Source organism: Mercenaria mercenaria, chromosome 5, assembly GCF_021730395.1.
Source record: "Mercenaria mercenaria strain notata chromosome 5, MADL_Memer_1, whole genome shotgun sequence".
Lineage (NCBI taxonomy): Eukaryota > Metazoa > Mollusca > Bivalvia > Venerida > Veneridae > Mercenaria > Mercenaria mercenaria.
The window spans coordinates 86,876,153-86,948,241 of record NC_069365.1 but is presented as its reverse complement, the minus strand read 5'-3'; the positions used below and the strand labels follow the sequence as shown (position 1 = coordinate 86,948,241).

General features: G+C 35.6%; 5 protein-coding genes, 1 long non-coding RNA gene and 6 other non-coding genes across 12 annotated transcripts in view; 5 read left to right on the top strand and 7 right to left on the bottom strand.

Moving 5' to 3' along the window:
• Positions 1-530, bottom strand: part of LOC123557850 (serine protease inhibitor Cvsi-2-like) — a 6,583-nt gene extending 6,053 nt beyond the window's left edge. Inside the window, exon 1 of the mRNA XM_045349584.2 lies at positions 373-530. Within this exon, the coding sequence (XP_045205519.1) occupies positions 373-409 (37 nt within the window). The 5' untranslated portion in view covers positions 410-530. The remainder of the gene's footprint in view (positions 1-372) is intronic.
• Positions 531-5,377: 4,847 nt separating this feature from the next.
• On the bottom strand, positions 5,378-5,450 carry Trnat-agu (transfer RNA threonine (anticodon AGU)). The gene has a single exon. It is a non-coding gene; the product is annotated as a tRNA-Thr (tRNA).
• Positions 5,451-12,558: 7,108 nt separating this feature from the next.
• Positions 12,559-12,631, bottom strand: Trnat-agu (transfer RNA threonine (anticodon AGU)). The gene has a single exon. It is a non-coding gene; the product is annotated as a tRNA-Thr (tRNA).
• A 1,869-nt stretch (positions 12,632-14,500) lies between these two features.
• On the top strand, positions 14,501-15,412 carry LOC123558614 (uncharacterized). The gene has a single exon (XM_045350491.2). It carries the CDS (start codon positions 14,501-14,503, stop codon positions 15,410-15,412), a length of 912 nt encoding a protein of 303 aa, XP_045206426.2.
• Positions 15,413-21,291: 5,879 nt separating this feature from the next.
• Positions 21,292-21,364, bottom strand: Trnat-agu (transfer RNA threonine (anticodon AGU)). Its single transcript has one exon. It is a non-coding gene; the product is annotated as a tRNA-Thr (tRNA).
• A 2,854-nt stretch (positions 21,365-24,218) lies between these two features.
• On the top strand, positions 24,219-27,316 carry LOC128557199 (uncharacterized). Its single transcript, XM_053544214.1, has 2 exons — positions 24,219-25,081; positions 25,965-27,316. The coding sequence occupies exons 1-2, from the start codon at positions 24,251-24,253 to the stop codon at positions 26,340-26,342; spliced, it is 1,209 nt and encodes a 402-aa protein (XP_053400189.1). The 5' UTR covers positions 24,219-24,250; the 3' UTR covers positions 26,343-27,316.
• A 2,221-nt stretch (positions 27,317-29,537) lies between these two features.
• On the bottom strand, positions 29,538-29,610 carry Trnat-agu (transfer RNA threonine (anticodon AGU)). The gene has a single exon. It is a non-coding gene; the product is annotated as a tRNA-Thr (tRNA).
• A 1,331-nt stretch (positions 29,611-30,941) lies between these two features.
• Positions 30,942-34,592, top strand: LOC128557402 (uncharacterized). The gene is made up of 2 exons (XM_053544752.1): positions 30,942-31,499; positions 34,215-34,592. The coding sequence occupies exons 1-2, from the start codon at positions 30,942-30,944 to the stop codon at positions 34,590-34,592; spliced, it is 936 nt and encodes a 311-aa protein (XP_053400727.1).
• A 5,498-nt stretch (positions 34,593-40,090) lies between these two features.
• Trnat-agu (transfer RNA threonine (anticodon AGU)) lies at positions 40,091-40,163 on the bottom strand. The gene has a single exon. It is a non-coding gene; the product is annotated as a tRNA-Thr (tRNA).
• Positions 40,164-42,243: 2,080 nt separating this feature from the next.
• On the top strand, positions 42,244-44,037 carry LOC128557513 (uncharacterized). The gene is made up of 2 exons (XR_008371201.1): positions 42,244-42,393; positions 43,116-44,037. It is a non-coding gene; the product is annotated as an uncharacterized LOC128557513 (long non-coding RNA).
• A 4,582-nt stretch (positions 44,038-48,619) lies between these two features.
• Positions 48,620-48,692, bottom strand: Trnat-agu (transfer RNA threonine (anticodon AGU)). The gene has a single exon. It is a non-coding gene; the product is annotated as a tRNA-Thr (tRNA).
• Positions 48,693-51,668: 2,976 nt separating this feature from the next.
• Positions 51,669-54,225, top strand: LOC123557847 (uncharacterized). Its single transcript, XM_045349582.2, has 2 exons — positions 51,669-52,542; positions 53,407-54,225. Exons 1-2 carry the CDS (start codon positions 52,444-52,446, stop codon positions 53,782-53,784), a joined length of 477 nt encoding a protein of 158 aa, XP_045205517.2. The 5' UTR covers positions 51,669-52,443; the 3' UTR covers positions 53,785-54,225.
• Positions 54,226-72,089: the final 17,864 nt, after the last annotated feature.

Genomic DNA, 72,089 nt, shown 5'->3' with positions numbered 1-72,089 from the left:
TAGTCGTGAAAGTCAAATGTATCTATCAAAGAATGATCAAATGTTACTGCCACCGACATTTTTAAATGGTTTTTTTTCGGCACTTTCTAACAGTTTAATCAATCGTTAACATTCTTCCAAAACACTGAATTAGGAAAGAGTGCTTTAACAAAGATTATGAGACAAATCAACACAAAAGTAGGATTGTTAATATTACAAATTTTACAGACGGGAGCCATTTCCCTACATCAAAAAAAAAAACAAAAAACAGATGGTTATTATATATATAACTTGCCAATAAACATCGAGTTACAGCTGTTTCAATGCGGCTGCTGTTCTGTAACTAACATACTATTTGAGAACAAAGAACCAAAACAAAACTATAAAACTTACCAAATAACGCCGCGCAGATAAGAATTAAACCTTTCATTTTGTATGCGAATGTGGAACGTCAAATACGAAATATGAATATTGGTCAACGCAGAAACTTTTATATTGCTGTTCGTCACGAAAACGCCATAATTAGCCAAAAGATAAGGTTTCTGTTATATGTTCATGACACTTGTGACTGATCATGAACAGTATATGTCGTTCGGAAGTTGACTTGTTAAGAGTACTTTGAGCAAGTACATTTCAAAATGGAATGATAATGGTTGAATCGTCTTTGTGCCTATATGAATGTATGCACATACTAACACTACTTTAAAGGTTTCTTGATTGAATTGTGACATGAAAATATGGTTTTAAACCTTGTAAGTCTTAATTTGTGGAACTGTTACTATTTTTCGATTTCGCTCACATGTAATTGTTATTCGTTTTTCCCCACTATTATACAGTTTAAGATCTAATACTAATTTTGTACATTTGTTTATTTCAAATGTACTCGGTAACATTGACGACATACTGACTGACTTTTAACTACCATGTTAGATGTATTAGTCATTTTACCAAATACATAATACGATGGTATGTCATGTTAGAATATATATATATATATTTGCATAAATATTATAACAACATCAACAAAAAGACTATCAAACATATCCTTGTAAAGGTAATGATCATTTTGTATTTTAAAAACTCAATCAGTGTTTGTTTATATTTAAAATTCAGAAATAAAAATACTTCTCTTGACAAATACTGTCTAGCGCCGTAGACCTCTGTATAACACACATAAAGATGTAGTTTCATTGCTGTAAATAGAAAAATAAACAAATGAGAGAAAATAAACCGATTTTTTTTCGCTTATTAACGTGGCGCCAAAACTGACGTGCATGGCAATGTTTGCGACGTCATAGCCGAAAGGTTTCACTAGTAACCAAGAAAACAGTTAACTTTCATGCCGGGGACAACTTTTACTTTAATATTATAGCAAAATCATATGCAGGTTGTAAAAAAATACAAAATGCTATTCCACCTTAAGTCACAGCATATGTGCAGCATATTTGACCCTTTCAACCCTAATAACCATGTTATTGAAAATAATACGATTCTGTACTGTGCATACCAAATGGTTGTGATAAAAACATTTCTAACATGTTTCAATAAAATCGAACAAAATATAACAAAGTTAAGCAAAGGACAAGAAGTGCAATATTTTGAACCCATTTATTTCGCCTGCCCCTGACCTAGAAAACAGGTCAACAGATTCTGTGAACTTCATAACACCATTTGGTTTTATAAAATTACACCAAGTTTAAATAAATTTGGAAGGTATAAATACTTAAAGTCCCATAAGACTTCTGATTTTTTGTTAAAAAACAGCTAAAATAGCTGTCCAAAGTTGGAAAATGCATGATTATTTAGTTAGAAATGTACTAGCTTTAATATTGCAAATGACCTAATACTATCAAGGTTATATAGTGAGGTAACAAAACCAATGACTTCAATAACACCTTTTACAAATTTCATCCAGTATTCATCCTTTGAAAAATATATGATGAAACAATTCATAGAAAGTAAAACTGGACAAGGAGTTAATAAGGTAAAGGTAAAGGTAAAGGTCTTGTTTATTATAGTGTCACCCCTATTGAAAGGGCCAGCCAATTTGATTTATGAGACACCTTTTATTGTGCGTACCAATTACCTCCCAACTTCTACCACTATGCCAGGCGCCAGGCGGATAGACATCGGTAATCATTCATTTAACTAGCTCGCCGCTCACGAACCGGCCATTTCGGAATGAGTCCCATGACAAACATCCCCTGGACGAACGCTCCCTATGGGGCTCGAACCTTCGACCTCCCGATCTCGAGGCGGACGCCTTAACCACTGAGCCACGGTGACCTGTATTAATATGTTCTAAAGTCAGAACAAACAATATAGCAGCCATATTAATAAACAGAGTCATTATGGCCCTTTAAAACTATTTTATTCTCTCTGACCTTAAATCGAAGATAGAATAAGTAGGCTTCTTTTAAAAAAGAAACCTAGGAGAGGTCCAGTGTTGCTCCTTTTTAAGTTATATCAGAGACATAAGTCACAATTGTTATTTATGTCTCTGGGACATAGATAACAACAATTGTTATCTATGTCTCTGGTTATATGATAGGTTGTGCTATAGACGAAAAACAGTTTCCCTGTTGCAGGTCACTGTGACCTATTAAGGGTTATAGTCACTGTGACCATGACCTAATCACCTCAAAATCAATAAATCATCTTCAGGTTATGATCAACCTCCGCCAATCCGACTGTAGGCCCAAGCATTTCCTAAATACTGAATTTCATTTAAAAATGTTCAAAAGCTACCACTGCAATAATTGTATACTGAACTTGGTCCGGGTGAAAGCTACCAAATTAGCATGTTACCATTTTTGCGAGAACCTCACTTGACAGGCTTATTTGTCAACTGTCCCGTTCGTTTGCGCCCAAGAGAATAGCTTCCTAGGAGCTTTAGAAAAGCTTAGAAGAAAATCCCAATCGAACGGACGTGAAAAAATATATCATTCTTTCTCTCTAATGTATCTTTTTCAGAGATTTTTATTAAGATAGATAATCTTTATTTAGCGTCGGTTATAACGAACATGTAAACATTAGCTAATACAAGCGATTAATCTATATTATCCTATTGTTAATGTGCTATTTGAAAAAGAAATTCTGAACATTTTATTTGTTCTAGTTTATTACTCAGATTGCAAAGGTTATATGTCGAATTGCCACCTTGTTTTGATCAGGTGATTAACATCTCCGACTATTGAAGGTCGGAAGAACTCTTCTCATTCAGACAGATCTTCCGAACGGGGCAAACGAACCCGCTAGTTAAACAATAAATTCATCTAATTGAACGAAATACATTTTAATGTGATTCAATTCATATGCATATCTTTGAATACTGCGAACAAAGAATAGTAAATATATATCTATATATTTACTTTGTGAATAACTGAACCGTTTCCAACATTTGTAACAATAGTATTACACTATATTCCTTTATTTTAAATGAACTATTATTTTCGTCTTAGATAATTTCAAAACTTACTTGTGCGCAAGCGCATTGGGCCATTTAAGACTGGCTCACCGTAATTTGCGCTAGAAAATGAAATCTAACTCCGTAAAATTAGTAAATTAGTCTAAATCATCCTAGTTTGAAAGCCAACACTATGGAGAGGTCTTGATAGACCTATTACATGACTGTATCCTATTGTTTCTCTGATTGGCTGAAAACGGTTCGAAAAGTAATGGGTACATATCATATCAACTTATCTTGGGTTATAAATAGTACGAAAATAAAAATAGATTGAAGTAGGTGCTTGGAAAACCAATATCAACCTGATTTGGTCTAAATTTATTCCTTATTTCTTTATTATTTAAGTTACAATTGTAATAACAAGACTGACTTTACATTTATTCATGTAGACTTTACATTTATTCATGTAATAAAACAATTATTGACTTTTTCATAGGTTGATATCAAGATTTATCAACTCTCAAAAAGTTGTATTCACCTCGCCTTCGGCTCGGTGAATATAACTCTTTTCGGGTTGATAAATCCTGATATCAACCTATAAAAAAGTCGATAATTGTATAATATTAACTGCACTCAGCAGTGTTGCTATAAGCATACAAGGTAACAATAATAATTTTATAAGACACTTTTGACCTCCTCTGACTTTGACCATAAAGAAAACACACTGTTTTGATGTATACTTACGTTAGGTTATATCTGGATTAAGGAAAACAATAGTACAGCAATAATTTATCATTTTGACACCACCCGGTTTTGACATTCAATGTAGGATGACGAATGACCTGAAACCTGTCCATTAACGGAAAACAAACAGACATATTAATGAAGGGGAAGACAGAAGACATGGTGAGAGTTATAGGGGTACCACTAAAATGCGGGTCACTAATACTTTTTATCCTTGGCCAGACATAAAAGTGGTGTCATCCCTTAACAGGAAAATACCTAAAAGAACTATGCAAAATGTTCTTGTGGTACATCCGCGGAAATATGCGCGTAGCACATTGCTTGAAACTTAAACTATCAAAATGTATCGTGATGAGTATTGTTCTTTCCAGAAGAATCATTCTGTCAATGTAATTGCATTGAGGACCATATTTATCTTGTATTCTTAAAGGGAATGATCACCGTTTTACGGTTGGTGCGCAGCATGACTTTACGTGTTATAATATGTAAAGCATCCTACTGGATGTATTGGCAAACGTTTGCCGATAAAGTATGCAGATTCTGGAGCAGAAAGCAAACATACGTTCACACTATTTTAGTACAAAACTTTTAAGAAAATAAATCAAATGAATATAATGTCGATTTCTAAACCTGTTTTGATTAAGCGTTACAGTGTCGATAGTGTCGTGTGTATGAAACAGTTTCTACGATCATACTATGGTTTACTTGATCAACATTATCATGTCACTTGCTTGATTTCTTTTAGATCTGTATAATGGTACTTGAAGTTTTCACTCATTAGATCATACATTGATATTTATACAACTGTCTTGAGTTGTTCTTTTTTAGTATTATATTTTCTGTGCCAAGCAATCTTCAATAATATCGCTAATATGAGCAGTGTGACACATGTTATTTCAGATATCCATCAACTTTGAATGCTGTTTATATATGTGTCAACAATTTTATTTCCAAAACTAGTGAGTTTGGAGTGCCTTATCCATTAAGCAGACAACACTTGAGTAGACTCATTTTGTTATAATTCCCCCCCCCCCCCCCCCCCCCGCCCCTCAAAAAAACTATTGTACACGTACATGTGCAATGGACTTAATCAAACATTTCCTATCTAAATCCACATATCAAAATGTGATTTCAAATCTGTATTGAATTATGGTGTCTATCGAACACGGCAATAGTCGAACCACTACAGTAGTCGTGAGGTTTATCATGGACATTTTTCAAAAATCATGTTTTGATAAAAATATGAAAAGGCTCCAGAGGGGATCGAACCCTCGACCTCCTGTTTACTAGACAGGCGCTCTAACCACTGAGCTGTGGAGCCAGATGTTGGTGTTCACGTTAAACAGGATACAAAACTTTGTGTTAGGAAACGTGCATATCAGTTCTCTTGATCTCTTCGATAAACCTTAATACGACGTATAATTTTATGAAAATAGACAAGGACGTGCCAACTGAAACCATATCTGAAATAAAATGCCATTTCACAACAAGGTATACTACGGGAACAATGGTACCCATAGGGAAAATATACAAGCCCATTTCAGTCACGGATTTCTCACGTACACGAGCTGCTGGACAAATGAGTAATATGCGTATTGGACAATTGATAATGTATCTTCCATCGTGCACATGTCCATTTCTGAATGCTTCTAATGCTGATACACTCATCGTACTTATGCGTTATTGGTTTAAGAAATACTTTGATAACGTCAACCTTGGATAACCCTAATATACTTATCCAGCGGGCAGTCTGTCACGCTTATGTACTAATCCCCAATGATAACGTGATTCCCGCCGAAACGCGAGGACGAGTCTAATTCATGATAACTAATGAAATAACCATTCATAATGCTTGCACATTACTTGACACGCAATTATTAGTATTTCTTTCATTTCAAATATCCACTAAGTATATGGCAACATAGCTCAGTTGGGTAAAATGCAGACAATAATTGGGTGTAAGCAGATCGTTTTGTGGGTTCGAATCCTCACGAGGGTTGTTTTTTTTTTCCAGATATTTTTTTGTTTTTCCTATTCGTTTTCTTCCGTATTTTTGTTTCTTTCTTTTATAGTTTGTTGTCGAGCACGCTTGCGGTGAGGTCGGTATAGTCGCCACTTTCGGTGTATGTGCGTACGTGCATCCGTCCAATTTTGTCCGGACCATAACTTTTACATGCATGGACCAATCTTGTTTATATTTCGCATTAATGTTTAACTCAATGAGAAAGCATGTCATGCGCAAACCCCATGTTCCTATCTCAAAGGTCAAATTGAAGTTTGTCCGGAGCATTTCTCCTTCATGCATGGTAGGATTTTGATGTAACTTGGCATGAATGTTCACAATTATAAGACGGAGTGTCATGCGTAAGAAGCAGGTCCCTAGGTCCAAGGTCAAGGTCGCATATTGAGGTCAAAGGTGCTGGTGGGCTCGACATTCTGCCCGTGGGCATACTTGTATTTGTATAATTTATATGTCTTTATATAACACATTAGTATGTTCATTATTTGCATGGCTAAGTGCACGCATTTAATCAATATCATCTTTGTTATGTAATAAACTATTCTGATCTGCCTTTAGATACCTCTTTGTCGTATTGTCACAGAGCTCATGAAGGAATCTTAATTTTTATGTAAAAGTGAAATAAAAATTTAAAAAAAAAATATATGTCGGTGCTGAGTTTCGAACCCACACGGCAAAAGATCTGTTGAACATGGACTGTATGCTTTACCACTGAGCTAATTCGTAACTGCTACAAAACCTGGAAATATTTAGATTGTAACATGTTAGGAAAATGTTGAATTCCCTTTGTTCCATTTTATTTTAATCTATTTATAGTCATGCTTGTAAACATCAAGTTATCGTTGGGGCATAGTACTAATCCCCAATGATAACGTGATTCCCGCCGAAACGCGAGGACGAGTCTAATTCATGATAACTGATGAAATAACCATTCATAATGCTTGCACATTACTTGACACGCAATTATTAGTATTTCTTTCATTTCAAATATCCACTAACTATATGGCAACATAGCTCAATTGGGTAAAATGCAGACAATAATTGGGTGTAAGCAGATCGTTTTGTGGGTTCGAATCATCACGAGGGTTGTTTTTTTTTTCAGATTTTGTTTTTGTTTTTCCTATTCGTTTTCATTTTCGCTTCCGTATTTTTGTTTCTTTCTTTGATGGTTTGTTGTCGAGCGCGCTTGCGGTGAGCTCGATATAGTCGCCACACCAATTTCGGTGTATGTGCGTGTGTAAGAAGCAGGTCCCTAGGTCCAAGGTCAAGGTCGCACTTAGAGGTCAAAGGTGCTGGTGGGCTCGACATTCTGCCCGTGGGCTTACTTGTATTTCTATATATGTCTTGATATAACACACTAATATGTTCATTATTTGCATGGCTTAGTGCATGCATTTAATCAATATCATCTTTGTTATGTAATAAACTAATCTATTCTACCATATCGCCTTTAGATACCTCTCTTCGTATTGTCACAGAGCTCATGAAGGAATCTTAATTTTTATGCAAAAGTCAAATAAAAAATAAAAAAAAAAATAAATGTGGATGCTAAGTTTCGAACCCACACGGCAAAAGATCTGTTGTACATGGACTGGATGCTTTACCACTGAGCTAATTCGTAACTGCTACAAAACCTGGAAATATTTAGATTGTAACATGTTAGGAAAATGTTGAATTCCCTATGTTCCATTTTAATCTATTTATAGTCATGTTTGTAAATATCAAGTTATCGTTGGGGCATAGTATTAATAGATCGCGATAATTTTATTTTAACGGTACTTGGTAAAATCCAAAAACAGGTAAAGCAGGTATATTGTCCGATTAGTGGTGCTAATTTGTATAATGTAGTATTCTTAACTCTAAATACGATATGGTATATCATAACAGATTTGTAGTCTAGTGGATAGTGTGTCGGTCATCTATTCTTTTTATGTTTGTATGGTGTATGTTCGAGCCCTTCTTTGTAATTGTTACTTATTCTTTTTTGCAGGTAATTTATATATCGTCTTTTGTATTTATTTTTCTTTCATTTTTTTATTTTTTATTTATTTGTTTAAGTTTATTTTTCATGTCATGACAAATATGTATACAGAAGTTCATTAAAAAGCACTGTTGGTATTTGAGTAGTCATCCTGCTCGCTAGCAGTGTCTGTAGCCACTGACCTCAATAATGAAATGCTCACACGAGTCGTTATAACTATGTTACTGATATGTCTTAAACATAACATTTTATTAACCTTCGTAATGTCTTTAACGATCACAACGTTGATTTTATTTTCCTTGCAAGAGTCTTTTTTATTCATTTTGTAATGTTAATAGATTCAATGTCTATTCTAATATGAGATCCTCTGCAAAATGTCAATAAGTACTCAGTATAAGTTACCTGTATTCCTTCTCCAGGTAAAAACATGATAGATAAAAATGTACCTCGTCATATATTCGAACCAGCACCGTAAGGTTACAAATCATACGTGTTAACCACTAGACCACGCCGCTTCGTACATTGGTTTTGCGATATAAGATATTTGTCATATAATATGTCTACTTGATTCCCGATTTCATTGTTATGGGTTAATCCGGTATTAGTAAATAAAGGCCACAGTTATCGCGTTTTGTTAATACGTACAAAAATATAGTGGACGCAACTTGACCCCGATGGTTGACCTTTGTATTATAGTACATAATGAGGCACAACCTATTATTGAAAAGGAGTGTACGTAAAACACGAGCTGCACGAGAAAAAGGAAATATAAATTTATGTAGATTTAAATTAGTGTATTGGAAAGCTATAACTGATCAAATGTACTATGCCCCAACGATAACTTGATATTTACAAACATGACTATAAATAGATTAAAATGGAACATAGGGAATTCAACATTTTACTAACATGTTACAATCTAAATATTTCGAGGTTTTGTACCAGTTAAGAATTAGCTCAGTGGTAAAGCATACAGTCCATGTTCAAGAAATGTTTTGCCGTGTGGGTTCGAAACTCAGCATCAACATTTTTTTTTTTTTTTTTTTTTTCACTTTTGAATAAAAATTAAGATTCCTTCATGAGCTCTGTGACAACATGACAGAGGTATCTAAAGGCGAGATGGCAGATCGGAAAAGTGTCTTACATAACAAAGATGATATTATTAAATGCATGCACTAAGCCATGCAAATAATGAACATACTAGTGTCTTATAAAAAGACATATATACAAATACAAGCATGCCCACGGGCAGAGTGTCGAGCCCACCAGCACCTTTGACCTCTAAGTGTGACCTTGGCCTTGGGACCTGCTTCTTACGCATGACACTCCGTCTTATAATGGTGAACATTCATGCCAAGTTACATCAAAATCCTACCATGCATGAAGAAGAAATGCTCCGGACAAACTTTAATTTGAGATAGGAACATGGGGTTTGCGCATGACACGCCTTCTCATTGAACATTAATGCGAAATATAAACAAGATGTCAAAGTTCTAGTCCGGGCAAAATCGTACGAACGCACGCACATACACCGAAAGTGGCGTCCATTTAAGAAAGAAACAAAAATACGGAAAACAAAAAGGAAAAAATCTAAAAAAAAAACACACTCGTGAGGATTCGAACCCACAAAACGATCTGCTTGCACCCAATTATTATCTGCCTTTCGCCCAACTGAGCTATGTTGCCATATACTTAGTGGGTATTTGAAATGAAAGAAATACTAATATTTACTTGTCAAGTAATGTGCAAGCATTATGAATGGTTATTTCATCCGTTATCATGAATTAGACTCGTCCTCGCGTTTCGGCGGGAACCATGTTATCGTTGGGGATTAGTAAGTATATGTACTTTGATAATGCTCTGTAAACAAACCAATACCTATACATATATACCCTAAACACCCTTGATTTCTAAAATGAAATAATCTAACTCACACCCCGAGATTGGTAGCTGGACGCTATATCTGCATATGCGACATGATGCTAATAAAGAAATGTATATTACTATGTTGTTTTTATAGTAGTTATATCGTTACTTAGGTTCTGACACCAAACATTAATTGAAGGAAACATGCGAAATATTCATGAGTACCGGGTCAAAACTCCACAGAAAATACTCACCGGTAAATAATTAGTTGTTTGTTAAAGACACTGATTCTGGTATGCGAGGTATGTGGCCTATGGGTATGATACGGTGTGCGTATTGGCGGTAAGGGCCAATATACAAGACTGTACCATTGATAGACTAGCTTCTGTTTATCATAATAAGCTACTGTATAGCTATTGTGCAGCACATAGATTGCATGTGATATTTCTCACCTTTATAGTAAACCAGTTCTCACCTTAATAACCTGTTTAGAAAGCCTGATTAAATCAGGGCGGAACAAACAAAGTGATAAAATACAACAGTATTAAGTTTTATTAAATAATATTTATTAAAAAATCAACTGAACGCTTCTCTAATTTCTAATAAAAATCCAGCAATGATCAAATTTTCTGCTTTTATTTTGTTATTTAGACAAAAATAATCATAATAATTAAATTAAAAAGATAATTGTCATTTCTCTTATTAAGTTTTGAATACATTTTAATCGTTTTTATTGGGGGTTTTTTTTGTTATTTTTTTTTAAATAAAGGTAAGAGTTTTCTAAAAGGGTGAGAATTGCTTTACTTTAAAAGTTATAATTTAACTGGTCAATGACTTAAAAATTACACATACAAGTAAACATGTTTACATAAAAGTAAACATGTTGCAACAATTGCTTCTGCAGTGTTTGATATGAATGATAGCGTTCTTCGTGTTTATCTTACGAATCCGAAAACTGCGAAACGTCCCTGTTTATCTTTGCCATTTGTTCAATAACAGTCTTTGTTTTATTCCAAATGCAGTTTTGCATTTCTCTTACTTTATAAACAGTTACAAAATACTAAATACAGGCCCGGTTCCAGAAATATTTGATGCATGTTGTACTACAGAAAAGTGCTCTCGATTTTTCCCTACGACTAGTAATGAAAAAGTTACAATATAAGCTATTTATAGTAACAACAAAGGGAAGTAAGAGTGGGGGCAATAGTTTAGAACGAAGCTCAAAGTGCCGAGTGGGATAGATATGGGAGGGGGAGGGGGGCTACGCTCGTATAAGGTGTGTCAGGGAGACTTGAAATATGCGTATGAAATGGCGGCTTCTAGTGCATTTTGGATCTAAATGTTTAGAAAATATCATTTCTTACTTTGATGGGTATAGGTCACTTCTCAGCCAACTGGTTATGTGTGATGGGGTGAGGGGAGGGGAGGGGTGGGGGGTGTATGCCCTCCCCTGGACCGGGGCCTGAAATACTACAGATGTACATTGTATCAACTTAGGAATAAATATTTCATAAACCTACCATTAACACTTTCTTTAATATCCAGTTCTTTCTCACTTCTCATTCTGCGTGATTTCTGAAAGCAATAGGTGATATTCAGCATTATTCATTCCATTATTCATTCCGAATAATTTTATCTCATTTATACTGCGTTACTGTCCAATATATTTGAGTACTGAATATTATGTATTCTGTAATGAAAGATGCAACATTATTTTTTGAATTATCACGTTTAATGATTGAATATGGCGGCAAATTCAGGACATTTCCTTTTGTCGCCCGCTCAAACGTACCATAAAGACATGTAAAAGCTTTATATGTTGTCTTAGTGTGCGCGCTAACGCGATTAACGATAACTTGATATAGAGCGCAACAGAACAAAACATTTTATTTAGCCTTTGACTGATTGCCATTGACAACATTTCGATTCGACGTGTTGGTGAGCGCGCCTAGACGAAATAAGATGTTTTGTGATGCCACGCCAGCATCTATGTTGCACATTTTATTGTGATCTAACCAACGCGAGCCAACGAAACATTTAACAGTGTCTTTGCGAACGCGTTAACACGCCAAAAAGAAGTACTTGTGAATGGCACGTACGCCAATGAGCAAGAACGAATCATTTCATTTCGTCTTCGTATTTTTTCTACTCAATCAGTTTGAAATAAAATGTTTCATTGTTTCGTCATTGCGCACTGTTAAATTTGTTTTGTCGCATTGTCTTTTACGAACCACAACGTCAAATAAAATGTCTAAAATTCTTTATGGCGCTTTGGCGTCTGCACCAGAATGACTCCTCAAGTTGCTAGCTCAATCATGTCAATAGGGAGAGCGTAGGTCTACGGGTCGCGGGATCCCCGGACGGGCTTTTTTTTCAAAAAAGTATTGTACACGTAGACGTGTAATGGGCATAATCAAACATTTCTTCTCTAAATACACATATCCAGATCTGATTTCAAATCTCCACGTTATCTATCGAACGCGGTAGTAGTCGCACCACTACAGTGTCGAGAGGTTTATCATGGACATTTAAAAATAATCATGTTTTGATAAAAATATGAAAAGGCTCCAGAGGGGATCGAACCCTCGACCTCCTGTTTACTAGACAGGCGCTCTAGCCACTGAGCTATGGAGCCAGATGTTGGTGTTCACGTTGAACAGGATATAAAAGTTTGTGACATTGCGACGTATAATTTGATGAAAATAGGCAAGGACGTGCATACTGAACCAGTTCTGAAATAAAATGCCATTGCACATCAAGGTATACTACGGGAACAATCGTACCCATAGGGGAAATAAATCAGCCCATTTTAGTCGCGCATTTCTCACATACACGCGCTGTTGGACAAATGAGTAATATGCATATTGGACAATTGATATTGTATCTTCCATCGTGCACCAGACACATTTTTTCAATGCTTTTTATTGCTGAGACACTCTACGTATTTTATGATTCGTTATTGATTTATTCTAAGAAATTCTTTGATAACGTCAACCTAGGATAGCGGCGGGCTGTCTGTCACGCTTAAGTAATGATTTCTTCTTCTCTTTGTTTTTGCTATTGTACATACGTACAGACAAGTACTATGATTTTACACTATTCATATCTGGGTTGTACAGATATTCTTTACATATGCCCCAATGCTGCGTTTAGCGTTTGTCCGTAATTATTGACCTGACACTCATTAATCTTGTCTTTGTCGTTATTTTGCACGATTTTTGTAACCTGAAAATAACTACACTAATAACAATAACCGAACAATAAAGGCCTTCCATTATTGTCACCTACCCGCATCTTATACTTTTCTTTATTGTCGGGATCAAAAAGTACAACCACGTCTCATCACCTGTAACAATTTCTTTGATAAGCCTACATTCCTTTTTTTTATATTTGATGGCCAGGGTGGAAGCTTTTTCTACCATTCAGGGATCAATAAATGCGGTATCTATAGCGCATAAACCTTTCGCAGGTTTAGCCATTCTTTCAAAATGAGAAAACCCCTGATGAATTAAGACCCGATATTTCCCCAATCTGCTTCACTGTGCATCTTGCATCTCTCTCGATTATCACTTTCACAGCATCACTGTCTTTGTTAGACACAGCAGTCAAAGGGCGCCCAGGACGGGCCTCATCTTTGGTGCTGGTTCTCCCCTCTTTAAAAGAGATACCATTCGGGCAATAGTACGGTATGGCAGCGCACTGTCCCCGTACACTTTGTCCAAGTCGGCTTTAATTTCTGATGCGCCGATGCCAAGCAGTCCGCCGATGCCAAGCAGTCGGCTTTAATTTCTGATGCGCCGATGCCAAGCAGTCATCTCAGTGTTGTTATATGTTCTTGTCCTTCGGGATAGATTTCAACTCATTTAGATTTGAAGATTGAATACTGCTTAAGCCGGTGCTAGGGGGCGAGGGCGGTGTTGCACTTACCATTACTGCTCATGAACAAACTCAATCAAACCGAGTGTGCAATTTTCACTGTTTGCCTTGTTCTCGTTATGAAAAAAAAAAAATGATATGGTCACACAGAGGACTCTAACCCACATCCCGAGATTGGTAGCCGAACGCTATATCTGCACATCCGACATGATGCTAATAAAGAAATCTATATTACTGTTTTCTTGTTTTCTTTTCAGTATTTATATCGTTATTTAGGTTCTAACTCCAAACATTAATTGAAAGTAACATATTCATGAGTACCGGGTCAAAAATTACAGACATTACTCACGTATTAGTTGTTTGTTAAGGCTCCACAGATATAATTGCATCTATGTGGGTTTTTTTTTTATATATTTTCAATCCCTGGTGACTTATCGTTAGTATGAAATGGTTGAACTTTCTATATAAGCTTTACTTTAGGTGCAAAACCAAAGGAAATATACTTATTTTCGCTCTCCGCTTGCTACTGTTTCCAAATAAAAAAATATAAATATAAACGAGATAAAAAAAATGTAAACAAACCTTTTATCGGGTAGTTAAACACAGCTGTGCATTATCAGTTGTGAAAATGTCGTCAACATGTGAATCAATACCGATACTTTATATGAAAGCATACAATAACTTTGATGTTGGTTTTAAAATTGGAAAAACATTTAAGCATTTTATACAAGAGCATGTAACAACCAAAACAGCGGAATTACTGTATTCCTTCTACAAAACTGAAGAGGGAAGGAAGCTGTATAATGCAGCTGTTGAAACAACGGAGAGATGTTATCCTCATATTGTGGAAGAAATTAAAGGAATGGCCGAAGGATCGGATGTGTCTTTCGAAAGACTATTTCTACAGGATATGGCTTCGGAGATACTTTTGTACCATTCGAACATATCAAATGATAAAGAAGTTGGCCATGACAGCGAAATTGCTGGATGTACAGACATAATGGTGAATACATCAGATTGTAGAGTTCTTGCACATAATGAAGACTGGGGAACGGAGGTTGAAAACATGATGTATATGGTCGACGTAGATCTAGACAAAAGCGCCTTATGTGAAGATGACAACAGTAAAAACATAAAAAAACAAGAAACTATAAACCAGGTAACTGCAAGACGAAACGAAAGGTATCTCGCATGCATATTTCCAGGGTATCTTGCTGGGAATACATTTTATGTTAATAAAACATTTGCCGTGTCAATAAATTCTCTCGTGCCAAAGAAAGTAAATCATGGCGCTGTGCCAGTTGATATACTTCTCCGTGCCTTAACTGGATGTGAAAAAATAGAAGAGTGTGTCGCCGTTATGAAGAACGATCCTGTGGGCTGTTCTTATGGAATAAACATCAACATTGCAAGCAGGAAGTCAGATGATATGTGGACGTTGGAAGTCTATCCAGATAATGTACATTTATGTTTCAATATGTGTAAATTATTTTGCATCATTTTAAGAAATTTTCCGCTTCTCTCCTTTCTACCTTTATGATTACTTTAAAAAATGTATAATATATTAACGCACATTTCAACATATATTTTATCACTCCTTACATTTTATCCGAAGTTTGATTACATTAACTCGGTACTTCATGACCGGTATCCTCAAAAGTACAACCTTCAGTGACGACATGTGATCTCTATAGAATAAATGAAGATAGAAGTTTGACATAAATTATGTATAGGAGTGAACTCGTAACGATAATTGGTAAATAACGTATTCTTTGTATGGTATTCCTGCATTATCCGCTTTCAGTGCACGTTAAACTGTATGCAAGTCCGAAGAATCGGATCCATTACTTAAATTTCATATAATTTAATGTGTATTAATGTTAAATGTACAGCATGTATATGTAATATTTTCCTAAACACGTTTTATATTCTATAGGCTAAAACGATCATAAATACCTTGTATATTTAAAATTGTCATATTTTACAGATTGTACATTTAACAGGGTTATATGATTATTAGCACATTGTATAACATAAACACGTTTTACATTACTTGGTAAAACAATCCTTAAAACGACAGGATAAAATAATGATTTACGCGTGGTATCTTTTACAGGATATAACAGTCGTGGATGTGCAGCACATTTCGTATTCAAACAGCGCCAATAGAGAATCGTACTACGTACATACAAATTATTACAAGCATGCATGTTAAAGATGCGGAGGAATCACCAGGATTAGATGGTACAAAAGCTAGAAAAGCAACTGCAAGCCAAATGTCTGTACCGACATGTCTCCAAGATGTCTGTAATATTTTGGGAGATACGTCCAGTACGATAGAGCCCATCTACCGAACGCCCGGGATAAGCTTTAAAATATACATGTTGCAACAATTGCTTCTACAGTGTTTGATATGAATGAATGCGTTCTTCGTATTTATCTTACGAATCCGAAAACTGCGACACGTCCCTGTTTATCTTTGCCATTTGTTCAATAACTTTATATTTTATTCCAAATGCAGTTGTCATTTCTCTTACTTTGTGAACAGTTACAAAATACGGAATACAGGCCCGGTTCCAGAAATATTTGATCGGAGGGATGGGGTGAGGGCAATAGTTTAGAACGAAGCTCAAAATGCCGAGTGGGGGTAGATATAGGATGGGAGGGGTCTTCCACCTTAATTTTTCTTGAAAAATTGGTATGATTTGCAACTTTTTGGTCTAAATTTTGAGGTATTGGTGGAGGTTCTCCCATCATTGTAGGGGGATCAGGAGGTCTGTCCCTAGAAAATTTTGAAATATAGGTATGAAATGGCGGCCTCTGGTGCATTTTTGGATCTAAATGTTTAGGAATATTATTTCTTACTTCGATGAGTATAGGTCACTTCTCAGCCAACTGGTTGTGTGTGTTGGGGTTGGGGGAGGGGAGCATGGACCACCTGGACCTGGGCCTAAAATATTACATACATACATGTACATTGTACCAGCTTAGGAATAAATATTTCATAAACCTACCAACAACAATTTCTTTATCATCCACCCCTTTCTTATTTCTCATTCTGCGTGATTTCTGAAAGCAAAAGGTGATATTCAGCATTATACATTCCGAATCAGTTTATCTCATTCATACTGCGTTACTGTACAATATATTTAAGTACTGAACATTATGTTTTCCGATTTGAAAGATGCAACTTTTATCTCGAATTATCACGTTTTATGGTAGAATATGGCGGCAAATTCAGAACATGTCACGCGCTCAAACGTACCATAAAACATGTAAAATATTTATATGTTGTCTTAGAGTGCGCGCTAATACGATTAAATAAAACTAACAACGATAACTTGATATAGGTTACAACTATCTAAATAGTTTTCCCTATATATTCTATATAAAACTGACATTTTTTAAAGAGCTTCCAAACATAGCTAGACCCATTTCAGAGAACAAATCCTTACCTCATTTTAAAGAGTTATGATAAAACTGATATAAAATGAAGACAAAAGTAGGGGTCATGTATCTTCTAAGAGAGATTGCTCTGGTCACATTTGCTTACTGTAAACTGACATCAAAATTACACTGCTGTGACCTGGAAGTACTACTCATACTACAACTGAGATTCACTTCACCAAATACAACCTGCTCTCACATTTTTCCTACCAAAATGTCACAAATACATCCACAATGAAATTTAAACAGAAACTAGCTTTAATTTAGACCTCTCTTGCCATGCCAAGTGAAAAATTACTGTTCAAATACCTGGCAGCCATTACGCGACTAGACCAGATGGCTCCCACGCTGGTTCCTTTAGTATAGTTAGGCCTATAGAGCGCAACAGAACAAAACATTTTATTTCGCGTTTGACTGGTTGCCATTGACAACAATTCGATTCGGCGTGTTGGTGAGCGCGCCTAGATGGGTGATCTAACCAACGCGAGACAACGAAGCATTTAACATTGTCTTTGCGAACGCGTTAACACGCCAAACTGAAGTATTTGTCAATGGCACGTACGCCAATGAGCAAGAACGAATAATGTCATTTCGTCATTTTCTACTCAAGCAGCATTGTTTCGTCATTGTTTACTGTTAGATTCTTTTTGTCGCCATGGCTCGCGAACCAAAACGCCACATCAAATGTCTAAAATTTCTTTATGGCGCTTTGGCGTCCGCACCAGAATGACCCCTCACGTTGCTAGCTCAATCATGTCAATAGCGTAGATCAACGGATCGCGGGATCATGATTTCGATCCCCGGACGGGCTTATGTTCTCCGTGACGATTTGATAAAAGACATTGTTTGATATCATTCGTCCTCCACTTCTGATTCATGTGGGGAAGTTGGCAGTTACTTGCGAAGAACAGGTTTTTACTAGTACAGAATCCAGGAAACACCGGTACGAGGTTCCTGCAAGAAGTTCTGTCACTAATGTGCTTACTAGTTTAAGTTACATGTGTGTTTAGAACGCTTCATTACGCTTGAAGGTGTGTTCGATAGCTAACGATATCCGCTTATTTCGTACGAATTGATTTTCAAATGACCGAGTTATTTTCAAAATGAAATATATACAGTCATATACACTGACCAATTTACTTGTCACATTGTAAAATGAACAAAAAGACTAAAATTCGTAGCTATATTTAATGCTGCATTAGGCTTGATATAGAATCAAAGCATATATTGGATGAAATGTGTGGTGTATATGGACGTCAGAAATTATCAGTCGAAGATGATACCCGTTCTGGTAGGCCTAAAACCTCTGTTATCAAGGCAAACACCGCTGCTGTAAAAGCTGTGGTCGAACAGGATGGGGGATTGCGTACTGGCATATCAGAAGGCATGCAGCGTGCAAATAATTCTGATAAAGCGTTTGGATCTGAGAAAATTTGCGCTAGGTGGGTTCCTCATTTGCTCACTGAGGAGCAAAAGATACAACGCCTTAAATGTGCCTTGGAACTTTTGAAAACATAAAAAGGCTGTGACATTCAGGTTATTTCTAACTTGCTAATAAGTGACGAAACCTGGGTGCACATGTTTCAGCCAAAGTGAAGGGCTGATAATAAGCAATGAAAGCGATAAGATAAAAAACGCCCATATATTGCCAAGAGATCCATAAGTTTAAAACAGATGTTGTACGTAATTATCTTCAATTCTAGTGAACCAGTCGTTCACGTGCCTTGTCCACCTGGTCATACTGTTACTGGACGATTCTACAAGAACTCTTACTGAAAAAGTGAAAAAAGTTTTACAATAAGAAACGTTCAAGCAAAGGCTGGTCAGGAGTCTATCTTATACACGACAAAGCCTCCTCTCACAAGTGCGATGTTGTTAAGTCTTTTTGCTTCTGAAAAGGTGGAAGTCTTATTCAGATGACCTAAGTCCCTGTGACTTTTTTTATTTCCAAAGCTGGAAAAGTGCTTTCTGGAAAGAATTATAAGTCCAGAAGTTTTCTTGGCAGCGCCATTTATCAGTGTCTCAAACAGATACCGAAAGAAGACTATTTATCTGCTTTTCGCGATTGTGTAAAAGGTTACAAAAATGAGTTTCGGTAAAGGGGTCATACTTTGAAGGTTTGTAAGAAAAATGTTTTTGATAAAGCACTTAAGAAAACCGAACCCAATGACAGAACGTTTTACAGGAACCTCGTAAGGTTAACTGCTCCCTGACACATAACTGAAATACTGTTGAAAAAACGACGCTAAACCCAAAACAAAACAAAACATACAAAATTAATTATATTATTCGATATACATGCGTTTCACGTGGAGTTTCTAGATTTAAACCGATATATAGTGATATATTGCTTTATTGAAAGGACATTAGGAGGTAATTATCATTCGAAGGGCAAATACTCCAACTGTCTCTGACTGATATCAGCATTTGGATAGTCTCTCGTGTCTAAAATCCTTTCTGGTGCAGTAAGTCTGAAAACTTTATACTAGTGGAAAAATAAAAAATCATCCTAAAAATACAGTTTTGAAAAATGTCAGGTAAGGGTAGAGCGAATTTATAATAAATACTTAGCACTACATCATGCAACCTTTTTCGTTTATTGATTCCTTTGTTTTAATGATAAAAAAAACGAGTAAAATTTCGGTATTTGAAGCAGAAACGCCCAAATTGCACACTTGGCGTTACCTGTTCCGTATTATCTGCAAACGACTGATCTATTTTATTAAAGAAAAACGTACCGGGACAACAAACCTGCCACTATATATGACCCTATATTATTGTACCTTCTTGTTGTGATAGAAACATGAAAGCCTTGGAGACTGTTAATTGAAAACAAAATGTCAATAAAAATAATCTTATTAATCTTTAGTCTGCTAGCGGCAAGTGATTCTGTCTTTGCCACCAGTGCACCTCAAGATCAGCCTGCACATCCGTGCAAGTAGATTATGGTCTGCACTGTTCGCTGTTCAGTCAGTAAATTTTCATTCGAGTAATAAATGGTACAATCCAAATTTAATGATGGACCATTCCATTTTAGAAATTTATCATTGATAGATCTTATATAATCTGAATGGTCAGTGTGAGTGGATACAGGTTGAATAAGAACTGCTTGTTCATAGATAATTCATCCGCATTGTTCATGAACGGGACTATTTTGTGTAGCACATGAACATCCTTTGTATGTGATTTGGAATAAAATAAAGATACTATATGATTGTCAGAAATACACTTGTAACTTGTAACTTGTAACGGGATAAACCCGCAACCTAAAATATCATTTCATCTGAGTATTCGGATTGACGTGGTTTTATTTACCACATTTCTTTCAGCGGTCATGCTTCTCTATTTTTGGTAAGTATTGTTTGGTTTTAAACAGTATTTATTGATATAGTTACAATTGTTACAGTTTAATAAATATACAAACATTGAGGATTGAGTAGAAGATATAAGCTTATTTTTAGAAACTATCTCCCTTTAAAAGTATTAGTTGAGTGCTTGAGTACTTAAATAAGGTTCTTTCCTATAATTCAAAAAGACAATATTTATGCATGAAAAATAACTTGCTTGTGTAATGCGTATTTTATGTATTTCTATCACATATTAAAACGTTCCTGTATTTTCATAGGAGCAAGCGGTATTGACTGAATGACGCAATTTTACCTCTGTGTGTAACCTTGTTTTTTCTTTAAATTATCGCTAACATGAGCAGTTTGGTGTGCCTTATCCGATTAAGCAGACAACACTTAAGTAGACTCACTCCGTTATAAAAAACTCTTTTTTTCAAAAAATTATTGTACACGTAGACGAGTAATGGGCATAATCAAACATTTCTTATCTAAATACACATATCCAAATCTGATTTCAAATCTCCACGGTATCTATCGAACGCGGTAATAGTCGCACCACTACAATAGTCGTGAGGTTTATCATGGACATTTAAAAAAAAAATCATGTTTTGATAAAAATGTCAAAAGGCTCCAGAGGGGATCGGACCCTCGACCTCCTGTTTACTAGACAGGCGCTCTAGCCACTGAGCTATGGAGCCAGATGTTGGTGTTCACGTTAAACAGGATATAAAAGTTTGTGACATGTGTCAGGAAATGTGCAAAACAGTTCTCTCGATCTCTGCGAAAAAAAAAATATTGCGACGTATGATTTGATGAAAATAGGTATGGACGTGACCACTGAACCAGTTCTGAAATAAAATGCCATTGCACAACAAGGTATACTACGGGAACAATCGTACCCATAGGAGAAATATACCAGCCCATTTCAGTCGCGCATTTCTCACATAGACGCGCTGTTGGAGAAATGAGTAATATGCATATTGGACAATTGATTATGTATCTTCCATCGTGCAGTATTTTATGATTCGTAATTGATTTAATTTAAGAAATGCTTCGATAACGTCAACCTAGGATAACCCTATACTTATCCGGCGGGCAGTCTGTCACGCTTAAGTACTGATTTTTCTTTTTCTTTTTTTTGCTATTGTACATACGTACAAACAAATAATATGATTTTAAATCATTCATATCTGGGTGGTACAAATATTCTGTACATATGCCCCAATGCTGCGTTTAGCTTTTGTCCGTAATCATTGACCTGGCACTCATTAATCTTGTCTTTGTCGTTATTTTGCACGATTGTTGTATCGTGAAAATAATTACACTAATAACAATACTAGTAACCGAACAATAAAGGGCCTCTCGATATTTTCACCTACCCGCATTTTATTATTTTCTTTACTGTCAGGGTCAAAACAGCACACTCACGTCTCATCGCCTGTAACAATTTCTTTAATACGCTTAGATTCCTTTTTTGTATTTGACGAGCAGGGCGGAAGTTTTTTCTACCCTTTTCTTCTTTTTGCTCAGGGGTCAATAAATTCGGTATGCAGCGAGCACAAAACTTACGCAGGTTAATGAGAAAAACCGCTGACGAATTAAGACCCGATATTTCCACTAGCAGCTCCCCTGTGCATCTTGCATCTTTCTCGATTATCACTTTCACAGCATCAATGTCTTTGTCAGACACAGAAGTGAAGGGCCTCATCTCTGATGTCGGTTTTTCCCTCTTTAAGAGAGATACCAATCGGGTAATAGTACGGTATGGCAGCACATTTTCCCCGTACACTTCGTCTTTAATTTCTGATGGTCCGATGCCTCTGCTCCATGCAAAAATTGCAGCTAAATTCAGCCAGCCATTCTTTTAAGCCAGTATGATACACTACATGTATTTCAACTGTTAGTTAAATGTGCTTTTGCACGTGATTTTAGTGCAATTTCCGGTCATTTGGACTAAAAAAAATCAGTACTCTTTCCATTGATTGATATGCCACACGTATGGGTGCACGTGCAATTGTGAAAATACTGGATTGTTATCACTACTTTTCAAACGCTACAAATGTGTTTGTAAACATGGACGGATCCAAACGGAAGGGGAAGAAGCATTTTATAGAAAAATACAATACATATTCGAAGCCCTGACCAACCTATAAACCGGGCCAGTCTATTTTATAAGTACAACAACACGGTTGACACATTTAAACGAGTTGTACGTAGCAGACTGTTAAAAAGTAGAGTATTTCTTTCAATGAATGACCGGTAAATCATGATAAGTGTGACAATATTCCCGTCTGTTAGATTTACAGATCAAATAAAAATGATATTTTCACACAGACGACTCTAACCCACATCCGCGAGATCGGTAGCCGAACGCTATATCTGTATATGTGACATGATGCTAATAAAGAAATGTATATTACTGTTTCGTTGTTGTTTTTCCCCAGTAATTATATCGTTATTTAGGTTCTGACACCAAACATTAATTGAAGGAAACATGCGAAATATTCATGAGTACCGGGTCAATACTTACAGAAAATACTCATCTGTACAGGATTAGTTGTTTGTTTAGGTTCCACAGATATAACTCCGTCTGTGTGGGCGATATTTTTTATATATTTTCAATCTCTGGTGACTTATCGTTAGTATGAAATGGTTGAACTTTCTATATAAGTTTTACTTTAGGTGCACGAGAACAAAACCAAGGAAAATATATTTTCCGCTAAAACACAAAAAAAAATATAAAGAAGAGTTTGGTACGGCCTCACTTTCTTCAGAAAAGAATTGGTGTGGCCTTAACAACGACCTGGAGATACTTGAAGACCTGCTCCAGTCCTACCCTTTTAATCTTAAAGACGCACCACAAAATAACTGCATTATTTTGTATTTCCATGATTGTAATTATACATGATTTACATGAAAGGCATGAGATATACAATAATTCAGTTTCAAATTGACAGTGACATATATTAGGCCAAAACAAAGTGTTTAATGTCTTAACATTTTATTGAATTAATGTAGTAATATGTACATAAATCAGTGCATTTAGTTAAATTCCAATCACACTTTGTTTCTACAGTGTAAGACAGTTATTCATCTATATTCTTAAAACTATGCTGAAAAGAGATTGACTGAATAAGTTTGCAGATAAAATTGTAAAAACTGATTTTTTCAGGAAGGGTCTAAATTGTCCAGCTGAAAACTTGTAGTATAGCTGTATATAACCTGTTATTAATATCAGACTGAAGTTTTTGAGGGCGAAAAACGTAGATCACTAGGTCGTGGTGGGTCTTTGAATTGTCACTGAAAAAGCATGAAAATCCTTACTATGAACAGTGACGCCTGTCAAAATAGAGCCTATTTTATATAAATTCTATATAAAATATTTGGGGTTTTGCGTGCTAAAGTGCAGCGCGTGGCTGTTAACTGTTACCTGTTGTAATCATGGGTTGCATACACACAATAGAATTTGAATAGCCGCGGAGCAGGGCTTTAAATCAATATAAACGAGATAAAAATGTAAACACACTTTTATCGGGTAGTTAAACACAGCTATGCATTATCAGAGTGACTTAGTAGTTGTGAAGATGTCGTCAACATGTGAATCAATACCGGTACTTTATATTAAAGCATACAATAACTTTGATGTTGGTTTTAAAATTGGAAATACATTTAAGCATTTTATACAAGAGCATGTAAAGACCAAAACAACGGAATTACTATATTCCTTCTACAAAACTGAAGAAGGAAGAAAGCTGTATAATGCAGCTGTTGAAACAACGGAGAGATGTTATCCTCATATCGTGGAAGAAATTAGGGGAATGGCGGAAGGATCGGGCGTGTCATTCGAAAGACTATTTCTACAGGATATGGTTTCGGAGATAATTTTGCACCATTCGAACAAGACAAAGGACAAAGAAGTTGGCCAAGACATCGAAATTGCTGGATGTACAGACATAATTGTGAATACATCAGATTGTAGAATTCTTGCACATAATGAAGACTGGGGAACGGAGGTTGAAAACATGATGTATATGGTCGATGTAGATCTAGACAAAAGCGCATTATGTAAAGATGACAACAGTAAAAACATACACAACCAAGAAACTATAAACCAGGTAACTGCAAGACGAAACGAAAGGTATCTCGCATGCATATTTCCAGGGTATCTTGCTGGGAATACATTTTATGTCAATAAAACATTTGCCGTGTCAATTGATTCTCTCGTGCCAAAGAAAGTAAATCATGGTGCTGTGCCAGTTGATATACTTCTCCGTGCCTTAATTGGATGTGAAAGTATAGAAGAGTGTGTCGCTGTTATGAAGAACGATCCTGTAGGCTGCTCATATGGAATAAACATCAACATTGCTAGCAGAAAGTCAGACGATATGTGGACGTTGGAAGTCTATCCAGATAATGTAAATAAATGTTTCAATATGACTTTTTTATGTAAAATTATTTGCTATTTTGCATCATTGTTCAGATATTTTGCGCTTCTCTCCTTCCTACCTTAATGATTACTTTAAATAAAGATGTATAACATTTCAACAATGTATCTTATCTCTTATTACATTCTATCCAAAGTTTGTTCACATTAACTCAATATTTCATTACTGATATCTTCAAAGGTATAACATACATTGACGGTTATCTTCAAGGACACGTTATCTCGATAAAATAAATGAAGATAAACGTTTGGCACATATATAAGGTTTAGGAATGAACTCGTAACGACAATCGGTAAACTACGTATTCTCTGTATAGACATTCGGCATTCTCCGGTTTTGATGCACGTTAAACTGTATGTCCGAAGAATTTAATACTAGCCTAACGAGAAAATATAATCACATCACTCATTACGGATACTGTACACTGGTTTATTTTCAAATAGCACGTAATCAAGTCTGGTATGGTTTTCATGTGTATTCATGATTAATGTACAGCATGTGTATGTAATAATATTCATAAACACATAAATTCTACAGGATAAAACGATCATAAATAGCTTGTACATTTAAAACGATCATATTGATACACGTTGTATATTTTACAGGGTTAGATGATTATGAAGTCGTTGTATTATATAAACGCGTTTTATATTACTTGGTAAAACGGTCGTTAACATGTTGCATATTTTACAGAATAAAATGATCATAAACACATGGTATCTTTTACAGGATAAAATAATCATTGACGTGTTGTTTATCATAAACACGTTTTATATTACTTGGTAAAACGGTCGTTAACATGTCGCATATTTTACAGGATAAAATGATCATAAACACATGGTATCTTTTACAGGGTAAAACAATCGTGGATGTGAAGCACATTTCATATTCAAACAGCGCCAATAGAGACTCGTACTACGTACATACAAATTATTACAAGCATGTAAACGATGCGGAGGAAGCACCAGGATTAGACGGTACAAAAGCTAGAGAAGCAACTGCAAGTCAAATGTCTGTACCAACATGTCTCCAAGACGTCTGTAATATTTTGGGAGATACGTCCAGTACGATAGAGCCCATCTACCGAACACCTGGGAGCAGCTTTAAAAGTAAAAATGTTGCAACGATCGCATCTGCAGTGTTTGATATGAATGAAAGCGTTCTTCGTGTTTATCTTACGAATCCGAAAACTGCGAAACATCCATGTTTATCTGTGCCATTTGTTCAGTAACTGTTTTTGTTTTTGAATCCAAATACACTTTTGCCTTTCTCTTTTCTTGAGAAAAGTTACTTCACTTATTGCAAAAGCTTGGTGTGCGTTTAGACTGATTAGTTTGACAAACGATATGCGAAACAAATGAGAAAGCAACTTATGACACTACGTAACCATTCGGCAAAACATGCGGCTAAAGTAAAACATTTCGTTGTGTCGTCCTGGCACGCGCACAAACACGCCATGCCGAAATTTCAATTCAGTTTCCATTTGTTGGGTTTAATGTCGCACCGACACAATTAAAGGTCATATGGCGACTTTCCAGCTTTGATGGTAGAGGAAGACCCTAGGTGCCCCTCCGCGCATTATTTCATCACGAGCGTGCAACAGAGTAGAACCACCGACCTTCCGTAAGCCTGCTGCATGGCTTCCTTACATAAAGGATTCAACGTCCCGAGTGAGGCTCGAACACATATCGATGAGGGGCAAGTGATAAATGGGCTATTATATCAGAAGTTGAAAGTATTCGGCTACCATGGATTATTCAAAACCGGATCGCATGATGCGCATAATATTGCTCTCTCTGTGTACAGTAAGGGAGTACAGTAAGGGTATAGTACAAGATCCAGTATATGAGCGCGCTAACGAAACATTTAATACATATGACCTCTATGACTGTACAAGGTAAAAATGAAGTTTCAGTATATTACAAATGCTGACAAGTTTCTTGTAAGATTTAGGTAAGTAGAAAGATTTCCTGCGGCCAGAAGTTATACAGACCAGAAATTGTTATGGTGGTATGTGTGACCACTCAGCTCAAAAAGTAACTTATGGATGAATAGCGTGCTTGTTTTTTTTTTTACCATACCATTACGCCTTAATGTAGGAAATATTACTTCATTCTGCATGTTTTACAAGTAGATCTATGAAATATGTATTTCTTAATTCTGAAAGTTATTATTTTGAGCACAAATAAATATATTTACCTTTAATGTAGAACATAACTTTTAACTCAACATTCCTTGACTATTACAATACTACACTAGAGCGGTCATGCCTTCACCTGGACTTCGTTGACAACACAAGTCCATAATCAAGGAAATTAAAGAGCAAGTAAAAATTCCCTTATACACAATTAGATATCAATAAGGATTGACTAAAATATATGAAATTATAATGAATGAGATATTCAGGTCACTAGCATTTCTCTATATATCATATAGAGTGTCAGTTATATTACAAAATGGCGTTCCATAAATACGATAAGCTAATCGCATATTGGTACAAAATCAAGTGAAATTACCCAGTCTTCATGTGCAACACTACTTGTTGCTATCCAATATACCTCCACATCGCACACCCAGTGTAATTAGGCATTTCTGAATACCACACGGAAGTATTTACATGGGACATAATTAGGAAAAACTCAGAAAGAAGGTAGATTAATGTAGGCATTGTAACTGAAAATACAAACTTCAAGTAGGAGCTATCTATATTATATGTATGTGAAGTTAACAGCATCAGAATACAAGGACTGTAAAAAATATTAAAATATCATTTCCTGAAAAAGAGCTATTTGAGCTGAAAAAAATGATCCCGGATGAAATATTTGAAAAAAATGGAGACAACTCCGCAAAGACTTTATGATAGGCTTAGGTGACAATTGGCCTAATACCTCATCCAAACTACCCACTTTTTACCTCTAACCATGAAAAAAGCATGCATATTTGCCACATGAATTAGCAACCTGAATACAAAACTGTGTAAAGATCAAATAATTGATTGCCCTGGGGAAAGTAGGACATTTTTTGTGGTGAAATTTGTCAACAAACAGACGATTTTTTAAAAAAAGTCAAAACCCACAGAATTTCACAAGGTGAAATATGTTGAAACGGCTACTGCTGGAAAGACAACAATCTCAACTACCCATACATATGCGTCAAAGTATGGGAAAAATATCTAGAAATATGAGAAAATCGAAGAAATCAATTTCAAGACTGTTAGATGCATAACTGTGTAATTATACATGGCATTTATCATAGATAGGTTACTTTTCCTTTGCACTGATATAACATGGGCAGGATTAGGATTAAGAAACGGTGTTCACTCAACAATTTCACTATATAATTAGACTGTTTCCCTTGCGTAAAGAAGGCTTAGGGTAAATCTCTAATTAATGAAATGAACTCATGACGAAGATCATTTCACCAAATACAAAAGCTATTAAACAGTTATTGGCGAAAGATATCATATTGTCCATTATAAATGTGCGTTACAACTTCTCATGTGATAGCAAATCTATATATATTGGGCGATCATAGTCCCTCAGTATCACTTTTTACGTATTTCTATATGACCAATTATCGGCCAATGAAATAAGCGGAAATTACGAATTTTAAAGTATCCTTATCTTTGTAGTATTAGAAGTTTGTTTTCTTTTAATTCAAGTTTATTGAATATTGATATGCCGGCAAGGTACTTTTTATATACTGCATCATGCACATTTCTGACTTAATGTTTGTCATGTTTTATTCTGTCTTAAGTTAGTGTTTTTTTTTTTTTTTTGTTTTTTTTGTACATGATTAGTGGAGTACACACGTACTTGAATATCCAAACAGAAAATATATTAGAAAAGAACTTCTCTTGTGTAATGCTTTATATTCAGTGTATTATATGTATTTCTATCACATATTAGATATATAATTGACTGAATGACACAATTTAATTTGAATGCGTAACCATGGTATCTTAAAAAGATCTAAGCGATGAACATGAAATAATTACACGCATGATGATTTTTTAGTTTATTTCAAGGGTTGTCACACTTATAAGTTCATACTTTCATCACTATTGAATGGTGTTTATCTGCGTGTTAACAATTTTATCTAAAGTTCCCAACCTTTTACAGTAATGAAACGTTGTCTGACTGACGGTTTTGTTGGCAGGTTACATGTATATTGGCAATCAGGCAACATGACAGGTTAAGCAGACAACAGTTTAATAGATTCATTCTGTTATGAAATAAAGATAAATACATTTTTTCACAAAGTAATGTACGTGTAAACGCGCTGAAATGAATGGACTTAACTATTTTTACCTAAATTCACATATCCACATGCAATTTTAAATTTTCATTAAATTAAAGTATTCGCCGCGAACACGGTAGAACTTGCGCCAGCAACACTGAAAATAATGTTAAATAAAAAATATTAAAGGCTCCTGAGGAGATCGAACCCTCGACCTCCTGTTTACTAGACAGGCGCTCTGACCACTGAGCTATGGAACCAATTTCTGCTGCTTATATTCGTTTTAATACAAAGATGGGTGGCATATGTCAGTCAAAAAATGTGCAAATCCTTAACAGATCTCTCAGTCTATATGTTACAAGTAGATTTTCTGAATTCATAAAACTTGTTTCTACTGCTACGTTTGTCTTTAGACGCGTTCACTGACACCAGACCAGAAAAATGTTATTACACACTCCAAGGTAGCTCTATATTAAGAGAACCATAGTACTCGTCTGCAGAATATACAAGTCCATTTCAATCGCGCATTTTCCCATCTAAAACGTGCAGTTCAGCAAATGGATACTATTCATATTGACCAATTGGCAATTTAGTTTCCATTGAACACCAGTCCCACTTTTTCAATGTTTTTTTATCGCAGAGACATGTTAACGTTCATAGTGAAACACCGATAATGTCAATCTCTTATTTTCTTTTATATTTATCTGCAAACTTAACCGGCTGGAAAACTGCCACGATTATATACCGACTTTTTCTAATTTTTTCGCTATTGTACATAACTCGTAAGAAACGAAAGGTTTATTGCTTACACGTTTCCAGGGTTTCATGCTGGGACAAACAAGAACTATGGTTGTAAAGCATTCATAACTGGGTTGTACTATATGTTTTCACCGTAAGTAAATATTTCGTTTTGCTGCTTATCTATAAAGGATTAGTTGTTAGTGAGTAGAGGGTGTTAAGACTCCACAGATATATAAGCGTCTATGTGGGCGATGTTTTCATATATTTTTACTTCTTAGTGAGTTATTGTTAGCATGAACATTTGAACATCCTACATAAGCTTCATAAGCTTTCCTTTAGGTCAACGGCAGCCAAACAAAAAATCATTTGTTATTTTGCTCTTCGCTCGTTCTTGTTGCCTAGAAAACACAAAAATATAAAAGAAATTTGGCCCGGCCTCATTTTCTACAGACAAAATATCATTTTGGTGTGGCCTTAACAATGATATGCATAATGAGCAAAACATCCAGCCTTGGTAAACTTTATTCTATAAAAACGAGAAAATTGCAAATACACTTTTATCGGGTAGTTAAACACACCAGCTGCGCCGTATCGAAGTGGATTAGTGGTTTCAAAAATGTCGTCAAGATGTGAATCGATACCGGTTATTTATATTAAAGCACGCGATAACTTTGATGTTGGTTGTAAAATTGGAAATACATTTAAGCATTTTATACAATAGCATGTAACAACAAAAACAGCGGTTTTACTATATTCCTTCTACAAAACTGAAGAGGGAAGAAAGCTATATAATGCAGCTGCTGAAACAACGGAGAGATATTATCCTCATATTGTGGAAGAAATTAGGGGAATGGCCGAAGGATCGGATGTGTCTTTCGAGAAATTATTCTTACAGGAAATGTTTTCGGAGATAATTTTGCACCATTCGAACAAAACAAAGGACAAAGAAGTTGGCCAAGACATCGAAATAGCTGGATGTACAGACATAATGGTGAATACATCAGATTGTAGAATTCTTGCACATAATGAAGACTGGGGAACGAAGGTTGAAAACTTGATGTATATGGTCGACGTAGATCTAGACAAAAGCGCATTAAGTGAAGTTGATAACAGTAAAAACATGAAGGACCAAGAAACTATAAACCAAGTAATTGCAAGAAGAAACGAAAGGTACATTGCTTACATGTTTCCAGGGTTTCTTGCTGGGAATACATTTTATGTTAATAAAACATTTGCCGTGTCAATTAATTCTCTCGAACCAAAGAGAGTAAATCATGGTGCTGTGCCTGTCGAAATAATTCTCCGCGTCTTAATTGGATGTGAAAGTATAGAAGAGTGTGTTGCTGTTATGAAGAACGACCCTGTGGGCTGCTCGTATGGAAAAAACATCCCATATTGCAAGCAGAACGTCAGACGATATGTGGACGCTGGAAGTCTATCCAGATAATGTAAATAAATGTTTCAATATTTCTAAAATTTTCATCATTCTTTTAGATATTTGTGCGTTTGTCTTGTCTCAAAATATACCTTCATACCCTGAATGATAATTTAAATTTTAAAAAGTAAATAATGTCACCTATTGATGGCGGAGGACGTTTTTCTTAACCACTTTTCCCTTGTCTATTTACAGCCGCCATCCTGGATAGGGTGCTGTCAATTTTCGGGATGGAACGTTGAAACTCATTTGAATGAAATGGCCTCATTTTAGTTTCTTTGCCCTGCCTTTATACAACATATATTCTTTTTCAAAACACATTGCTATATTAATACATACTCAATATCCTTACGAATAAATATACAACCCTCTCTCACTATCTTATCAAACACCATCCTAGCCATTGTTAAAAGTCTAGCTTGTTCACTGTCTCTGCACATTTTTTAGGGGAAGGAGTGGGGAATCAGTTACTGTAACGACTGTGTTTGATGAACCAATTACTATGTCCTTAACTGTTTCCAAATAAATTGATATTTGGTTTTTAAAATTCAGAGTGATACCTTTCATTTTATAGTAAGTTTGTTTACCAACCTCATTAGGGATTTTAACTGATATGCATAAAATTTTGGCCCACCACCCACAAATATTTTGATACCATCTTCTTGTATTTCATCTGAAAGATCGGCCAAATTGTCACATAACGAGGGCATCCAGTCCCCTGCTTTTGATGCAAACAGTAGAATCGGCGGTATAGAACTAAGCTGTTCTAAGTAATGTGTAATTTGAGTCTTGCTTGAGCTGCAATGACCGCGTTGACTTTTCTAGTGGGTTCTACAAACACATCCCTATATTTCCAACGAGCCTCTACCAGCTCATTAGACACAAACTTAACTGCATCATCTCTGTCATTCGTCAGATTTTCAAAGTGTAAGGCTGGCTCATCAGGTTCTCGTGTATGATTTAAGCATATGTTAAGCCAGAGCACGTATTCCCGGGAATTTTCATATATTACGGTAATCATGGTGGACAAGTATTTTTCATAACTCTGTTAATCATACCTTTCTTTCAGTTTTTCTGTCTTACAACATTTTGTCCAACCATTATTTTCCTGTTTATTTTCAGATATGTGTTTACATATTCGGTAAAGAGACTCCCTTTTAGCAACAGGATCATATTTAGAGATTTTTACGAAATGCCAAACTTCATAAATAGAATCGAAAGTGTATCCCTTAGCAAGGGCTTTCTTTAACTTCGTCAGTTACCCAAGTACCTATTAAAGTTCTTCCTTCGTTCGTATGCAAAGATTTAGCCTGGAATGGGCACATATTGAGGAATGGGTAAACGGATGTAACATCATAATATTAGATAATTTCGTCATCATTCGCTTCTTTGAAATGTGTAAACGCCTCTGTTCAACACTCGAGAAATGTCTGTCTAGGTTTTAAAGCAGGTACCATATCAATGTATTCTAGAAAAGTCGCCATTTCATTGTTTCCTTTAAATACTTTCAAAAATTGTATATGAACACAAGACTCCCAAATAGATACATATGTGTACCCATGCTCTTCTATATATTTTTGTTTAGTCAAAATATGTTGATAGATCTTCCCTTTGTACTGACGTAGATATAATTTTTGATTTAGTAATTCTCATCAGCACTTCCTTCGTACCCTTTCTCACTTTGACCAATATGTTATTATCGACTCTCCATATACATACTCTATGTATACATTTGAACATGTATCGAACGAATTTATGTGTGGTTCACAAAGTATGTACTGTATTCATAGACAGATAACTGAATGAAAAAAAAGTGACTGCGATTTGTGTGGTAAATTAACATATATTTTCAGGACCGACTACTATCAATACATTAATATTGCAATTGGTTATTTGCTAAAGAAAATTTCAACGCTATCATAATATATCACAATTTCCAAGGTTACGACTCCTACCCAAGTCTCCAGTATTTTAATTAAATTGCTAGCGTTCCAATTGTGATACCCAGTAGTGCCTAAACTATGCCCTTAATAGTTCCTAGTTGAAAAATCTAATTCATTGATTCTGATAATGTTTTGCCAATGTCTCTTTCAAAACTGCAAGCCATATTTGGACCTTATTATTTATGTAAAAGTTACCTCCCTCTATCTCTTTAACATACAATACTAGTTCATGTACCAGATTTGACACGGAATGAAACTGACATATTCAAGGACATATTTTACGAAGAAACACGAAGCTATTTAAACACACGTTTGATTTTCAGAAAGAAATATTGAAATGTCGACGGTCAGATTTGGATGTTTGTTAAGCTGTATGCAAGTCCGAAGAGTATCATTACGGATTCACTACTTTAACTTTCAGATAGCGTGTATGGTTTTAAATAATGTGTATTCAACTACAACGTAAAGTATGTGTTTATAATAATTCACATAAACATGTTGTATATTTTACAGTTGTAAGCACGTTGCGTATTTAAAACGATAAAAAATGCGTTTAATATCTACAGCATAGAAAGTTGCATGTTTTACAGAATAAAATAATCATTAACTGTTACACGTGGTATCTTTTACAGGATAAAATAATCATTAACACGTGGTATGGTATCTTTTACAGGATAAAATAATCATTAACACGTGTTATCTTTTACAATATAAACTAATCATAAACACATGGTATCTTTTACAGGGTAAAACAATCGTGGATGTGAAGCACATTTCATCTTCAAACAGCGCACATAGAGACTCGTACTACGTACATACAAATTATTACAAGCATGTTAATGGTGCAGAGGAATCACCAGGATTAGACGGTACAAAGGCTAGAGAAGCAACTGCAAGTCAAATGGATGTACCAACATGTCTCCAAGACGTCTGTAATATTTTGGGAGATACGTCCAGTACGATAGAGCCCATTTACCGAACGCTTGGAAAAAGTTTTAAGAATAAACATGCTGCAACAGTCGCTTCCGCATTATTTGATATGAATGAAAGGGTTCTTCATGTTTATCTTACGAATCCAAAAGCTACGAAAAATCCATGTTTGTCTTTGCCCTTTGTTCAGTAGCTGTTTTTATTTTTGATTCCAGATGCAGCTGTGCATTTTCTCTTACCTTGCAAACAGTTAAAAACTACTGAATACAGACCCGGATCCAGAAATATTTTATTGAAGGGAGGGGGTAGCACCAGTTTAGAACGAAGACGATACCGGCGAGGCTCAAAGCGCCGATTGGTGTTAAGTACAGATGGGGGCCCTAAGCTCATGTCAAGGGGGTTAGGGGGTCTTCCACTTTAGTTTTTCTTGAAAAGTAGGTATGATGTGCAGCTTTTTGGTCTAAATGTTGTGGTATTTATGGGTCGAGGTGCTTCTTCCATTGTAGAGGAATCAGAGGTCTGATCCTAGGAAAGTTTGAAAAATAGGTATGAAATGTCGGCCTCTGGTGCATTTTTTTGGATCTTGTTTAGAAAATATTATTTCTTACTTCGATGAGTATAGGTCACTTCTTAGCCAACTCTGTGTGTGTACATGCCCCCCACCCCCGCACACACACACCTCTGGATCCGGGCCTGAAATATTACAGATGGTACATGTACATTGTATCAGTTTAGAAATAAATATTTTATAAACCTACCAAAAATTTCTTAAAAATTCACCTCTCTCTCATTGTTTCATTCTGCGTGAGTTCTGAAAGCAAGAGGTAATATTCAGCATTATTCTTTCGAATCAATTTATCACATTTATACTGCGTTACTGTCCAATATTTGAGTGCTTAACACTATGTTTTCCGTAATGAACGATGCAACATTATTTTCGAATTATCACGTTTAATGTAGGGATAATACACGTTTTTTGTGTATTAACGTCTGCAGAAGCCCGCGGGATTCGGTCTCGGTCGCAAACATATCCCAAGGGTTTCTGAAGACGTTAATACACAAAACAAACGTGTATTGTCGCTATTCTTGCATAAAAAAAACATTACCCGACGGCTAAATGTATTGTTTTCATACGTGATGACTTTACAATTCCGGTACATTTTTTACTTACCATTCTGTTGTTCTTGGAAACGGTAAACATGTTTTAAATATCCGTATCCAGGGCCCAGAAATAAACAACACAATCAAAAGCACATCCTGAAGGTTCTTAAACGATTTTTTACCTCTCGTTATTACAAACATGAAATTACCAATAATTGTTCATATAACTTCACAATTTGGTGAATTTGAGCACAATTTCAAGAATAATAACTTCACATTCGAGTTATATTGAGTACGGACACAGTTGGAGTACGGATGAGTACGAACGTAGTGTCAAGCTTTCAAGCTGTTTATATAAATTCTTCCAGAAATTAGGTCAAAGCATACCGACTTATACTTACCAAAATCATGAATAGATTCCTAAAAACAAACAATCGCACAAGTTACAGGCGATTCTTAAACATTCACAGTTATCTACAAAAACTGAAACGACGCCGAGTTCTAAAAGGGGAGTAAACAAGGGTAGAAGCGAGTATGAACATTGTTGGGGGCAGTGAATTTTGCATCGGTAACTGATACAACAAAACATTCTATGGTTTAGATTGCATTTTTATGCTACAAAAATGGTTATTATGGAAGAAACAAGACGCAGATACCAGATGTCTATCTGCGGAGAAATACGTGTACGTCCCTGGGAAAGTATTTTAAAAATAAAAATCATGTATTAACAGCACGTGAATTGTCTTGTTTGCACACGATTTTTCTCCCGTTAATACATGGGCGGGTCTAGTGAAAAAAGTAGTTTTTATGCAAGAATGATAGAATATGGCGGCAAATTCAGGACAGTTTGCTATATCGCGCGCTCAAACGTACTATAAAGACATGTAAACGCTTTATATGTTTTTCGAAGTGTGTGGCGCCAACGCGATTAAATTAAACTAACGACGATAACTTGATATCACGCAACAGAACAAAATATTTTATTTCGCGTTTGACTGTTTGCCATTGACATTTCGATTTGGCGTGTTAAAGAGCGCGCCTAGACGAAATAAGATGTTTTTTATATGCCGCGTCGGGGCGCACGAAGCTATTTGGCACATTTTATTGTGATCTCACCAACGCGAAACAACGAAACATTTAACATTGTCTATGCGAACGTTTGAACACGCCAAAATGAAGTATTTGTTGATGGCACGTACGCCAATGCGCAAGAACGAATCATTTCATTTCGTCTTTGCATTTTTCTACTCAATCATTATGAAATAAAATGTTTCATTGTTTCGTCATTGCGCACTGTCAGTTTTGTTTTGTCGCATTGGCTTTTACGAAACAAAACGTCATAAAAAATGTCTAAAATTTCTATATGGCGCTTTGGCGTCCGCACCAGAATGACTCCTCAAGTTGCTAGCTCAATCATGTCAATAAGGAGAGCGTAGGTCTACGGGTCGCGGGATCGTGATTTCGATCTTCGGGCAGGGCATATGTTTTCCGTGACGATTTGATAAAATACATTGTTTTTGATAGCATTCGTCTTCCACCTCTGACTCATGTGAGGAAGTTCGCAGTTATTTGCGAAGAACAGGTTTGTACTGGTACGAAATCCAGGAAACACCGGTACGAGATTTCTGCAAGAAGTTCTGTCACTAATGGGCTTACTAGTTTTAGGTATTTTTAGAACGCTTTGTACTTGAATGGTGTGTCCGAAAGCTAACGATATCCGTTTATTTCGTGCAAATTGATTTTAAATGACCGAGTTACTTTTAAACTGAAATATGTGCAGTCATATACACTGACCAATTTACTTGTCACATTGTAAAACGGACGAAAAGACTAAAATGCGTAGCTATATTTAATATTGCATTAGGCTTGACGTAGATTCAAAGCAGATATTGAATGAAATATATGGTGTATATGGACGTCAGAAATTATCTGTCGAAGATGATACCCGTTCTGGTAGGCCTAAAACCTCTGTTACCAAGGCAAACACCTCTGCTGTAAAAGCTGTGGTCGAACAGGATGGGGGATTGCCGATGAAAGATATAGCCAGTTGTACTGGCATATCAGAAGGCATGCAGTGTGCAAACAATTCTGATAAAGCGTTTGGATCTGAAAAAGGTTTGCGCTAGGTGGGTTCCTCATTTGCTCACTGAGGAGCAAAAGATACAACGCCTTAAATGTGCCTTGGAACTTTTGAAAACATAAAAAGGCTGTGACATTCAGGTTATTTCTAACTTGCTAATAAGTGACGAAACCTGGGTGCTCATGTTTGAGCCAAAGAGAAGGGCTGATAATAAGCAAAGAAAGCGATAAGATAAAAAAACGCCCATATATTGCCAAGAGATCCATAAGTTTGAAACAGATGTTATACATAATTATCTTCAATTCTAGTGGACCAGTCGTTAACGTGCCTTGTCGACCTGGTCATACTGTTACTAGACGATTCTACAAGAACTCTTACTGAAAAAATGAAAAAAGTTTTACAATAAGAAACGTTCAAGCAAAGGCTGGTAAGGAGTCTATCTTATACACGACAACGCCTCCTCTCACAAGTGCGATGTTGTTAAGTCTTTTTGCTTCTGAAAAGGTGGAAGTCTTATTCACATGACCTAAGTCCCTGTGACTTTTTTTATTTCCAAAGCTGGAAAAGTGCTTTCTGGAAAGAATTATAAGTCCAGAAGTTTTCTTGGCAGCGCCATTTATCAGTGTCTCAAACAGATACCGAAAGAAGACTATTTATCTGCTTTTCGCAATTGGGTAACAGGTTACAAAAATGAGTTTCGGTAAAGGGGCCATACTTTAAAGGTTTGTAAGAAAAATGATTTTGATAAAACATAGCACTTAAGAAAAACCGAACCCAATGGCAGAACGTTTTGCAGGAACCTCGTAAGGTAACTGCTCCCTGACACATAACTGAAAAACTGTTGAAAAACGAAGCTAAACCCAAAACAAAACAAAACATACAAAATTAATCATATTATTCGATATACATGCGTTTCACGTGGAGTTTCTAGATTTAAACCGATATATAGTGATATATTGTTTTATTGAAAGGACATTAGGAGGTAATTATCATTCGAAGGGCAAATACTCCAACTGTCTCTGACAGATATCAGCATTTGGATAGTCTCTCGTGTCTAAAATCCTTTCTGGTGCAGTAAGTCTGAAAACTTTATACTAGTGCAAAAATAAAAAATCATCCTAAAAATACAGTTTTGAAAAATGTCAGGGAAGGGTAGAGCGAATGTATAATAAATACTTAGCACTACATCATGCAACCTTTTTCGTTTATTGATTCCTTTGTTTTAATGATAAAAAAACGAGTAAAATTTCGGTATTTGAAGCAGAAACGCCCAAATTGCACACTTGGCGCAACCTGTTCGTATTATCTGCAAACGACTGATATATTTTATTAAAGAAAAACGTACCGGGACAACAAACCTGCCACTATATATGACCCTATATTATTGTACCTTCTTGTTGTGATAGAAAAATGAAAGCCTTGGAGACTGTTAATTGAAAACAAAATGTCAATAAAAATAATCTTATTAATCTTTAGTCTGCTAGCGGCAAGTGATTCTGTCTTTGCGACCAGTGCACCTCAAGATCAGCCTGCACATCCGTGCAAGCTGATTACGGTCTGCACTGTTCGCTGTTCAGTCAGTAAATTTTCATTCGAGTAATAAATGGTACAGTCCAAATTTAATAATGGACCATTCCATTTTAGAAATTTATCATTGATAGATCTTATATAATCTGAATGGTCAGTGTGAGTGGATACAGGTTGAATAAGAACTGCTTGTTCATAGCTAATTCATCCGCATTGTTCATGAACGGGACTATTTTGTGTAGCACATGAACATCCTTTGGATGTGATTCGGAATAAAATAAAGATACTATATGATTGTCAGAAATACACTTGTAACTTGTAACTTGTAACGGGATAAACCCGCAACCTAAAATATCATTTCATCTGAGTATTTGGATTGACGTGGTTTTATTTACCACATTTCTTTCAGCGGCCATTGAGCTTCTCTATTTTTGGAAAGTATTATTTGGTTTTAAACAGTATTTATTGATATAGTTACAATTGTTAGAGTTTAACAAATATACAAACATTGAGGATTGAGTAGAAGCTATAAGTTTTTTTAGGAACTCTCTCCCTTTAAAAGTATTAGTTGAGTGCTTGAGTACTTAAATAAGGTTCTTTCCTATAATTCAAAAAGACAATATTTATGCATGAAAAATAACTTGCTTGTGTAATGCGTATTTTATGTATTTTACCTCTGTGTCTAGCCTTGTTTTTTTTTAAATTATCGCTAACATGAGCAGTTTGGAGTGCCTTATTCGATTAAGCAGACGACACTTGAGTAGACTCTCTCTGTTATAAAAACTCTTTTTTCAAAAAAAAACATTGTACATGTAGACGAGTAATGATCATAATCAAACATTTCTTATCTACATACACATATCCAAATCTGATTTCAAATCTCCACGGTATCTATCGAACGCGTTAATAGTCGCACCACTACAATAGTCGTGAGGTTTATCATGGACATTTTTAAAAAATCATGTTTTGATAAAAATGTCAAAAGGCTCCAGAGGGGATCGAACCCTCGACCTCCTGTTTACTAGACAGGCGCTCTAGCCACTGAGCTATGGAGCCAGATGTTGGTGTTCATGTTAAACAGGATATAAAAGTTTGTGACATGTGTCAGGAAATGTGCTAAACAGTTCTCTCGATCTCTGGGAAAAAAAAAATATTACGACGTATGATTTGTCGTGCCCACTGAACCAGTTCTGAAATAAAATACCTGCACAACAAGGTATACTACGGGAACAATCGTACCCATAGGGGAAATATACCAGCCCATTTCAGTCGCGCATTTCTCACATAGACGCGCTGTTGGAGAAATGAGTAATATGCATATTGGACAATTGATTATGTATCTTCCATCGTGCACCAGTCACATTTTTTCAATGTTTTTTATTGCTGAGACACACTACATATTTTATGATTCGTTATTGATTTAATTTAAGAAATGCTTCGATAACGTCAACCTAGGATAGCCCTATACTTATCCGGCGGGCAGTCTGTCACGCTTAAGTACTGATTTTTCTTTTCCTTTTTTTTGCTATTGTACATACGTACAAACAAATAATATGATTTTAAATTATTCACCTCTGGGTTGTACAAATATTCTGTACATATGCCCCAATACTGCGTTTAGCTTTTGTCCGTAATCATTGACCTGACACTCATTAATCTTGTCTTTGTCGTTATTTAGCACGATTTTTGTATCCTGAAAATAATTACACTAATAACAATAACCGAACAATAAAGGGCCTTCCGTTATTTTCACCTACCCGCATTTTATTATTTTCTTTATTGTCAGGATAAAAAAGTACAACCACGTCTCATCACCTGTACCAATTTCTTTGATTAGCCTACATTCCTTTTTTATATTTGATGACCAGGGCGGAAGCTTTTTCTACCATCTCCTTCTTTTTGCTCAGGGGTCATTAAATGCGATATCTATAGCGCACAAACCTTACGCAGGTTAAGCCGTTCTTTCAAAATGAGAAAAAAACCGCTGATGAATTAAGACCCGATATTTCCCCTATCTGCTCCACTCTGCATCTTGCATCTTTCTCGATTATCACTTTCACAGCATCAATGTCTTTGTTAGACACAGCAGTCAGAGGGCGCCCAGGACGGGCCTCATCTTTGGTGCTGGTTCTCCCCTCTTTAAAAGAGATACCCTTCGGGCAATAGTACGGTATGGCATCGCACTGTCCCCGTACACTTTGTCCAAGTCGGCTTTAATTTCTGATGCGCCGATGCCAAGCAGTCGGCTTTAATTTCTGATGCGCCGATGCCAAGCAGTCCACCGATGTCAAGTAGTCGGCTTTAATTTCTGATGCGGCGATGCCAAGCAGTCCGCCGATGCCAAGCAGTCGGCTTTAATTTCTGATGCGCCGATACCAAGCAGTCATCTCAGTGTTATTATATTTTCTGGTCCTTCGGGATTGATTTCAACTCATTTAAATTTGAAGATTGAATACTGCTTAAGCCGGTGCTAGGGGGCGTGGGCAGTGTTGCACTTACCATAACTGCTCATGAGCAGACTCAATCAAACTGCAATATTCACTGTTTTGCCTTGTTCTCGTCATGAAATAAAAAAAATGATATGGTCACACAGAGGACTATAACCCACATCCCGAGATTGGTAGCCGAACTACTTTATTCGTTCTACAAAACTGAAGAGGGAAGAAAGCTGTATAATGCAGCTGTTGAAACAACGGAGAGATGTTATCCTCATATTGTGGAAGAAATTAAGGGAATGGCCGAAGGATCGGATGTGTCTTTCGAAAGACTATTTCTACAGGATATGGTTTCGAAGATACTTTTGCACCATTCAAACAAATCAAAGGATAAAGAAGTTGGTCATGACAGCGAAAATGCTGGGTGTACAGACATAATGGTGAATACATCAGATTGTAAAATTCTAGCACATAATGAAGACTGGGGAACGGAGATTGAAAACATGATGTATTTGGTCGACGTAGATCTAGACAAAAGTGCCTTATGTGAAGATGACAACAGTAAAAACATAAAGAACATAGAAACTATAAACCAAGTAACTGCAAGACGAAACGAAAGGTATCTCGCATGCATATTTCCAGGGTATCTTGCTGGGAATACATTTTATGTCAATAAAACATTTTCGTGTAAATAAATTCTCTCGTGCCGAAGAAAGTAAATCATGGCGCTGTGCCAGTTGATATACTTCTCCGTGCCTTAATTGGATGTGAAAGTATAGAAGAGTGTGTCGCTGTTATGAAGAACGATCCTGTGGGCTGTTCGTATGGAATAAACATCAACATTGCAAGCAGTAAGTCAAACGATATGTGGACGTTGGAAGTCTATCCAGATAATGTACATTTATGTTTCAATATGTGTAAATTATTTTGCATCATTTTAAGATATTTTCCACTTCTCTCCTTCCTACGTTTATGATTACTTTAAAAAAGTGTTTAACATATGAACGCACATTTCAACATATATTTTTTTACTCCTTACATTTTATCCGAAGTTTGTTTACATTTACTTAGTACTTCATGAGAAGTATCTTCAAAAGTACAACCTTCAGTGACGGTTATCTTCAAGGACATGTAATCTCCTTAGAATAAATGAAGATAGACGTTTGACATAAATTATGTATAGGAGTGAACTGGTAACGATAACTAGTAAATAACGTATTCTTTGTATGGTATTTCGACATTATCCGCTTTTAGTGTACATTAAACTGTATGCAAGTCCTAAGAATCGATAAACGGATCCATTACTTAAATTTCAGATAATTTAATGTGTATTAATGTTAAGTGTACAGCATGTATATGTAATATTTTCCTAAACACGTTTTATATTCTATAGGCTAAAACGATTATAAATACCTTGTATATTAAAAATGATCATATTTTACACGTTGTACTTTTAACAGGGTTAGATGATTATAAGCACATTGTATACCATAAACACGTTTTATATTACTTGGTAAAACGATCATTAAAACGACAGGATAAAATGATCATAAACACGTGGTATTCTTTACAGGATATAACAGTCGTGGATGTGCAGCACATTTCGTATTCAAACAGCGCACGTAGAGTCTCGTACTAAGTACATATAAATTGTTACAAGCATGTTAAAGATGCGGAGGAATCACCAGGATTAGATGGTACAAAAGCTAGAGAAGCAACTGCAAGCCAAATGTCTGTACCGACATGTCTCCAAGATGTCTGCAATATTTTGGGAGATACGTCCAGTACGATAGAGCCCATCTACCGAACGCCCGGGATAAGCTTTAAAATTATACATATTGCAACAATTGCTTCTGCAGTGTTTGATATGAATGAATGCGTTCTTCGTGTTTATCTTACGAATCCGAAAACTGCGAAACGTCCTTGTTTATCTTTGCCATTTGTTCAATAACTTTATATTTTATTCCAAATGCAGTTGTCTTTTCTCTTACTTTGTGAACAGTTACAAAATACTGAATACAGGCCCGGTTCCAGAAATATTTCATCGGAGGGATGAGGTGGGGGCAGTAGTTTAGAACGAAGCTCAAACTGCCAAGTGGGGGTAGATATAGGATGGGAGGGGGGCTACGCTCGTATAAGGTGGTCAGGGGGTCTTCCACCTTAATTTTTCTTGAAACATTGGTATGATTTGCAGCTTTTTGGTCTAAATTTTGAGATATTGGTGGAGGTTCTCCCATCATTGTAGGGGATCAGGAGGTCTGTACCTAGAAAATTTTGAAATATTGGTATGAAATGGCGGCCTCTGGTGCATTTTTGGATCTAAATGCTTAGAAATATTATTTCTTACTTCGATGAGTATAGGTCACTTCTCAGCCAACTGGTTGTGTGTGTTGGGGTTAGGGGACGGGAGCATGGACCCCCTGGACCTGGGCCTGAAATATTACATACATACATGTACATTGTACCAGCTTAGGAATAAATATTTCATAAACCTACCAACAACAATTTCTTTATCATCCATCCCTTTCTTATTTCTCATTCTGCGTGATTTCTGAAAGCAAAAGGTGATATTCAGCATTATACATTCCGAATCAGTTTATCTCATTCATACTGTGTTACTGTCCAATATATTTAAGTGCTGAACATTATGTTTTCCGTATTGCAAGATGCAACTTTTTTCTCGAATTATCACGTTTTATGGTAGAATATGGCGGCAAATTCAGAACATGTCACGCGCTCAAACGTACCATAAAACATGTAAAATATTTATATGTTGTCTTAGAGTGCGCGCTAACACGATTAAATAAAACTAACAACGATAACTTGATATAGAGCGCAACAGAACAAAACATTTTATTTCGCGTTTGACTGGTTGCCATTAACAACATTTCGATTCGGCGTGTTGGTGAGCGCGCCTAGACGAAATAAAATGTTTTGCGCCTGCAGCTATGTTTCACATTTTATTGTGATCTAACCATCGCGAGACAACGAAGCATTTAACATTGTCTTTGCGAACGCGTTATCACGCCAAACTGAAGTATTTGTGAATGGCACGTATGCCAATGAGCAAGAACGAATAATGTCATTTCGTCATTTTCTACTCAAGCAGCATTGTTTCGTCATTGTTTACTGTTAGTTTCTTTTTGTCGCCATGGCTCGCGGACCAAAAAGCCACATCAAATGTCTAAAATTTCTTTATGACGCTTTGGCGTCCGCACCAGAATGACCCCTCAAGTTGTTAGCTCAATCATGTCAATAGCGTAGATCAACGGATCGCGGGATGGTGATTTCGATCCCCGGACGGGCTTATATATATGTTCTCCGTGACGATTTGATAAAAAAACATTGTTTGATATCATTCGTCCTCCACTTCTGATTCATGTGGGGAAGTTGGCAGTTACTTGCGAAGAACAGGTTTGTACTAGTACAGAATCCAGGAAACACTGGTACGAGGTTCCTGCAAGAAGTTCTGTCACTAATGTGCTTACTAGTTTTAGGTACATGTGTGTTTAGAACGCTTCTTTTCGCTTGAATGGTGTGTCCGATAGCTAACGATATCCGCTTATTTCGTACGAATTGATTTTCAAATGACCGAGGTATTTTCAAATTGAAATATATGCAGTCATATACACTGACCAATTTACTTGTCACATTGTAAAATGAACAAAAAGACTAAAATTCTTAGCTGTATTTAATGCTGCATTAGGCTTGATATAGATTCAAGGCATATATTGGATGAAATGTGTTGTGTATATGGTCGTCAGAAATTATCTGTCGAAGATGATACCCGTTCTGGTAGGCCTAAAACTTCTGTTATCAAGGCAAACACCGCTGCTGTAAAAGCTGTGGTCGAATAGGATGGGGGATTGCGTACTGGTTTATTAGAGAAATCATTTTTTATCTAAAAATCAGTGCTTTTTCGACATTTTTTAACACGTCTGTACTAAAAACTGACGTTTGACACAAAAATGGCTAAACTAAAATGCATTTTAGGAAATCTGTATATTCTTTCCGCAGCCTTAACGTACTAAAACGTATTAGCGTCTGATGGCCCTTTCACGCTTCCGTAGAACCAACATTTATTACACGAAACTCATTTTGAAGATATTTCTGAAATGTCTACGTCTGCAGCTCTCAAATACGGTTATATCTTACATCTGAGGCATATACTGACACTCTCAGACAGCATCAAAAATGACATTTTCAGCGATTTGATGAACTTCCAAAATTATCAATGTACCCTTGGTACGTACCGGACCCCTGTGGGATTTCTGTTTATCCAGAGCTCAAATATTTTTTTCATAGATTAAAAGCTGACATGCTGCACTGACGCCCAGGTAATTTCAATTCGTAATAAAATGCTGAAAATTGGCTCCCCAATAGCAAAAAAAAAATACATTTAGACGGGGGGATCCCTGCGCGTGACCCCTGACTATCTACGAATCAAAATGCGGCTTTCGTTTTTAAGTTTAGCATTTCTACTTTCATTTTATTTACTTCCGGAAATAGCTGAAGGTCGAGTGACGTCATTTTCTGTGTTGTCAAAAACATACATATGCCTGGCGAGATTGCATAAATATGTGCTGGCCGTCCTAAGGCTATCAGAAGGCATGCAGCGTGCAAACAATTCTGATCGTTTGGATCTGTGAATGTTTGCGCTAGGTGGGTTCCTCATTTGCTCACTGAGGAACAAACGATACAACGCCTTAAATGTGCCTTGGAACTTTTGAAAACATAAAAAGGCTGTGACATTCGGGTTATATTTTAAATTACCTTACTAATAAGTGACGAAACCTGGGTGCACATGTTTGAGCCAAAGAGAAGGGCTGATTATAAGCAATGGAAGCGAAAAGATAAAAAAACGCCCATATATTGCCAAGAGAACCATAAGTTTGAAACAGATGTTGTGCGTAATTATCTTCAATTCTAGTGCACCAGTCGTTCAAGTGCCTTGTCCACCTGGTCATAATGATACTGGACGATTCTACAAAAACTCTTACTGAAAATGTGAAAAATGTTTGTAGTGTAGCATTGAAGGTTCCATGTGCACCGCCGTATGAACACATCTGAGGATGTCTCTAAATTGTTTTTGTACTTTTAACATGTGTAAATGTTGAGTTCTGCTCAACCCGGGGCTAGAGGGCGTGGACGGTAGCATGCATTTCCACTACCGTCCTTGAACAGGCTCAATCAAACCGAGCCTGCAACATTTTCGTTTTTGTTGTGTTGAGCGACCTGTGGAGTTTCCACTTTTTCTATTTCTGGTAAGGTTAACTGCTCCCCGCAACATAACTGAAATACTGTTGAAAAACGATGCTAAACCCAAAACAAAACAAAACATAAAAAATCAATTATATTATTCGATATACGTGCGTTTCACGTGGAGTTTCTAGATTTAAACCGATATATAATGATATATTTCTTTATTGAAAGGACATTAGGAGGTAATTATCATTCGAAGGGCAAATACTCCAACTGTCTCGGACTGATATCAGCATTTGGATAGTCTCTATTGTCAAAAATCCCTTCTGGGGCAGTAAGTCTGGAAACTTTATACTAGTGCAAAAAAAATGATCCTAAAATACAATTTTGAAAAATGCCAGGGAAGGGTAGAGCGAATTTATAATAAATACCTAACACTACATCATGCAACCTTTTTCGTTTATTGATTCTTTTGTTTTAATGATCAAAACAAGGGAAAAAATCGGTATTTGAAGCAGAAACGCCCAAATTGCACACATGGCACTACCTGTTCCGTATTATCTGCAAACGACTGATCTATTTTATTAAAGAAAAACGTACCGGGACAACAAACCTGCCACTATATATGACCCTATATTATTGTACCTTCTTGTTGTGATAGAAACATGAAAGCCTTGGAGACTGTTAATTGAAAACAAAATGTCAATAAAAATAATCTTATTAATCTTTAGTCTGCTAGCGGCAAGTGATTCTGTCTTTGAGACCAGTGCACCTCAAGATCAGCCTGCACATCCGTGCAAGCTGATTATGGTCTGCACTGTTCACTGTTCAGTCAGTAAATTTTCATTCGAGTAATAAATGGTACAGTCCAAATTTAGTAGTAATAAATGGTACAGTCCAAATTTAATGATGGGTCATTCCATTTTAGAAATTTATCATTGATAGATCTTATATAATCTGAATGGTCAGTGTGAGTGGATACAGGTTGAATAAGAACTGCTTGTTCATAGATAATTCATCCGCATTGTTCATGAACGGGACTATTTTGTGTAGCACATGAACATCCTTTGGATGTGATTCGGAATAAAATAAAGATACTATATGATTGTCAGAAATACACTTGTAAATTTGGTAGCGGGATAAACCCGCAACCAAAAATATCATTTCCTCTGAGTATTTGGATTGACGTGGTTTTATTTACCACATTTTGTTTGAGCGGCCATTGAGCTTCTCTATTTTTAGAAAGTATTATTTGGTTTTAAACAGTATTTATTGATATAATTACAATTGTTAGAGTTTAACAAATATACAAACATTGAGGATTGAGTAGAAGCTATAAGCCTTTTTATAGAAATTCTCTCCCTTTAAAAGTATTAGTTGAGTGCTTGGGTACTTAAATAGAGTTTCTTTCCTATAATTCAAAAAGACAATATTTATGCATGAAAAAAAAACTTGCTTGTGTAATGCGTATTTTATGTATTTCTATCACATATTAAAACGTTTCTGTATTTTCATACATGTAGGAGCAAACGGTATTGACTGCATGACGCAATTTTACCTCTGTGTGTAACCTTGCTTTTTTTTAATTATCGCTAACATGAGCAGTTTGGAATGCCTTATCCGATTAAGCAGACAACACTTAAGTAGACTCTCTCTCTGTTATAAAAATACTCTTTTTTTTTCAAAAAAAGTATTGTACACGTTGACGTGTAATGGGCATAATCAAACATTTCTTATCTAAATACACATATCCAAATCTGATTTCAAATCTCCACGGTATCTATCGAACGCGTTAATAGTCGCACCACTAGAGTAGTCGTGAGGTTTATCATGGACATTTTAAAAAAAATCATGTTTTGATAAAAAAATATCAAAAGGCTCCAGAGGGGATCAAACCCTCGACCTCCTTTTTACTAGACAGGTGCTCTAACCGCAGAGCTATGGAGCCAGATGTTTGTGTTCACGTTAAACAGGATAAAAAAGTTTTTGATATGTGTCAAGAAATGTGCAAATAGCTCTCTCGATCTCTGCGAAAAAAAAATTATTGCGACGTATAATTTGATCAAAATAGGCAAGGACGTGCCAACTGAAACCAGTACTGAAATAAAATGCCATTGCACCCAAAGGTATACTTCGGGAACAATGGTACCAATAGGGAAAATATACCAGCCCATTTCAGTCGCGCATTTCTCACATTTACGCGCTGTTGGACAAATATGTAATATGCATATTGGACAATTGATAATGTATCGTGCACCAGTCACATTTTTTTCAATGCTTTTAATTGCTGAGACACTCTACGTATTTTATGATTCGTTATTGATTTAAGAAATGCTTCGATAACGTCAACCTTGGATAGCCCTTTACTTATCCGGCGGGCAGTCTGTCACGCTTAAGTACTGGTTTTTGTTCTGTTCTTGCATATGCCCAAATACTGCGTTTAGCTTTTGTCCGTAATCATTGACTTGGCACTCATTAATCTTGTGTTTGTCGTTATTTTGCACGTTTTTTTGTATCCTGAAAATAATTACACTAATAACAATAACCGAACAATAAAGGGCCTCTCGATATTTTCACCTACCCGCATTTTATTATTTTCTTTATTGCCAGAGTCAAAACAGTACAACCACGTCTCATCACCTGTAACAATTTCTTTAATACGCTTAGATTCCTTTCTTTATATGTGACGAGCAGTGCGGAAGTTTTTTCTACCCTTTCCTTCTTTTTGCTCAGGAGTCAATAAATTCGGTTTGCAGCGCGCACAAACCTTACTCAGGTTAATGAGAAAAACCGCTGACGAATTAAGACCCGATATTTCCCCTAGCAGCTCCCATTTGCATCTTGCATCTTTCTCGATTATCACTTTCACAGCATCAATGACTTTGTCAGACACAGAAGTGAATGACCTCATCTTTGATGCCGATTAAGAGAGATACCAATCGGGTAATAGTACGGTATGGCAGCACACTTTCCCCGTACACTTCGTCTTTAATTTCTGATGGGCCGATGTCTCTGCTCCATGCAAAAATTGCAGCTAAATTCAGCCAGCCATTCTTTTAAGCCAGTATGATACACTACATGTATTTCAACTGTTAATTAATGTGCTTTTGCACGTGATTTTAGTGCAATTTCCGGTCATTTGGACTAAAAAATTCAGTACTCTTTCCATTGATTGATATGCCACACGTATGGGTGCACGTGCAATTGTGAAAATACTGGATTGTTGTCACTACTTTTCAAACGCTCATCGTACTAATAAACTTTGATAATGTGGCAGTTGAGTCCAATAAGTCCAGGGATGTTCAAAGATAATCCGCCATAGATCTATTGCAAAGCAATTATTGGATTTACCTGTATTGGACAATAAACAGTGTCGATTGTATTCAGGTCAACTGCCACATTATCAAAGTTTATTAGTACAGTCCATAAAATAAACAAATGTGTTTGTAAACATGGACGGATCCAAACGGAAGTGGAAGAAGCATTTTATAGAAAAATACAATACATATTCGTAGCCCTGACCAACCTATAAACCGGGCCAGTCTATTTTATAAGTACAACAACACGGTTGACACATTTAAACGAGTTGTACGTAGCAGACTGTTAAAAAGTAGAGTATTTCTTTCAATGAATGACCGATAAGTCATGATAAGTGTGACAATATTCCCGTTTGTTAGATTTACAGATCAAATAAAAATGATATTTTCACACAGACGACTCTAACCCACATCCCCGAGATCGGTAGCCGAACGCTATATCTGTATATGTGACATGATGCTAATAAAGAAATGTATATTACTGTTTCGTTGTTGTTTTCCCCAGTAGTTATATCGTTATTTAGGTTCTGACACCAAACATTAATTGAAGGAAACATGCGAAATATTCATGAGTACCGGGTCAATACTTACAGAAAATACTCATCTGTACAGGATTAGTTGTTTGTTTAGGTTCCACAGATATAACTGCGTCTATGTGGGCGATATTTTTATATATTTTCAATCTCTGGTGACTTACCGTTAGTATGAAATGGTTGAACTTTCTATATAAGTTTTACTTTAGGTGCACGAGAACAAAACCAAGGAAAATATATTTTCCGCTAAAACACAAAAAAAAAATATAACGAAGAGTTTGGTACGGCCTCACTTTCTTCAGAAAAGAATTGGTGTGGCCTTAACAACGACCTGGAGATACTTGAAGACCTGCTCCAGTCCTACCCTTTTAACCTTAAAGACGCACCACAAAATAACTGCATTCTTTTGTATTTCCATGATTGTAATTATACATGATTTACATGAAAGGCATGAGATATACAATAATTCAGTTTCAAATTGACAATGACATATATTAGGCCGAAACAATGTGTTTAAAGTCTTAACATTTTATTGAATTAATGTAGTAATATGTACATAAATCAGTGCATTTAGTTAAATTCCAATCACACTTTGTTTCTACAGTGTAAGACAGTTATTCATCTATATTCTTAAAACTATGCTGAAAAGAGATTGACTGAATAAGTTTGCAGATAAAGTTGTAAAAAATGATTTTTTCAGGAAGGGTATAAATTGTCCAGATGAAAACTTGTAGTATAGCTGTATATAACCTGTTCTTAATATCAGAATGAAGTTTTTGAGGGCGAAACACGCAGATCACTAGGTCGTGGTGGGTCTTTGAATTGTCACTGAAAAAGTATGAAAATCCTTACTATGAACAGTGAAGTCTGTCAAAATAGAGCCTATTTTATATAAATTCTATATAAAATATTTGTGGTTTTTGCGTGCTAAAGTGTAGCGCGTGTCTGTTAACTGTTATCTATTGTAATCATGGGTTGCATACACACAATAGAATTTGAATAGCCGCGGAGCAGGGCTTGAAATCAATATAAACGAGATAAAATTGTAAACACACTTTTATCGGGTAGTTAAACACAGCTATGCATTATCAGAGTGACTTAGTAGTTGTGAAGATGTCGTCAACATGTGAATCAATACCGGTACTTTATATTAAAGCATACAATAACTTTGATGTTGGTTTTAAAATTGGAAATACATTCAAGCATTTTATACAAGAGCATGTAAAGACCAAAACAGCGAAACTACTATATTCCTTCTACAAAACTGAAGAAGGAAGAAAGCTGTATAATGCAGCTGTCGAAACAACGGAGAGATGTTATCCTCATATTGTGGAAGAAATTAGGGGAATGGCCGAAGGATCAGGCGTGTCATTCGAAAGACTGTTTCTACAGGATATGGTTTCGGAGATAATTTTGAACCATTCGAACAAGACAAAGGACAAAGAAATTGACCAAGACATCGAAATTGCTGGATGTACAGACATAATGGTGAATACATCAGATTGTAGAATTCTTGCACATAATGAAGACTGGGGAACGGAGGTTGAAAACATGATGTATATGGTCGATGTAGATCTAGACAAAAGCGCATTATGTAAAGTTGACAACAGTAAAAACATAAAAAAAAAAACAAGAAACTATAAACCAGGTAACTGCAAGACGAAACGAAAGGTATCTCGCATGCATATTTCCAGGGTATCTTGCTGGGAATACATTTTATGTCAATAAAACATTTGCCGTATCAATTGATTCTCTCGTGCCAAAGAAAGTAAATCATGGTGCTGTTCCAGTTGATATACTTCTCCGTGCCTTAATTGGATGTGAAAGTATAGAAGAGTGTGTCGCTGTTATGAAGAACGATCCTATAGGCTGCTCATATGGAATAAACATCAACATTGCAAGCAGAAAGTCAGACGATATGTGGACGTTGGAAGTCTATCCAGATAATGTAAATAAATGTTTCAATATGACTTTTTTGTGTAAAATTATTTGCTATTTTGCATCATTGTTCAGATATTTTCCGCTTCTCTCCTTCCTACCATTATGATTACTTTAAATAAAAATGCATAACATTTTAACGCACATTTCAACAATGTATCTTATCTCTTATTACATTCTATCCAAAGTTTGTTCATATTAACTCAATATTTCATTACTGATATCTTCAATGATATAACATACATTGACGGTTATCTTCAAGGACACGTTATCTGGATAAAATAAATGAAGATAAACGTTTGGCACATATATAAGGTTTAGAAATGAACCCGTAACGACAATCGGTAAACTGCGTATTCTCTGTACAGTATGGAAATTCGGCATTCTCCGGTTTTGATGCACGTTAAACTGTATGTCCGAAGAAATTAATAATAGCCCAACGAGAAAATATAATCACATCACTCATTACGGATACTGTACACTGGTTTATTTTCAAATAGCGTGTAATCAAGTCTGGTATGGTTTTCATGTGTATTCATGATTAATGTACAGCATATGTTAGTAATAATATTCATAAACACATAAATTCTACAGGATAAAACGATCATAAATAGCTTGTACATTTAAAACGATCATATTGATACACGTTGTATATTTTACAGGGTTAGATGATTATGAAGTCGTTGTATTATATAAACGCGTTTTAAATTACTTGGTAAAACGGTCGTTAACATGTTGCATATTTTACAGGATAAAATATTCATTAACATGTTGTTTATCATAAACACGTTTTATATTACTTGGTAAAACGGTCGTTAACATGGCGCATATTTTACAGAATAAAATGATCATAAACACATGGTATCTTTTACAGGATATAACAGTCGTGGATGTGCAGCACATTTCATATTCAAACAGCGTCAATAGAGACTCGTACTACGTACATACAAATTATTACAAGCATGTTAACGATGCGGAGGAAACACCAGGATTAGACGGTTCAAAAGCTAGAGAAGCAACTGCAAGTCAAATGTCTGTACCAACATGTCTCCAAGACGTCTGTAATATTTTGGGAGATACGTCCAGTACGATAGAGCCCATCTACCGAACACCTGGGAGCAGCTTTAAAAGTAAAAATGTTGCAACGATCGCATCTGCAGTGTTTGATATGAATGAAAGCGTTCTTTGTGTTTATCTTACGAATCCGAAAACTGCGAAACGTCCATGTTTATCTTTGCCATTTGTTCAATAACTTTATATTTTATTCCAAATGTAGTTGTCATTTCTCTTACTTTGTGAACAGTTACAAAATACTGAATACAGGCCCGGTTCCAGACATATTTGATCGGAAGGATGGGGTGGGGGCAATAGTTGTGAACGAAGCTCAAAATGCCGGGTGGGGGTAGATATAGGAGGGGGAGGGGGGTCTCCCATCATTGTAGGGGGATCAGGAGGTCTGTCCCTAGAAAACTTTGAAATATAGGTATGGAATGGCGGCCTCTGGTGCATTTTTGGATCTGACTGTTTAGAAATATTATTTCTTACTTCGATGAGTATAGGTCACTTCTCAGCCAACTGGTTGTGTGTGTTGGGGTTGGGGGAGGGGAGCATGGACCCCCTGGACCTGGGCCTGAAATATTACATACATACATGTACATTGTACCAGCTTAGGAATAAATATTTCATAAACCTACCAACAACAATTTCTTTATCATCCATCCCTTTCTTATTTCTCATTCTGCGTGATTTCTGAAAGCAAAAGGTGATATTCAGCATTATACATTCCGAATCAGTTTATCTCATTCATACTGCGTTACTGTCCAATATATTTAAGTACTGAACATTATGTTTTCCGTATTGAAAGATGCAACATTTTTCTCGAATTATCACGTTTTATGGTAGAATATGGCGGCAAATTCAGAACATGTCACGCGCTCTAACGTACCATAAAACATGTAAAATATTTATATTTTGTCTTAGAGTGCGCGCTAACACGACTAAATAAAACTAACAACGATAACTTGATATAGAGCGCAACAGAACAAAACATTTTATTTCGCGTTTGACTGGTTGCCATTGACAACATTTCGATTCGGAGTGTTGGTGAGCGCGCCTAGACGAAATAAAATGTTTTGCGCCTGCAGCTATGTTGCACACTGTATTGTGATCTAACCAACGCGAGAAAACGAAGCATTTAACATTGTCTTTGCGAACGCGTTAACACGCCAAACTGAAGTATTTGTCAATGGCATGTACGCCAATGAGCAAGAACGAATAATGTCATTTCGCCATTTTCTACTCAAGCAGCATTGTTTCGTCATTGTTTACTGTTAGTTTCTTTTTGTCGCCATGGCTCGCGAACCAAAACGCCACATCAAATGTCTAAAATTTCTTTATGGCGCTTTGGCGTCCGCACCAGAATGACCCCTCAAGTTGTTAGCTCAATCATGTCAATAGCGTAGATCAACGGATCGTGATTTCGATCCCCGGACGGGCTTATGTTCTCCGTAACGATTTGATAAAAGACATTGTTTGATTCATGTGGAAAGTTGGCAGTTACTTGCGAAGAACAGGTTTGTACTAGTACAGAATTTAGGAAACACTGGTACGAGGTTCCTGCAAGAAGTTCTGTCACTAATGTGCTTACTAGTTTTAGGTACATGTGTGTTTAGAACGCTTCACTGCGCTTGAATGGTGTGTCCGAAAGCTAACGATATCCGCTTATTTCGTACGAATTGATTTTCAATTGACCGAGTTATTTTCAAATTGATATATATGCAGTCATATACACTGACCAATTTACTTGTCACATTGTAAAATGAACAAAAAAACTAAAATTCGTAGCTATATTTAATGCTGCATTAGGCTTCATATAGATTCAAAGCATATATTGAATGAAATGTGTGGTGTATATGGACGTCAGAAATTATTTGTCGAAGATGATACCCGTTCTGGTAGGCCTAAAACCTCTGTTATCAAAGGCAAACACCGCTGCTGTAAAAGCTGTGGTCGAACAGGTTGGGGGATTGCGTACTGGCATATCAGAAGGCATGCAGCGTGCAAACAATTCTGATAAAGCGTTTGGATCTGAGAAAGTTTGCGCTAGGTGGGTTCCTCATTTGCTCACTGAGGAGCAAACGATACAACGCCTTAAATGTGCTTTGGAACTTTTGAAAACATAAAAAGGCTGTGACATTCGGGTTATTTCTAACTTACTAATAAGTGATGAAACCTGGGTGCATATGTTTGAGCCAAAGAGAAGGGCTGATAATAAGCAATGGAAGCGAAAAGATAAAAAACGCCCATATATTGCTAAGAGAACCTTAAGTTTGAAACAGATGTTGTACGTAATTATCTTCAATTCTAGTGGACCAGTCGTTCAAGTGCCTTGTCGACCTGGTCATAATGTTACTAGACGATTCTACAAGAACTCTTACTGAAAAAATGAAAAAAGTTTTACAATAAGAAACGTTCAAGCAAAGGCTGGTCAGGAGTACATCTTATACAAGACAACGCCTCCTCTCACAAGTGCGATGTTGTTAAGTCTTTTTGCTTCTGAAAAGGTGGAAGTCTTATTCACCTGACCTAAGTCCCTGTGACTTTTTTATTTCCAAAGCTGGAAAAGTGCTTTCTGGAAAGAAATATAAGTCCAGAAGTTTTCTTGGCAGCGCCATTTATCAGTGTCTCAAACAGATACCGAAAAAAGACTATTTATCTGCTTTTCGCGATTGTGTAAAAGGTTACAAAAATGAGTTTCGGTAAAGGGGTCATGCTTTGAAGGTTTGTAAGAAAAATGTTTTTGATAAAACGTAGCACTTAAGAAAACCAAACCCAATGACAGAACATTTTACAGGAACCTCGAAAGGTTAACTGCTCCCCGACACATAACTGAATACTGTTGAAAAACGACGCTAAACTCAAACAAAACAAAACATACAAAATTAATTAAATTTTTCGATATACATGGGTTTCACATGGAGTTTCTAGATTTAAACCGATATATAGTGATATATTGCTTTTATTGAAAAGACATTAGAAGGTAATTACCATTCGAAGGGCGAATACTCCGACTGTCTCTGACTGATATCAGCATTTGGATAGTCTCTCTTGTCTAAAATCCTTTCTTGGGCAGTAAGTCTGAAAAGTTTTTACTAGTGCGAAACAATCATCCTAAAAATACAATTTTGAAAAAATGTCAGGGAAGGGTAGAGCGAATTTGTAATATTAAATACTTAGCACTTCATCATGCAACCTTTTTCGTTTATTGATTCCTTTGTTTTAATGATTAAAAAAACGAGTAAAATTCCGGTATTTGAAGCAGAAACGCCCAGATTGCACACTTGGCGCTACCTGTTCCGTATTATCTGCAAACGACTGATCTATTTTATTAAAGAAACAACGTACCGGGACAACAAACCTGCCACTATATATGACCCTGTATTAGTGTACCTTCTTGTTGTGATAGAAACATGAAAGCCATGGAGACTGTTAATTGAAAAAAAATGTCAATAAAAATAATCTTATTAATCTTTAGCTAGTCTGGCTACCGACTAGATAATCTTTTTTTTAGAAAAAAATATTTCATTCATATATTCTGACTTCATCAGTCTTGGCTCTTATGTTTTGAGAAGAAAAGGGACATAATTATACAAAATTTGAATAGTCTCAAGAGTTCTCTCCTATGAACAAAACATACGGTCTGAACACAGACTAATCTTTAGCCTGCTAGCGGCAAGTGATTCTGTCTTTGCGACCAGTGCACCTCAAGATCAGCCTGCACATCCGTGCAAGCTGATTATGGTCTGCACTGTTCGCTGCCCAGTCAGTAAATTTTCATTCGAGTAATAAATGGTATAGTCCAAATTTATTGATGGTCCATTCCATTTTAGAAATTTAGCAGGCTAAGGGTTATAATGCTTAGTAAAGGGATTGCATCTTGTTGGTTGGTTTCTTTTTAATACTTTTTTTTCAGTAAAATGATAGATCTACGGTTTTATTCAGGGCGTTACTTATTCATGACGGGATTTATTATATCTAAGCAAAATTAACCGCACAAAAGAAGTCATCAGTCTATACTAAATAGAATGCTTGACATTTTTCTTACATTTTATCAAAAGCTGTATAAAATTTTCACTTTCACTGAAGGGTGTATTCGTGATCTTTCAAGCTATTATTATTTATCATCAGTCAGTAATATAAAATGAGATTCAGCGTGAAATATTAGGTACATTTATGCAAAAAATGTCGTTTTACCTTATCGTACCAGGCGCTGAGGTATGAGACAAAAATGGTTCAAAATAAGATTCATACGCACGTAGCTTTGCGGGGATTTTTTACATTTTGCATAAAATTCAGAGCCTTTAAATCACCTTTTTGACATCAAATAGAATAATGTGTTTCTTACAAACAGTGGTTTGAAAATATGGTTAAGCTGTTGAACTGCTGATACTCAAATGATTCATTATTGATCACATGTGAAGCAAACGAAATTAATTAACATACCTTTTAGTAATGCTGTCATGCCATTACATGGATGTATTCAATGATGACAAAAGCAGCGCAAAGGAAGAAAATTCATTTTTTTTTGCACATACGAGTAAGCTAATACATTTATAAAATATCTGATCAAAATAGAAAAAATTGTATAAAGATACCGTCTGAATTTTAGTAATATACCGGATCAAAATATTTTGAGAGAAGTCAAACACAGTGTGGGTTTGATCCAAATATTTTTGAAAATTAATCATGTCTTGAAATATATTTATGAATTAGAATATTTAAAATGAAGATTTCAAGTGACTCAATATCATTATTCTTTTCATTGTTTTCACTTATCAAAACGATGTAAATATTTCGTTTCCGGTCTGCATTCGGTCTTATTTTATCCAGTGATATTGCTATAACACAAAACACTTGAAAACTGCAAGATTATCTCATGAATGTTTTAACCATTTTTCACAGTTTTTGTCTATATACAAAAATAACCTTGAGTAAGAAGATGAATAAACTTTTGCATTGTTCGAGATCGTGACGGTATATGTCGAGACAGAATATAAACGAATATATTAAACAGCCAAGTGTTGTAATCTTTTTATATTACAGACTTCCGCTTAGGCCAGTGCTAGGTTTTGGGAGATGGGGATGAGGTGGGGCGAGGATGATACACGCTTTATTATCTCTAAAGAACACTAATTCGATTTTGCCACAATTTTGTTTGGTTGTATTCTATGAGTCTAAGAGCTCTCAGTTCAGGTTATGTAAGTAGTAGAAAATGTTTTATCTACTGTACAGCTGACAATCTGTTAAGTGCATCTATGCAATTACTAGTGACATGTCAATATTATAAGTCGCTCTAAACATGTTTATTTGCTATGTTGGAATGTACATTGTAAATGTTTTTCTGTCGGCCGTAAGTTGTTTTAAACATTTAGCAAGAAAGTGAATGTTTTTACAAACATGTACATAATAATATACAAAAGGCTCAGAAAAAAAAACGCAAACTGAAAACTGTTAAATGCTTAGGACAAGTCATGAACTGTGCAGAATCATTGTACTTATTTTTGCAAAGCATCCATCTTGTTTGCGGTAGATCGCTGATTCTACCTAGATACAGAGTCATTTCTGATTTAATGCCTAGAGCGACCACTGGCGCCAGACCAGAAAGAAAATGCCTCTGTACATATTATACCCTACCCCTAGGTATTCTATAAGAACCATGGTCATGAACGGGAAAATATACTAACCCGTTTCAATCGTAAATTTCTCAACTTATACGCGCAGTTCGGTGAATGGGTACCTAGTATATTGAACAAGCGATAATTTATCTTCCATCGTGCACCAGTCACATTGTCTTAATATTCCATATTGCTGAGATTATCAACATATTTTATGCTTTCATCAACGTTACAGAAAAAACTTGCTTGACCTTCCCTAATGAACATTCGGTCTAGAGGTCACGGCAGTGTGCACATGTTTGGCGAAATGTAAACAAACAAAAACAGAATTTTAAAAAAAATCACATTTTTACAATAAAACCCGAAATGATGAATGAAATTCATCTTGTATATGATTTTCAATTTGAAATCGTACATTGGTCTGCATCTGTTCTGTTTATTTTATTCATTTTGCACATTTATGCGGCATTTTCACATTTCAGCGAACACGTGTAGCAAAATGACGATTGACGTACATTTTCACATTAGCCAGTCAGAATGGTTTTGTAATCAAGAACGGAACTTCACCAGGGAAGTTCAAGCAAGTTTTTTGTGTAACGTTGAAATAACTATAAACTACGCGTTGTTTTTCTAAGATAAGATGTATTGAAGAAATGTGACCGGTACACAATGGAAGATAAATTACCACTTGTTTGATATCCATAGTACACATTAACCGAACTGCGTGTTTTAGGTATGAAATGCGCGATTGAAACGGGTTAGTATATTTTCCCCTTCATGACCATGGTTCTTATAGAATACCTAGGAGGTTGGTATTATGTACAGAGGCATTTTCTTTCTGTTCTGGTGCCAGTGGGAGCGACAACTCGAGTTTTCCTTACCATTTATCAGTTGATTAATTAATCAATTAACTGTTAGTTTCTTGAGTTGTGTAAGTAAGTTTTTCGTTGCAGTATGTTATTGTTACTTTAAAACTGTTGGTGTGTAAGGAATTACTGGTATCTGAAACGAAATTTGCAGTTTGCTTTAAAATAGTTGTTCGTAGTGCATCATTACTTGCAACATTCGTCTGTGCAGACCCCTCTAATATCTTTTCCCTTTCAATTGAGATTTATATGGAACTACGAGGGCTGTTCAAAACTAACGTAGATGTTTTTTGTCAAAAGCCGTGTATTGTTTAAAGAACAATGTGAAATATATCATTGTAATTCGCAATCTTTCTGTAATTCGGTCATACATTTTTTGCATGATGTTCGCTGATGGTTTCTCTAATTGCAATAGGCTTTGAAAGCAAAAAGCATGGATCCTGACCAGACTGCGCGGATGGTCTGGATCCATACTGGTCGCAATTGCAATATGTTGGTTTTCTTATGGTACGGCTCAATTATCTGCTTTTAGGTAGATCAAATTCTCTTTTTTCTAGTTTACGAGGTCGCTTCAATTTGTATCGAGGTAATTGGTCACACTTTCCTAAGATAAATAAACACCTTGGGGGAAAGGAAACATAGCACTTGGTCTATATATTCCAGCTATTACGTAAGTACTAGGTATTTTGTGTTAGTGTTATTTATTACTATCAATCTGATTAACCAGTGACATTGTTTTCATGTAAATACACATGCAATGTATTATCCCTAGAGTAACCAGAATTTACTCTGATTGATCCACGGGATTTATTCTCTGTAATATTAATTATTAACATTTGTTGATTGCTCTATACAACGGTTTTGGCTTTTTTCCATTTCTCGTCTTGCTAGTTAGCGAAAAGCACCTCTTTTATTCATTAAAATGTATACAAACGACTCGACCCGACTCGACTCGACCTGACTTCTTTCCATTTATCACCTGGATCAATATAACAACGATATGTTTATGCATTGAATACTTGTTAATTAATTGTGTGGGAGTACTACCTTGTATTTGCCTAACTAATTCGGTTATCGGCTTAATATCCCAGTATTGCATGATTTCATAAGCGACCCTGTTTTGACAGAAAACCTTAAACCTTTAATGCTACGTTTACGTCCGAAACGTTTTACCATTAATACTTTTTACTGTATTTTGCAACATCGTTTACATTATAACACACTTTGTATTTGGGGCCTCTTTGGCGTGGTTAAGATGTCTGGCTTCAAATCACCGCGCCGAGTCCGAGCAGGGTTGATGAATTATTCATGTGAGGCAGCCATCCTTCCCAGGTGCCCGCCCGTGATGAAATAATGCACGGAGAAGCACTTTGGGTTTTCCTCCACCATCAAAATCTAGAACGCCGCCATATGACTTACGAGTGTGTATGAGCCATGTTAAACCCAACAAAAACACAAACTACTTGTGATCGATTGTTATTCAATTCATATAGATTTCTTCACTAATTTCAACACAGATGTGTTGTTGTTTAGTTGTCATCAACAAATTGCATTCGTATCAACAGTACAAACAATATTATCTTAAACCCTCATATCAAATATATATACCAGTTTTAGGGCATATGCTTTTTATCTTGTAAGACAAAACTATAGTTTCGAGCAGGAAACCTTACAAGTGCACAAACTATAGTATCAATTATCAGTTTCAGATGTACATTTATGGAGAAGTTAGTCACGTTTACAATGTACAATAATATTATATTCTTTTTAGATAATAATTCCCCAATAAAAAAACTTCTATCATGACAGTGGCAAGATAATATGGACACAAAGTTTTAAATGGTGCAATATTTAAAAATAAGTCTATTAAATTTCTCTAAATAGTAAAGCTTTGGTTGTCATTCGTTGGCGTCGGCATCGGCGTCCGCAACACAACAGTTATGTATGTAAGCATGCCCTCACATCTAGCTTATTGCTTTAAATTTAACTTTGACATTATGGTTAAAGTTTTGCATGTTAGCACGATTATTAGAAACTGCTGAGCCGAAAACTTTCAAACGACACACAAGCAGCCTTTACTGGCAAGGACAATTAACATAACTCTAGCTTTTATTTTGTCAAAATTATGCCTTAACATAGAAAATGTTTGTGAAGGTTTTAATTTAAGCATATGTTGCACAGAAGGTTTTATTAGTCTGGCTGATACCTTGTCGATATGATGCCCTTTTGATCTTAGAAAAGTTTGAAAAACTTTTTGTAAGTAAACTATTACAATATTGAAGGATTTCCAACAGTCGAGCGCGCTGTCATTAGTTAACTTTTCTATAATTTTACACGCGTGTTTCTTAACTTTTTTTTAAATGTAGAAATGCATATTACTGATATACACAATCATAATTTTTATATATTCTGTAGGGTTGTTAATCAATTAGGACTGCGTTCCTGAAATGTTTGGCTCTTCATGAATACTTTGTATCACACTGTTGAGTTCACATTTTTAGTTTGTATCTGAGAAATAATCTTTAAAGAAGTAGATATAGATTGGTGTAATATTGTGATAGCATTATGTGATAACAAGGGTCACCAAGGTCAACTATTTTAGCCTTTAGCTTGCTGCTGGCAAGTGGTTTTGCCTTTGCGACCAGTGCAGACCAAGATCAGCCTGCATATCCGTGCTGTCTGATCATGGTCTGCACTGTTCACTATTAGGTCAGTTAATTTTCAGTGAACACTCCTTCAAATAATAAATGGTATTGCCCAAATTGAATGATGGGCCAGTCTATTTTAGAAATTTAGCAGGGTAGAGGTTAAAATGTCAATGACTTATACTTCCTTAAGATTATACGCCTTGACATGACCTGAAGTGCTGTGGTGAAGTATATGATTCTTTCTTATATAACTATCATCCTTTATTCGCATAACAATGTAGCTGAACATTATCTTTTACGTTGATCTTTAACTTGATGCAAGCATGTTGGATGTTTATAAGCTTTTTCATTACATAAAGTTTAGCTTCATTTTCACACACTTTTAAGCTATGCATCCATAACCTTTTCCTAGATGTTTGATATACATGCTCACTTTTATATTTCTTTATATCAGGTTCAAGTATGTACACTACTGCTATACTTACATTGTCACGACATTATATCATTTACCTGTCCTTTCCAGGAAAATATGCCAGACAAAATGTAAATCTAACTATGAGTCAGGCGTTGACCTTTGTGAATGAAGACTGAGATAAATAAACGAATAACCGAAAGAGTCTTGTCTTTCATGCAAATCCTTTTCGAATTACTATGATCTAATAAAGGCTTGTGTGTATATGAATGTATATATCTACTATTTTGTAAGTAAAATATGGTCAAAATGATAAACGTCTATAAATGTTATATACATGTAATTAACATTTCTTTTAACAGATAGTTTAAGTTAATATATATTAAAAGATTTCCGGTAAATTATGTGCAACTAAACGTGAATTCTATTAATATGACAGAAATATTCATGCACATCATTATCTTATTGAAAGAAACAACACACATAGTAATTTACAGTAACAAGCTATCGCAAAACATTTGATAAATTGTCTAATCAAAACTGTCAATCGAGGTTCTAATGTGTTCTTTGATAAGATAATTTTGAAATGATGCAATTTATGCATCTTTTTCCATGTAGGTCAAGTTCGTGCAATGTAGCAATCACGCAGGCATTCGTATAATATAGAAATGACGAAGGAATATTATCGTTTTTAGAAATGGTGTTTTTATGTGCCTAACAACAAAAGATAAAAATATGAACGAATATGAGTAAGCACTTACTCTCGTTAGGACCCATTGTATCAAATTAACTGATTACAAAAAAAGATGAATATAATTTTCTGGTTAAAATCAAACGTTGCCCTTGGTGTTTATAGTTCAGCTTGTACGTATTAGCTTTTTTCGCATTTACTTTTGGGTTATTTTCGGTATCAATCAGTGACATTGTTCTCCTGTAATTAAACAGGCGACTGATTATCCCAAGAGTGATAAAAAAATAAAGCTGATTGATAAAGAGCAGTTTTTCCATAATTATACTTAAGTTATTAATATAAGTTTTGTACACAAGGCCTCACTTCTTTCCGTTTATTGTTAATTGATTTATTTCTGCTTCATATCATATATTATTGTTTTTGCTTGTTCTGTTAATTAAAATAGTATTATGCCAAAAGCATACACAGCATTGTTATGTTTCTGAGATTATTTTATGCAAACTATCACCTCAACGCTTTTTTTATTTAAAGATTAGTGTTTGAAATGGCATAAAAGCAGTGTTAGTGTTTGAGTTTTATGAATATCACCTACTTTTTACAGTTATCTTATTATTTCTGTGTATTAATTCCAGTTTTATCAAGGAAAATACGTTTCCAGTTATTACTACACACACTTTAATACACATGTAGTTGGCACTTGAATGACAAAATAGAAATAACAGCGTAATGTCTACTCATGGTAGATAATTATGCACAGCTATTCTCCACTACTTGATATTGTATTGACATATACATTTAGTTTCATGATAAATTCCATGTAACCTTGTTTGCTTGTTCTGTCGATATTTTGATTACATGCCCTAAGTGGTCTCAGACAGAATTGAAATCTTTTTCGTATAGTATATCTTCTTTTGTAAATCTGAACAACATAATGACAGTATATCTATACTTTAATTGAACAGGCTATTATATAAACAAGACAGTGCATCAATTTACAAGATGATTGGATAATTTGACATGAAAGGATTTTTAGTGCATACAATACCATTTTATTGAAGAAAAGAAAACGGTCTCTGAAAAAGGTATCGTTTTCCAATAGAGAAAGGAAAAGGGCAAAAAACTGAGGATACAAATGAAAACAAATGTATTATAAAGAGAAGTAGCATACACAATTTGAAGAAATGTATGTTTTGTCTTACTTCGAATTCCAGGTGCAATGGTGATTGTAGGATGCTTATAAACATTATGGAGAAGTATAAAGAAGTAGTGAAATTAGAAAAGAAAACATACTTAGAGTTTTTTATTTGAATGGGCACAGAGAAACAATAAGGGCGTCAAAGCTTCAGACACTTAGATAGGAAGGGAAGCATAACCAAATATGAAGTCCGCAGGCATGCTGGCCCCACCAGGTCGAGTAGAGTAAATGAACGCCAATTTTGATTTGCCACAGACAACATTTGGAAAAAGGCCGAGTACTTCTATAAAGTCTTTGAATTTAAAAATGGTACTGAATGATAGCCCATACCTACCATAAACCAACCAACAACTTTCACTTTCCTAGTTTTATTATTTTAGTAGATATTGCTATTCTACCGATTCTACCGATTTCCTATGGGAATACTTATTTTTTCATTTTCATTTAAACTATCAGAAAACATCATAGCTGTCTTATAAAAATACTTTTATGGTACATGCTATTTTTTTTGTTTTGAAAAAAAAAGATTATTTAGTTTTCCCACCGGAAAGAATTCCATTGGGAATCCCAAACGAAATTGTTCCCTAGGGAAAAGTTTCCCATTAAATTGATTAAAGACATTGTGTTTGAAATCATTTGTTCTCCACCTCTGATTCATACATGAGGGGAAGTTGACAGTTAGACGTGCGGAGAACAGGTTTGTACTGGACACTTGTTAGGTTAACTGCGCGTCGTTAATAACTAAAAACTGTTAAGATGGACATGCTACCATATGGCACAATCAATTTTTTACTTTTTTGGTCTAAGGTTCAGAGCCACCTTAAATATTTTTCTATCTGAATTAAGATTTGTACGGTACTGTAAAGCAATGAAGACCGCTATAAATATTTGCCTTTTTCCCTATCTGAATAATGATGTGTATGGTACTATAAAGCACGTTGTGGTGGAATTATTTGATTTGGAAATGTATCTTCAGTACAAATACTTAAACTAATGCGTTCCATTATCTGAAATATAAGTTTACTATAATTTGATACACTCGCAAATCTGCTATAAGTCCTAAAGGTCAAACTAGCATAAATAGTATTCCCTATATATTCTAAATAAAACTGACATTTTTAATGAGCTACGAAGCATAGATGGACCCATTCTAGAGAACAAATCCTTACTTCATTTTAAAGAGTTATGATAAAACTGACATAAAATGAAGAGAAAAGTAGGTTTGCTTACTGTAAAATCACACCAAAATCACACTGCTGTGACCTGGAAGTACTACTCATACTAAAATTGAGTTTCATTTCACAAAATACAACCTCCTCTCCCATTATTTCTACAAAAATGTCAAAAATACACCCAAAGTGAAATTTAAACAGAAACCAGCTTTAATTTAGACCTCTCTGGCCATGCCAAATGAAAATTTAGTGTTCAAAAACCTTTCCGCCATTACGCGACTAAACCAGATGGCTCCCACGCTGGTTCCTTTACTATAGTTAGGCCTAAACCAGATCTCACTCTCATTTTGTAAGTGAATAAAATATGTTGTAATGAAAACTGATAAAAACATTTAGTGTTGTAACTAGACTGTAATCTAAGTAAGGCTGAAATTTGTAGCTTATGAACTAACTTCCTTAGATTCAGTAAGAAATTTATATGACTGAATTTTATTCTAGTCAGGTTCTAAAATATTTTACAATAATTCAATGCATAAAAACTTACTTGCATCAAATGAAGATTTGATCATCATTATAATTACTTTTGTTAAAATTGAGCCGCACCATGAGAAAACCAACATAGTGCATTTGCGACCAGCATGGATCAAGACCAGCCTGTTTATCCGCGCAGTCTGGTCCGGATCCATGCTGTTCGCTAACGGTTTCTCTAATTGCAATAGGCTTTGAAAGCGAACAGCATGGATCCTGACCAGACTGCGCGTATGCTGGTCGCAAATAGGCTCAATTATCTGCTTTGAGGTGGATCAAATTCGCAAAACCATATACAATATACTAGTAATACAGAAATGACGAAAGGACATCATCTATATAAAAAAATTAACAACAAACCAATAGGCTGAATCAATGAGAATGAGTAATTAGTTACCTATGTTTGACCATTTTTTCTACTTTACGAGGTCGTTTCAATTTGTATCAAGGTAATTGGTCACACTTTACTAAAATAAATAAACACCTTGCGGGGAAAGCAAATATAGCGCTTGGTCTATATATTCCAGCTGATACGCAAGTACTAGGTATTTTGCTTTAACGTTATTTATCACCATCAATCTGATTAATCAGTGGCATTGTTTTCATGTAAATACACATGCAATTGATTATCCCTAGAGAAATCAGAAATTACTCTGATTGATCCACGGGATTTATTCTCTGTAAGATTAATTATTAACATGTGTTGATTTCTCTGTTCCACAGTATTGGCTTCTTTCCATTTCTCGTCTTGCTATTTAGTGAAAAGCACCTCTTTTATTCATTAAAAATGTAAACAAACGTTGGAAATGTGTTACAGTATACATCGACTCGACCTGACTTCTTTCCATTTATCACTTGTATCAATATAACAGCGATATGTTTATGCATTGAATAATTGTTAACCAACTGTGTGGAAGTACTACCTTTCATTTGCCTATCTAATTCGGTTATCGGCTTATCCCAGTATTGCATGATTTCATAGGCGACCCTGTTTTGACAGACAGACCTTCAATGCTAAGTTTACGTCCAAAACGTTTCATCATATCGACTTCTTACTATATCTTTGCAACATCACTTACATTATAACACACTTTTTATTTGGGGCCTCCGTGGCCGTGTGGTTAAGACGGCTGGCTCCAAGTCACTTACCTCTCACGGACGTCGGTTAGAGCGAGGGTGTTGAATTATTCATGTGAGGAAGCCATCCAGCTGGCTTACGGAAGGTCGGTGGTTCTACCCAGGTGCCCGCCCGTGATGAAATAATGCACAGAGAGGCACCTTGGGTCTTCCTCCACCATCAAAATCTGGAACGTCGCCATATGACTTACAATGGTATCTGAGTGACGGTAAACCCAATAAAAACAAAAACTACTTGTTAATTGTTATCCATTTCATATAGATTTCTTCGCTATAGAAGATATTCAAATTCAACACATTTGTGTTGTTGTTTAGCTGTCAACGACAAAGTCAACGGTATAAAATATTTTTATTTCGGCTATTTTAAACGCTCATATCAAATTAGGTCATATGCTTTCAATCTTGTCAGACAAAATTATGGTTTCGAGCAGGAAGCTTTACAAGCACACAAAACCATAGCACATCTGACTGGTATCAAGTATGAAATAACAGTTTCAGATATATATTCATGGAGAAGTTAGTCATGTTTACAATGTACGATTATATTATGTTCTTTTTAGATAATAATTCCCAATACAAAACTTCTATCATAACAGTGCCAAGATAATATGGACACAAAGTTTTAAATGGTGCAATATTGAAAAATAAGTCTATTTAATTTCTCCAAATAGTAGAGCTTTCGTTGTCATTCGTTGGCGTCGGCGTCGGCGTCCGCAACACAAAAGTTTTGTATGTAAGCTGGTTCATCAAAATCTACAGCACCGATAAGTTAACTTTAGCCTGTTTCTGGCAAGTGATTTTGCCTTTGCAACCAGTGCAGTCTGATCATGGTCTGCACTGTTCGCTATTCCGTCAGTAAATTTTCGATGAACACCCCTTCAAATAATAAATGGTATTGCCCAAATTGAATGATGGACCAGTCTATTTTAGAAATTAAGCAGGGTAAAGTTTGAAATGTTGATGACCTATACTTTCTTAAGATTATACGCCTTGACATGACCTGATGTACTGTGGTGAAGTACAGGATTCTTTCTACCATAACTATCATCCTTAATTTGCATAACAATGTAGCCGAACATTATCTTTTACCTTGATCTTTAACTTAAACTGATGCAAGCATGTTGGATATTTATAAGCTTTTCCATTACATAAAGTTAAGCTGCATTTTCTCACACTTTCAAGCTATGCATTTCTAACCTTTTCCTATAGATGTTGATATACATGCTCACTCTAATATTTCTTAATATCAGGTTCAAATATGTACACTACTGCTATACTGCTCTTTCCATTGTCACGAAATAGTAATATTTACCTGTCTTTTCCAAGAAAATATGCCAGACAAAATGTTAATGTACTGAGGAGGATCTATGAGTCAGGCGTTGACCTTTGTGAATGAAGACTGAGATAAATAAACGAATAACCGAAAGAGACTTGTCTTTCATGCTAACCCTTTCCTGAAATACTATGATCAAATTCAGACGTGTGTGTATTAATTATATATCTACTATTTTGTAAGTAAAATATGTTCAAAATGATAAACGTCTAAATTTTTTTATATAACTTATCTTTCTTTACAGATAGTTTAAGTTAATAGATATTAAAAGATTTCCAGTAAATTATTTGCAACGTGCATTCTATTAATACAACAGAAATATTCATGCACATCATTATTTTATTGAAAGAAACAATACACAGTAATTTACAGTACTAGCTATAGCAAAACAGTTGATAAATTGTCTAATCAAAACTGATCATCGAAATGCTAATGTGTTATTTGATGAGATGACTCTGAAATGATACAATTAATGCACCTTATTCTACGTAGATCAAATTAGCAAAACCACATTCGTATAATATAGAAATCACGAAGGAATATTATCCGATTAAGAAATGGTGTTTTTATGTAACAGCAAAAGATAAAAATATAAACGAGATGAGTAAGCTCTTATTCTCGTTAGGACCCATTGTATCAAATTGGTTCAACTAAAAATAAATATGCACCTTCTGGTAAGAAATCAAACGTTGCCCTTGGTGTATGTTCTGCTAGTACGTATCAGCTATTTCGCATTTAATTTTGGATTATTTGCGGTATCAATCAGTGACATTGTTCTCCTCTAAATAAACATGCGACTGATTATCCCTAGAGTGATAAAAAATGAAGCTGATTGATAAAGAGCAGTTTTTCTCCATACACGAAGTTATCAATATAAGTTTTGTACACATTCCATTTATCGTTAGAGCAAAATCGATCCTTTCTAATTTATAAAATGTGTATGAAAATGTTTTTATTTTTGTGAATCAATTTATCAATTGCATCAATGTTACCTCAACATAATTATATTTATTTTCGCGTACCTCTATCTTGCATTTGCTGATTGAATTCGATTATTTGCTTGTCTGTCTAGTAACTTTATGATTTATCAAGTTTATTTTTTTTTTAATTTTGTGAACAGCTTGAATCAGTTTATTTCTTTTAATCATTTGCATCAGTGTAATATCAACATAATTATGTTGCTTTTCGCGTACATTTATCTTGTATTTGCCAATCTAATTTGGTTACCTACTTATCCACGATTTCATTAACAACTCTGTTTTTGGGCATGCATAGACCAGTATCAAAATAAATTTACATTAATCGCGTCCTATATACTTTTTACATTGACTTCTAGTTAATAACAGTTGAAAACCGATATCTCGAACTCGCTTTAAGTTATCTAAATATTCCAGCTATCTCGAAGACATTTACAAGTCCTGTCCCGAAACGACGTGCGCAAAGTACCATTTTAGGTCGAATTTCGGTTATCTCGAAGCAAACCATTCGATCCTTTGGAATTTGAGATACCGAGTTTCAACTGCACTTCCCTATCTTGACAGTTTGTTTAATTTAACTGGCTTTGAATTACTTGCCTCTCATCTGTTTGGGTTCGGAAACCCGCTTGTTAAGTAGAATTTAAACAGACTGAGGGTCGGTGACTCTACTCAGGTTATTGCCCATGCCTGAAATAACGCCTTGAATAGTACATCAGGTCTTCCTCCTCCACCAATTGTTCGAAAAACGCCAAATTATCTACAAGTTGTCAGTGCTTAAACCAAACAATTAAATTCTTTTCATTCATTCATCCATTAAAAGATAAATTGGAATATTAGACTCTAAGGAAGGGATGCCTTGAGCACAGCAATCACAAAAGTGCAAAAGAGCCACACCTGACAGTTTACGATAACAAAACATAGAAACTGTAGGGAAAAATACAACAGATGGGTTACTTCTAATAACCGTCAGAAAGTATATTTTAAATATCGGCAATATATATAAAAATTGGGGTGGGTAAAAAAGGGTTTGTAAAAAAGAAGAGGGAAATAAAGGAGACATATGAGTACAGGAGGGGTTGGGAGGTAACACTACCTACATAAAGGCAATATGCATAACATACAAGGCAATATGCATGCATAACATCAAGCATTCATGATACAAGGCAATGCAGATAAATACAGGAGTGCACTAACCATACAAGGCAACATACAAGCAATTGCTAACATACAAGCAATATGCATGCATAACATATGCATTATTAGTGCAAAAATAGGGGCACTACCTTCAAATGGAACCTAAAATAACCCTTTTCAAACACTGTGTAATAAATTATTATTTGCTTGTTCTTTTAACTAAAATAGTGTTGTGCCAAAAGCATGCACAGCATTGTTATGTTTCTGAGATTTGTTTTTGCAAGACTATCACCTCTACTATTTTCGATATTTTTGAACGATTTCACCGTGTTTAAAAAAAAGTTATTAGAGCGAGATTTACGTGTTTGTCGGCGTCATCTAGGAGACCTGTACTTAGTACAGTTATCTTTTTTCAGTGTAGTAATTCCAGTTTATGAAGGAAAAATAGTTTCCAGTTATTACTTTATACACTTTAATACACATGTAGTTAGCACTTGAATGACAAAAAAGAAATAACAGCGCACAGTTTTTTTTGTGTGTAAAATTTTAACGTCTGTTTTTGGTTGATATGCAAAGCTATTCTCCACTACTTGATATTGTATTGAAATATACATGTAGTTTCATGATAAAATCCATGTAACCTTGTTTGCTTGTTCTGTCGGTATTTTGATCACATGCCCTAAGTGGGCCCCGACGTAACTGAAATCTTTTTCATATAGTATAATATCTTCTTTTGTAAATCTGAACAACATAGTAACGGTACACTTATACTTTAATTGAACAGGTTATT

Coding starts and splice junctions, on each gene's coding strand:
- LOC123558614 (XM_045350491.2), top strand. CDS start 14,501: ATGTCGTCAACATGTGAATCAATACCGATACTTTATATGAAAGCATAC.
- LOC128557199 (XM_053544214.1), top strand. CDS start 24,251: ATGTCGTCAACATGTGAATCAATACCGGTACTTTATATTAAAGCATAC. Junction 25,082..25,964: donor TGGAAGTCTATCCAGATAAT/GTAAATAAATGT, acceptor TATCTTTTACAG/GGTAAAACAATCGTGGATGT.
- LOC128557402 (XM_053544752.1), top strand. CDS start 30,942: ATGGCCGAAGGATCGGATGTGTCTTTCGAGAAATTATTCTTACAGGAA. Junction 31,500..34,214: donor TCCCATATTGCAAGCAGAAC/GTCAGACGATAT, acceptor TATCTTTTACAG/GGTAAAACAATCGTGGATGT.
- LOC123557847 (XM_045349582.2), top strand. CDS start 52,444: ATGAAGAACGATCCTATAGGCTGCTCATATGGAATAAACATCAACATT. Junction 52,543..53,406: donor TGGAAGTCTATCCAGATAAT/GTAAATAAATGT, acceptor TATCTTTTACAG/GATATAACAGTCGTGGATGT.